General features: G+C 40.9%; 1 protein-coding gene and 1 pseudogene across 1 annotated transcript; both read right to left on the bottom strand.

The window, feature by feature from the left end:
- Positions 1-29,588: 29,588 nt before the first annotated feature.
- Positions 29,589-30,166, bottom strand: LOC148029276 (haloacid dehalogenase-like hydrolase domain-containing protein Sgpp pseudogene; annotated as a pseudogene).
- Positions 30,167-36,070: 5,904 nt separating this feature from the next.
- Positions 36,071-58,830, bottom strand: LOC148029275 (uncharacterized). The gene is given in 2 exon segments (XM_087688542.1): positions 36,071-36,603; positions 58,167-58,830. Coding segments are annotated over 2 exon segments (1,197 nt in total).
- Between the last annotated feature and the right edge of the window lie 13,259 nt (positions 58,831-72,089).

Here is a 72,089-nt window from a genome sequence, read left to right as displayed (position 1 = left end):
ATTGTGACAACATGAGTAGTATACACTTGGCAAATAACCCAGTCTATCATGCTAGAACAAAGCACATTGAGGTGCATTATCACTATGTGTGAGAGAGGGTTTTACTAGGTCTTATTGATCTAGTTTATGTCAGCACAGAGGATCAGGTAGCTGACATATTCACGAAGGCATTGGGCGCAGAGAAGCTGCGCAAGTTCAGAGACCTGTTTGGTGTGCAAGAATTGGGATTGAGCTCGAGGGGGAGTATTGAGATATCGAGCTCCACTCGTGATACGCCAGGGTGACCGTTGTGTATTTATGTCACCGACTTGTCAGTTGCAGACGCGATTGGTACACCGCCCATGAATAATAGCTACATGATAGCTATCCTTATCTATTCTAATTCGTGGCTCAGTTAGTATGCCACCTTAGTTAGTTGAGTTTGGTTTGAGACCCATATATAGGGTTCTTCTATTTCTTTGTACTTGAGTTCTTTTGGCTTACACAACTAAGAAGAGGAAAACTGTTTTCAGCCTCCACCCTTGTGTGTCTTCCCCCATTGTGCAAGTAAGAAAGCTTCAAGCGAGACTCCTTCCTTCTCTCCCACAATCTTGACAAAAATCAGCAGCACTTCATGCTCATGACGATCACAAATCACCATTTCTAGCCCGTGGAGCAATCCGATCAATGCCGGACAAGCCTCCATCATTCTTTCTTCTTCCTTCCTCTTCCCACATGAATTCCCTCTTAGAAGAGAGAGAGGGAGGAGAGAGAAAGACTAGATTTCTATCTCAGCATTCAGGCCATCAATTGAGGAGCGAAGGATGGCGATAGAGTCCACAGACAGAAGGGAATGAAGTCCCATAATCCATTAGGTAGGGTGTTTGTAACAGCCATGATGCCCTCTCTCCATCCCTGGCGTATTTTTCGGCGCCCTCTGTTGGCCACGTTTTTCATCTCCCTCATGCCCACGATTCTTCATATTGCATGCTTTGTGGTTGGGGGGGTTAAAATTCCCCCAAAGGGCACCTCCCCTTTGGTCCATGTTGTGGCCACCCTTTCAAATCTTGACCAATTCTTGGCCATTTTTCCGTCCGAACTCGGAATTGAGTTCTGAAAAATCCTGGGCGTCTGGCTTGGCATCCCGCATTGACCAGTAGCTCGTGTCAACCTGCACAACTGTCTGAAAAATTATGAAAAATCAACAAGTGTCGCTCGGGCGCCTTTAAAGCACTTTGACGCTTAAAATCGTCCTAGATCGAGCCGCCGCCTTTGACGGTGAATATTTTTCCCTTGATATTCATAAATTTTAGCTATTTTTAAGCACTTTTCGGCACCAAAATTCCGCTCTCAGGGCTTCAAGTGTTGCATCGATGGTGCATCGTATAAGATCTTCAGGTTGCGATCCATCTTGGTCGGTGGTAGATCGTTGCAAATTGGCCAATTGAGCTTGCGAAGCTTGTCATGCTCTTCGTTCTTCTTGTAGCTGCATCATAATCAAATCCAACTTTTGCTCCATTGTTGGTTCGGGTAAATCACCTTCAGCCATAAGATTGTCCATGTTTTGATCAGTCATCTTGCAAAATTCCAAAAGACCTCACACACTCAAAACCTTGTTACCGGGATGAGCATAGCTCAAAGGCGGGTTTACAAGGCTTGTATATATATTGTTTGGCTTTTGTAGTATCTCTCCTTTAGGATTGCAAAATTCGATGTCACAACCGTCTTCCAAGAAAGTAACTTTGCATATAGACTGCGTATAGACTACGTATAGTCTGCGTGTGAACTTCTGCTTTTGCTGAAACTGGTTTAGCAAGACTACAAGTGTGAACAGGGACTTCTTGAGAGTAGTAAAGTGGTTTGTATGCTGCTAAGTATGAACTGCCTCTAAGGTAGTTGTTGAAGAAGACTTTAATGAACTTTGTGACTTGGATTTCTTAGAAAAGTTAGAGTTTTAAGTCTTTATGACTTAGCTTGATTTTCGTGGACCTCAAGAGCTTTTCGCCAGCGTCGATGGCGGGCAGTTCATACTGCCGCCGCAGGCGGAATAAAACGTTTAAGTAAGATTTTAGTGAAGCTTCTTTTGAAGCTTACTAATCTTATTACTTAAGCTTAAAAGCTATGGCTGAAATTCTTATCTATAATAAACGACTTGATATAGAAGCTTTACCGCCGGTCCTTCACCTACCGAGAGAAGTCCTTCACGATCAGGGGGTACAAAAGGGGGTTCTTGACTGCCAGGAATACGCTAGTATCGACCGTTTGCCACGAGACTGACTGTAGAGCTCGATCCTTCCAAAAGCTTTGCCTTCGCACGAGATGGTAAGCAATTGGAAGCTCTTGAACTCAGCTTCGCTCTGATACCACTGGTGCACAGATGGGATGCTGTATGCACGCGTAGTGAGCGTCAAAAGGTCCCCAAGAACAAAAGAACTCTACTTTTTACAAAAAAACCAATGAAGAAAGCTTGCATGACATGAACAAGAGACAAATTGGGTGCAATCTCCCCCCATGCCTTGTGTGAGCGCTCCACAAAGCATGTATTTAATATATTATTCATCTTCAAGCTCAAAAAATAGCCCAATTTACAAAATAGCACGCTTTAGCTTTTGTGTTTGCTTTTGTGCCATTAAATAATTAAAGCTATTGGGCGCCCAAGAAGTCAGGCGGTACACAAATACAATGTCCAATACAAATATTTAAATCGTGCGCCCATGCGCATACAAAAATAATAAATAAATATCAAGTGCTTTATTTAATAAGTGCGATAAAATATAGGCGCCATGCCTAAGATACACGCCCATCAAAATTTGATGATAATTTGAATACATGCTATCCTCCAATGCTTCCCAATGCCAGCGCTGCTTGCTCTACACATCTACTGAAGCATTCACAATTGTTAAAAAAATAATACAATTAAACCGACAAAAGTGAATATCTAGCAGTCTTCAGCTACAAAAATAAATTGGTTAGAAATCAATCCTAACCTTAATTTATTACGAGTGCGCACTCAAAACTCATAAACGTTTATTAATTTAAATATGTATTTTGCGGAATCACCCACTTACACATTAAATTAACAAAACGCCCAAAAAGGATAGACATCCCCATCGACTTTTCGCACAAAGAATCCACTTTGTGTATGAGCCCCGGTAATAATAAAATTTTATGGAATCCACTGCAAAACCTCGTGGAATCCACCGTGGAATATACCTCCTGGCATCATAGTACACCCATTGAGAAGCACTACTGTAGCCCGCATTATAGTAGTGCTTAATGAAAATCCAGGTCGTTGAATTTCCTTGCATTTGGAACCAAAGGAGACTCTCGAAGCGTATCCCAATTTCTAGGATGATTAAGACAAACAATAAGAAATTGGACTACTTTTCTCCCATCCTTGCTTCTGACTCTTGCATAAGTAGAACCATCATCAAGCACCTTTGTTTCCATATGCATACCTGTAATATAGGGCTGTCCCAAAATCACTACATATGAGGAATTGTCTTGCACAAAGAAGTGTTCCTCTTCTTATACATCACCAATCATCACTTTTACATTAGTACATGCAGCATAGAGCTCCCTTGAAGAATTATTTGTAGCCCTCATTCGCCAACCATGATTAGTGTCTACTGGCCATGCACCATTTTCATACAATCCACGCTCAATGACATTTATCTCAGATCCATGGTCAAGTAAAGCAACACAAGGAGTTTCACGCTTCCCTATTTTCACTACCATTTCAATGGTAGCTTTAGCCCAATGATTTCTTATGTAGTAACTTCTAGGAATAAATCCTAGAGTCTCTTCTCCATATTGTTGCATTTGCCTTACTCCACCATTCATATTACTACAAGACAATGCATTTTCAGCCACTTTATTCTCTTTTCCACATGTTGTCCACTGATTAGTAGCATCCTGCATAGACAATCCTATACTTCATGCTCATATTCACCTTGAATACCCAACAAACCAATTTCCTCTTCAAATTGCAGCAATGCACTAGTGGTATCACCAAGAAACTAACTCTTCCTTTTAATTATGTTAATGATTTCATCATAAAATTCTTGCTTGGCAATGCCAAGCACCTCTCCCAAGGTAAATTTCACTCGATTATTTCAAGAACCTTCTTAAGATCTGTGGCTGTCTCAATGTCAGATTGCAACTTGTATCTTGGTTGCCTGCCCTTCTTTTTGCCCTCTTGTTTGTTATCCTATTTTTGCTCCTGATTGACCTCTTCTATAACATGCTTGGGAGGTGGCTGATTTGCAGCTTCAGGCTAATCCACACTTCTTCTTGTCATTCTTTTAGATGTACCTGTAATATCTTCATCTCTTTTTCGTTTTTCTTCCATAAGTACATCCGTGTTTTGTACCTTTGCTAAATATGCATACATTGAATATGCATCTACCGGTGATTCCCAACCAGTTATGCCACAAATGTCTTGCCTTGCATGAGACATTTTATTATCAGTGACCTTTCTCTTTTCAGCTGCATGTAAAGCATATGTCCATATTTCAAGATTTGGACCAACCATCACTTGGTCATGCATTCTATCCAACTATAGACCAAAAGTAGAAGCATGTACCGCCGCATAAGCATTTCGAACAGCTAAGTCTTCCAACAACTTTTGCATACCTCCCTTTCCAAAATTCAAAGCAAGAGGAAATCCCATTTCTTATGCATGGATCTTGCCATCTTTCCAAATGATAAGTTGTCGTGCCAAGGCCTCTTGATCAACAGCACAATCCTTTCTCTTGTGCTGCAAACTGTCGCACCACATACATCTTTTTCTAGGCTTAGGGGCTGCTACCCGTTCCCTTTCCTCTTGTCCTTTTTTATCCAATTTTGCAACCTTCAATTGAAGATCTTGCATGCCTTTGACCAATTCATCTAAGACATCTTCCCTAACATAGGGAACAATGGCAGGTACAACCTTAGGGTTAGCCACAGAAGTAGGTGGCTTACTGGATACTTCAATTGTCTTGCCCATAACAATGGATAAGCTAGAGACATGCAATCTTTCTCTTCTTCTATGTTTCTTCACAAGTGCAGTAACAGCTTTCTTGACATGTCTCCACTCTATTTTCTAACCTGTCTTTGTAGTCTAATCCTCCAACAAATCCTCAAGCTTCTCTTGAAGCTCAGGATCAGCTCCTTGTAGAACAATTCAATTTTCTAACTTGCAAGAGCTTGCTGTTCTGCAAGATCCAACTACTCAAATCGACTTTCAAATTCTCTTAACAATTTTGTAGCCACAAGACCCTTATTGGGTTGTAAAACCAACTCTTGAAAAGTCTTGCACGTAATCAAACTGGTATCCTTCATGTAAAATTCTTCCCTGAGTGTCTTCTTGAAGGCCACACAGTCAGCATCCTGCAAGCATAATTTAGTAATCCGTACTTTCAATTCATGAATAGTAACATGTACAAAATATCGGCTCCATGCAGATTGAGCCACCCCAAAGAATTCCATCTTCTGAGGATAGGTATGTACATATGCAAATACATTCCTACCATGGAATAACTTCACCTCATGCTCAATTTCTTGCAAAGCATTCATCACAACACTTTCTGTTTGAGCTGAAGCTTGCATCACCTGTTGTTGTTGTTGTTGTACCTATATAAGCATATTCATATTTTGCACCAACTGTTGCAAAACATCACTGGAGATTGTATTCAAAGATTCTCCCATCTTGTATTTCCTTCTTTTGACAACCTTTCACGTCGGGTTCACCAATGTCGGAGGGGTTTTTGTCAAAAGGTCAATTCCACCGGGCATCAGAAGTAGAAGGAAGTAGAGATAGGAGATGTAAGAGAAGATAGAGAATACCCAAGTGGTAAACACTACAAAGACAAAGCACAATGAATTGAATCAATATGTATTGAAAGAACCTGGAATCTTCACACTACTCAAAAGCAATCTCCACGCATATGGATCTCCTGGAGCTTCTTCGTAGAACAAAATGTGCATAAGAATTATAGCTCCTTCTGTGCTGCTCGAAACCCAAATCTGATGGCTCCGTTGGCTCCGAAAGGGGGATAAAGCACCAGGACATAGTCTCACAGATCTCCCAAATCACTCCTTCTTCTTCTTTCCGTTCAATCAACAATTTTCAGTCTGTTTATAGCGATCGCGATGCATGCGATTTTGTCAATCAGTCCCCTTGTGAAAATCCCATAATTGGCTAAAAAAACAACTAGCTTTTTTCATGCCATCCTAATCTAGAAGCTTTTTCTAAAATTTTTAGATTTTTACAATAAATAATTTAAAAAATAGGCTAAAATTATCCACAAATTTAGTATTTTAGATAAACCATGCAACTCAAACTAGTACTAATGACTCAGTTCACATTGACTCTCTTGATTAATAAGAAATCAGATGATGATGCATTCCATGCTTTTTCACATTTTGTCCGCATAGCATCACGACAACGTGGGTTCAACATAAGGGATTTTTGAAATACCGTTTTGACACTTTTTTTACATACAAGAGGGTCTCATATAGAGGGGTTACTTATAGATTGAATAGAAAAGGATTATGTTTTATTGATGAAAAACTCGCATATAAGGATATTTATGAATAGGCCTTGAATGCACGTGATATAGACGGTATACATATAGTGAACTATTGGGGATTCGGGTAATTATGTAGTGGTTTAAGAGGGTGTTTCATGTCATTTTTTAAATGTAGAAAGTGATAATTATGCATTTTCACATAAAGATAAAGATAGATTGAGGCAAATCCCTATGCCCTATCTTTACCATACATCCATACATATATACCTTATTAATTGTAAATTTTAATGCATAAAAATTATTTTAAATCAAAAATATATTTATTATTATTTATTTTTATTACTTGTGATTCAATATTCCATTCAATATAACTCTATAAGAACAACATTTGAACCATAAAAATCCATAAAATTATCATTTTCCAACTAAATCCTGCATTAGGATTTTACAGTTTTGATTTTCATTTCGTGAATTGCTAATAATTATTGGTTATTCTAGAATTTCAGACATATTCAAGAATATTCAAACATTTTCAAACATTTTTCATCGTTAGAACGAAATATTCATCATAAAATTCAATAAAAGATGCTTATGCTATCGTGCTCCTATGCAGACATAGTGTGAAAAACTCTAAAGTGCATTGTCATTCGACTTTCTTATTGATTTAGAGAGTTAATGCCATATTAGTCATTAATGTCAGTGTCCATAGTGTGGATGGCTAAAAAATACTAGATTTTTGACAAGTTTAGTCTACTTTTTATATTTTAGATATTATTTCTTGTAAATATCCAAAAACTATAGAAAATTTCTAGAATACGATGACATGTAAAAAAAAGCAAGTATCTTTCAGCCATTTTGGGGGGATTTTATGAAAAAATAAGGATTGGAAAAATCATGTGACACACAATTGCATTTTATAGGCAACAAACAACACTCTGAACTAGGAGAAGAAGAAGGATCGATCTGGTAGAATTTTGAGCAAGTGTCTTGCTATTTTACCCCCCTTCTAGATCCAAAAAAAGCATCAGATTAGCAGTCTGAGAAGCAAAGAAGAAGCTACTACTTGATGCATGCTTTTTGTCTACAAGGAATTTATCTTCTTAGGATGCATAAATAAATTGACGAACTTCACCTGTATGAGTATTCTTTTACATATTCTATTTCTTTGAACCCCTCCTCTTTCATCGATTGCTCTCCTTGAATCTCCCTTTACCCTACTATCTCTTATGCCTATGGTAGAATTTTTACCTCAAATGCTCCAATATTGGTGAACCTGACGTGAAAGTCAGAAGCAATATGTGTGCTAATATAGGGGATTCTGCAGGTTCAAGTGGTGATGATGCTTTACAATAGAGGATTTCTTTCTTGTAGTAACAACAATAAGAGCACTTGTCGCTACAATAGTAGATGGAAACTCGACAGGAAGTAGAAAGAATTGATTCATTAACTTTGAATGCATTGCAAGCAGTGGGACAAGAATTGAAGCAGTTTAAGGATCAGAATGTTTCGGCCTTCATTTAGTTGTATGAAGAAAAGATGTTGTTTCATGGGGTACCGTAATATGCATGAGTCGGTATTTCTCTTGTTTGGCCATACATGCATTGTATGATCGGCTTGATGAAAAAAGTCATTTACAGATTGGATTGAAAAGCCCAATAAAGGGTTGACTGCGACAGCTTTGCTCTGTGAATTTGAAAGTCCATATGCGCAGTTGGATGCCGATGAGAAGCAATCATTGGAGAGTCATAAAATTTATTTGTTTTTGAAGGCTGTAGATCCTGACTTGCAAGAGAAGCTAACTGATCATTTAGAATATGCCTCTTCTAAAACGAGGTAGAAATCAGATTGACCTAATGTGACTCAGGCAGTGCATATGTTGGTAAAGATAGAGTGGATGAAATTAAGATGGGGTACATGCACCACACCTTTTCCAGTGCTTAGAAGGAGGTTGAAATTGCAGCCAAGGTGCTTGTGGCTATGGCACAATAACCAGCTATACCTGTTGTTCGGCTCTTAAAAGTGATGATGTAGATGAATTAATCAAAGGCATGTGTGATTTGATGTTGAATTTGATAGAAATCTATGCAAAGATTGAAAAGTTGAATGTGAAGGTAAAAGAGAAGGGTCATGCAACATCCCAAAGACTGTACAAAGAAGGATACAAGAGGAGATGCAGTTGATGTGATAGTTTCCAACATGAAAAGTTAGATTGTATAGCCTACCATAAAGCAGAAGCACAAAGGTTAGTCTTTTGGAAAGATCTCAAAATACATGCAATAGAAACTCTTCTTCCAATAGAGTTAATTTTTGGAAATGGTGGCATGCATAAGAGGCTGGAAGAGATGCTAGCAAGGATAGCATTTTTTGCCATAGATATAGCCACATATGGACTAATAATTGAAAGGAACAAAAAGGAGGCATAGCTGAAGCAAATTCTCACATTTGGATGCAAGCATTAGATTGCATGGAAAAAGCCAAAACAACAAAGTCCGAATTGGCGGATGCAAGTCAGAGTATACAAGGGAGAACAGGATGTAATGTACCAGTGATACATTTTTAGCCTATGCTTATTTGGCTGAGGTTCATAATCAAAAAGCTCTTGTGGAAGAAAAGAGAAGAAGAGATGAGGTCAACACTGTTCCTTCCTCTTCAAGCCCATCTAAACGCATAACACAAAGTAAAATGGAGCTACAGAAAGAGGCTTAAAAATCCATACCTGAGCATGCGATGGGGGATGCATCTCTAGAGAAGAAACAAGAACCAAAGAAAAGGGGCAAGCATTGTGGTTAAAAGTTACAATTGGATCTTAAGACTATCACAAATCTTAAAAAGATCTTAGGAGATCGCTATAACGTGCCCGTTCATTCGCTTGCAGGACACGTCTTAGCAGCCCATCGGGAGGAGGGTCTAGAAGGCTCCGCCTAGCACTCACAGGGAATGACACAGGGTTTACAATCTAGGTCTTCTCGAGTCTGCCCCGAGTAGAAGTGTCCAGCCGTTCCCACTTGGGATCGACCTGAGGTCAGGGTTCCTTTCCTATCATCAAAGTCTCTAGGAAGGAGCTAGCATTGAGCTCCAGTTGTACCACTTTGTGTAGGAACAACAGAGTCGATGTGGATTCATGTTGTACTTGGTTCATGGAGAATGGGGACCAAGAGGGTTGAGAAGCTCAACCTCTCTGCCAAACAGCATAGTCCCATTCCTTTTCCCTAAAACAGAATAAACCAAAAATTCTACATTTACTGATACTAGGTCTTCATTGTCCTATTATCTCATCATTTGAGAAAAGTTCCCACCTAACCAGGACCACCCTTCCGGAGGACCGACCCAAGTCACGTCCACCGCACTTTCCTCAGTTTTCTTTAGTTATCTAATTACCTAACACATTATGTTTTGACATGCAAAATTAGCTTCCTTAATTAAACAAATTCATCACGGGTTCCTTCATGTAACTTAGGAACTGACACAAAAACAATGTCAAACAAGTTCCTCTTTCTTAAGTATCTGTTCTTTATTTATTATAATCCTGGGTTACATCCAATATCATGCCCGAAGGCCATCCCAGCAATCTACAGGATCGCTGCTCCATGTTCCGCCCGTAGATTAGTACACGGGCCTCAAGATCCCATCTCAAGTCACGTCGGCCTCTTGTGCAGGATCCGGAGGCAAGGGATTTACAGCCAGAGCCTCCCCTGGCACCCAAGCATCCTCCTGCTCCAAGCAGTGCCCATGGAGAGACCTCTTGCGGCGGGTTAGGTCCATATACCCGACGCAGCTAACAACCCCCTTGGATAGGGCCACACAGATAGTCAAAGGTAACCGTTCTTGCCTCTCCCTCCAGGCTTTCAACCTGAAGCATTAAGTGTTTTCCTTGATTTAGTTCCTTGAGCAAGAGATCAAATAATGTATCTAAGTACAAGCACGAACATGTTCGGAGGTCGTTTGTGCGACCGACTGCTAAGGTGTGACTCCCTTTTTCCTGGATGCTCCCCACCCTAGGTCTTTTCGCGATTTGGCGAGATCCCAAAAATTTCGAACAAGATGTGCAAACAAATGGTCTTGGCAAGTTGACTTATACTTGCCCTTTTCCCTTAGTTTTACCTTAGGGTATCTTAGCCCCTAACTCAAGCATTAGCTAGTCAGTCAAGGCAACAGAAATGCCTTATTCGCAACCCAACCTAGGGTCTTTTAATATCTAATTCTAGCCAAGCTCAGTTAACACACATGGCAACACATGATTTCTCATTTAACTTTCAAGATACGGTTTAGATGCATGTGATCCTTCCAATTCTCTTAGTGCGGTGCTATGCAGGATTTCCCAACCATCATGTACGTTGTGTGTTTAGTGTAGTTGTCCCCTAAATGGCTTTTATCTCTCTTTATTCCTGGCAATGAGTACTTATCTCTAATGCACCGGATCACATGTGACTTGCATCTATGGAAGTCTAGGCTTTTTTTTCTAACGATGCAACTGTATCTTATGAATAGAAATTAACATTTCATGTGTTTCTTTTAACCATGATTGCGCAACGTGAATTTAAATGACTATTCATGCACTGAACTGGTTAAAAAGCTATCATTTAATGTGAAATAAGGCGATAACCTTACCATTTTATGTGAGTAAAAGCTATCATTTCTTGTGAGGTAAGGTGTTAACCTTATCATTTTACATGCGTAAAATCTTATGGGAAATCAACCTCTACCATTTCGTGAATGCAACTTAGTTCTTAGAATAAACAAAACATTATGCATAACATTATCCCTTCCATGAGAAATAAGTCCTAAATTAATTTTTTAATTCTTGGAACCTGGGCTTGATTCGTGTGTGCTACTTTGGTTGTTTCGTTCGTCCCTCCTGCATTACCGGTGGTTTGGATGCCTATGCTTCCCGCGACTTTCTTCTTGGGAGCCATTCGCCTCGCGAAGATTGGGCAGTCCGGACCTTAACAGTTTCGGTGTGACAGGATCGGTTGGGAAGATCACCAGATGTGGTTCATTGCTAGGAGAGTGGTTTGGGTGACTCATAGTGGTTAACCCCCTTTCTCTCTTTTCTTCTTCTTTTCCTCCTCTCCTTCTTCTTTCTCTCTCTCTCTCTTCTTCTTCTTTGTTTTTCTTACTCTCCTACTCTCTCTCCCTCTCCTTCTCTTCTCCTACTTTGCTCTTATTCCTCTACTCTCCCTCTCTCTCCTCTTCTTCCCCTTCTCCCACTTCTTTCTCCTTCTGCTCCTTCCTCTTTCCTTCTTCTACTACTTCTCTCCTCTCTCCCCACACCTCTTCTTCTTCTTCCTCTACCTCTTTCCTAGTCCTCCTCTTCCACTACTCTCCCTCTAATTCCCTCTTCCCACTCCTTTTTCTCTCTCCTTCTCCTTCACTCCTCCTCTTCTCTCTCTCCCTCCTTCTTGCTCTTCCACCTCCTCCTTCTCTACCCACTTCTTCTCTTCCCTCTCTCCCTCCTCCTTTCCTTCCCACTCCTCCTTCTTTCTCTACCCTCCTTCTACTTCTTATCCTCTCCTCCTTCTACTTATTATCCTCTCCTCCTTCTACTTCCTATCCTTTCCTTCTCCCTTTCCCCTCACAGCTGGTCAGGGCGGCAACCAGGGAGGGAGGCGACGTGTTTGGGGGGCCCAGAAGTGTCAACTAGGAAGGGAGGAGACGTTTTTGAAAGGGCCCGTATCTCCTTCTCCCTTTCTCCTTATGTCCATCAGGGTGGCAAGCAGGGATGGAGGCGACGTGTTTGGGGGCCCAGGGAGGGTATGCAGCATCTCGTAACTTGGGGGGGGGGGGGGGGGGGGTTTGACTAGGATCAAAGGCCCTAGATGGCTTGCGCACTATTGACGGGGGGAAAGTGACAAGTGGGAAGCTGGGTGGTGGAGCGGCCGCCGGGAGAGGTTGTTGTTGTAGTCATTTGCAGGGGGAGGAGAGACCTCATTCGGAAGGGCCCAAGGAGGTGGTGAGCACCTATTGTCCAGGCGATGGGGGTGGCTACGACCGAGAGCCCAGGGGGGTTGGCACCTCCACTGTAGACGGGAGGGGGAAACGACCTTTAATGGAGGCCCTATGCGGCAGCTGGGGAGAAAGGTTGGCAATGTCTCGAAGGGCATAGCCTCTCCATATCCTCCTTCACCTCCTGCCTGGGGAGGGGAGAAGTCATCCCTTAAAAAGGGGAGGGGAGGAGGTAGGTGGCATGGCCACCCCTCCACTTGGAGAGTGCATGTCTCCCCCCCCATCATCCACCACTCCCCACTCTCTCTCCCCCTCCCTTGACTACTATTGGCGGGGAGAGAGGGGGGGAGTAAAAAAATTTGAGTTCAATGAAAAAAAATTTCCTTTTCCTTTAGGGGAGGTGTCCTATGGCCCATTACATTCTCTCCCCCTTAGAGGAATCGATATGTCCTCATCTCGAGAGGACCTGGGGGTATTGTTGGTTGAGAGTATCTTTGTCCATCCAGCTGGCATCCTCTTCGGGATAATCTTTCGGCTAGACGAGGTATTCTCTCAAGGTCCTTGACCTCAAATGCCTCTCCCTGACATCTAGGACTCTATCAGGCCATAGCTCAAGACTCCTTGGCTAGGCATTACAACTTGTTGATCATCAAGTACATGTTTTGGATTAGGTAGATACTTTTTCAAAAGGCTAACGTGAAATACATTATGAACCTTTAGGGTTGCGGGCAGCTGTAGTCTGTAAGCATTAGGTCCTAGGCACTTAGTGATTTTATAAGGTCCACAATACCTTGGACAGTGAACTCTTTTTAGGGTGTATGTGGATGAAGACCATATCACCCTCAATGAAGGATCTGTCTTGCCATTTCAAGTCTGCGTAAGCCTTCTGTCTATCCTTGGTGGCTTGGATGTCTTGTCTTATTGATTTGATTTGGTCATCCATGTCTTCCCGCATCTGTTTTGAAGCTTCTACCCTCATGGTTGGATCCGAGAAGCTCAAAGGAGTATGACAATCATGCCCATACAATGCTTGAAAAGGGGTCATTTGAATACTTTGTTGGTAAGAAGCATTGTAGACAAACTCAACTAGTGGCAAATATTGAATCCACCTTTTGGGTTCACGACAGCAGTATGCCCTAAGCATATCTTCAATGACTTGGTTGACTCGTTCCGTTTGACCATCAGTTTGGGGATGGTAAGCTGTACTGAAATAGAGTTGAGTCCCAATGGCCTCGAAGATAGCCCTCTAGAAGTGTGATGTGAAGAGAGAGTCACGATTACTAATGATTCTTCTGGGTAACCCATGCAATTTGAATATTTCCTTGATGAATAATCTTGCGATGTCTGAGGCTTTATAGTTTGTCTTGATAGAGGTGAGCATATCTACTACAACCATAATAGAGTTGTATCCTCCCTGAACTTGGGGTAGGTTAACAACAAAGTCCATACTAATGAATTCCCATTTCATTTGGGGAATGTCAAGTGGTTGCAATTTCCCAGGCATTTTGACATGTTCTGCCTTAATGCATTGACAAGACAAACATTGCGTGACATATTTGAGAACGTCACCCTTGAGCCTATCCCAATAGTAGCTCTTCTTGACTGCATTAAGGGTCTTGGCATAGCCAGGATGTCCTAAGAAAGGGGAGTCATGGGCTTCCCAAAGTATCTTCTGCTTGAGAGATTGGCTTGCACGGATACATAATCTTGTCCTAAAGTAGACAAGTCCACTACTCGCAGAGAATTCTTGATACTTCGTCTTTATCTTCGGGTCTTGATCTTTGATGGGGATCTCCCTTAGCAATTTTTGGTAGATTGGGTCATGACATGCCTCTTCTCTAGCTAGCTCAAGGATTGGGTTGTTTGGCATTGATACCTTTGTGGCTAGAGATCTTCCTGTTTGATGGATCTTGCAAAATAAGAGAGTTTAGAAATGCCTTGCAATTGAGTGCATCGACAACTACATTCTCCTTTCTAGGCCTATATTTGATTTCAAAATCATATTCTTCCAGCACTTCAATCCATCGACGTTGCCTCATATTGAGCTCATTTTGGGTGAAGATCCATTTAAGACTCTTGTGGTCCGTCACTAAGGCAAATCTGTTATCCAGCAAGAAATGTCTCCAAATTTTGAGAGCATGGATGACAGCTAACAGCTCCAAATCATGGGTAGCATAGTTCCTTTCATGGCTCTTGAGTTTCCTTGAAGAGTATGCTAGGGGATGACCTTCTTGTATAAGCACACATCCTAAGGCAAGTGCACTAGCATTAGTTACCACTTCAAACTCCTTACTAAGATCTGAAAGTTTCAGGATGGGTGTTAATACTAAGCTTTGCTTTAGTTTGTCAAAGTTGGTCTATTCAACAAGTGACCATACAATTGCTACTTGCTTCTTTAGTAGATCAGTCAGAGGTGTTGCAATCAAAGCATAGTTTTTGATAAAGATCCTGCACCTCCTATTAAACCAAGAAAACTACATATTTCTTTGACAGAAGTTGGTGTTGGCCATTCCAAAACGTCTCTTGGCCGGATCCATTGAAATTCCTTTCACTGATACAATGAATCCTAGATATTCAATCTGTCGCTTGAAAAATGCACACTTCTTCTTCTTGGCATAAAGCTTATGTGCTCTCATTGTTTCAAGAACAATGCGAAGCTGGGGTTCATGATCTTTTTCCTGCTTAGAGTAGACTAGGGTATTGTCGAAGAAGACAAGTATGAAGTCATCAAGATAGGGCCTAAAGATATCCTGCATTAACCTATTGAAGGTAGTAGGAGCATTTGTCAGCGTGAATGACATCACTAGGAATACAAAGTGTCCATACCTTGTGCTAAATACAGTCTTCAGGATATCTTCTTCCTTGATCCTTACCTAATAATATCCAGACCTGAGATATATTTTAGGAAAGATATTCGCACCTTGAATACAGTCAAGTAGTTCATCTATTCTTGGAATGGGGTATTTATTTTTAATGGTCGATTGATTCAAACCTCTGTAGTCAATGCATAGCCGAAGCGTTCCATCTTTCTTCTTCCGGAACAGCACTGGAGCACTCCATGGCGAAGTACTAGGATGGATGTATCCTTGGTCTAACAGCCGCTTGAGTTACTCTTTCAGTTCAATAGCTTCCAGGATGGACATCCTATATGGTCTCTTTGTGACAGGTATAGCTCCTGGCACCAGCTTGATTTTGTGGTCGACTTCCCTTTGAGGAGGAAGTTCTATTAGCTCTTCAGGAAATACATTTGCGTATTCCTTTAACCATAAAGGTTCTTCCCCAAATTCCTGATTTTGATCTAGCTTATTAATTTTTAATTAGATAGACCGGTAGACCCTTTCTAACTTCTTTTATTATCTGTGTTGCTTTTCCCAGCTGAATTTTTGGCTTACCAGCCTCTCCTTGAGTTGTAACTAGTTCCCCTTCAAAATTTCGGAAGGAGACTTGGCCCTTTCCATAGTGGATGTGGGCATCATTGGGTATTAGCCAATCCATTCCAAGCAAACATTCGTGGACACCTAGGTTCATTACCCTGAATCTCACTGAAGTTAGCTTCCCACCCAGTAGGAATTTCACCTTAGCAATTTTACTGGTACAAGAGACCTCACAACTATTTGCCAATTCCACAAATATAGTAGGTGCATCTATTGTGGTTATCCCTAGTCTTTTTGCATAGATCGGTGAAATGAAGGAATGTGTACTGCCACAATCGATTAAGGTTTTGAAGCTTTTACCTTCATAATTCGATGGAGTTTGGATCACCGAGAATTGGCGATTCAGACCCTTCTTATGAAGAGTGGCGTGAACCATTGCCCTCTCAATGTCAGCATCCATGGATGGATCTTCTTCATCACCTAGCTCCTTGTTGGCAACATTGGAGGTTCTCTCTCTAGCCATGACGGTGGCCCCTTGGCCATGGGTGGCTCCTTGGAATGGCCCTTGGCATTGTCCTCTGTTAAGCCTGGGACACTGCCTCTTGAAGAGTCTGGGCTCGTTGCAATGGAAGCAACGTAGATTGTGATCGTCATTACCTCGTGTAGGAACAAAGTTGTTGACAGCATTGGTCCTTGCTTTCTTCCTTTGTCCCTGCTTTTGACATTGCACTCTGTTAGAGTGAGCCCTATACATCCCCTTATTCTAATCCCTGTAAGGCCAAGTCCTATTGTTCCTTGGCTTGCTCTGCACCTTCTGTATTATTGGTGTAGCTCAAATGAGTGCGTCTTGTAGGTATGTTGGGTGCATTGATTCCAAGTGGGTGTTTATGGGAGAATTTAACATAGCACAAAACTTTGACACCTGTTGTGTCATATCCATTTGTGGTGCGTACTTTAAGAGAGAGACGAACTTGGAATAATATGCATCAAGGGATAGTCCAAGTTGCTTCAATTCATAGAATTCCTTCATCTTCTGTGTGCGGTAAGCAAGGGGAAGGTACCTCCCTCGCACAGCTTCCTTAAGCTTCTCCCAAGTGACTGTCCCTTCCGAGATCCCTTGGTCTCTGCACCACTGTTTCCACCAAAGTCTTGCTTCACCTATAAGCTTAAGTTTGATGAGCATAGCTTGGTTAGCAGGTGCAATTCCTGCTACCTCAAAATAGTCCTCCATGGACTCGATCCAAATCTCGGCATCAGTTTGAAAAGTCCTTCCCTAACCATCGAATTTAGGTGGTTTGATTTGTTTGAGAAGGAATTTCTTCTCTTGAATCACATCTGTACTTAGTGCAGGGGTCAGACTTGGAACCTGCACTTGGGATTGCGCCTGGGCAATAAGATTCTTTATGTTAAAAACTTACCAAATGTTTCTCATATTACATTAATATGGCCAGCACAGCTTTTAGCCAAGTGGCCTAATCACTTAACTCCTTTGCCAACATTTACAGTCAGGATAGACAATAGTAAAAATCTTATTCATTCATGAGGGCATAGCCCTTTGAGTACATTTATTTTGGGAAAGTAGAACAAGCAGATTGGCACATAAGTTTAGGGAAAATAGGATTGTGTTACAATTGGCTATAGGGATTGAGTAATAATATGGAGAGGGGTCATGGATTTTTAGGAATCGATAAGTCATAGGAAGATTGGGGTATCCCTTCCTTTGATACCCGTTCTTCTCATAACGCCCCATCACTTTGATTCTATCGACAAGGATCACCCAAGTCACTTCGTACACATACTTGTTCTACTTAACTTGCCAACCGCCAACATGCAAGGTTGCATTTGCGTGAGCTTTGACAAAGATGAGCAGCTTCACGATCTTTAAATCCTCCATCCACTTGATTCTCTTCAAGTTAGTCTGAAGATACGCAAGTTGGTGGGCTGCTATGTAGTATATTCCTAATTCTCCCGTCCATCTCTATTCTGCGTACAAGGGTGAAGGATTGTAGATGCGGTCTAGAATATTCATGACTCTACAGCCCAGCATCCGTAAGTGAGTAAGGAAATGTTTTCAACAGCAAACATTACTCTATTCCCCTCACCTTCCCCTAGCTGACCCCTTAATCCCTTTACTTTCCTCCATTAAGTTCCTTTTTAAATCTTAGATTTCGTTGGTTTGCTCTGATACCAACTGTAACGTGCCCGTTTGACCGCTTGCGGGACATGTCTTAGAAGCCCATTAGGAGGAGGGTCTAGAAGGCTCCGCTTGGCACTCGCAGGGAATGCCATAGGGTTTGCAGTCTAGGTCTTCCTGAGTTTGCCTCGAGCGAAAGTGTCCAGCCATTCCCACTTGGGATCGACATGAGGTCAAGATTCCTTTCCTATCAGCAAAGTATCTAGGAAGGAGCTAGCCTCAAGCTCTAGTTGTACCACTTTGTGTAGAAACAACAGAGTTGATGTGGATTCATGCTGTACTTGATTCATGGAGAATGGGGATTGAGAGGGTTGCAAAGCTCAACCTCTCTGCTGAACGGCATAGTCCCATTCCTTTTTCCTAAAACAGAATAAACCGAAAATTCTACATCTACTGATACTAGGTCTTCATTGTCTTATTATCTCATCATTTGAGAAAAGTTCCTAGCTAACCAGGACCACCATTCCATAGGACAGACCTACGTCATGTCCAACGAACTTTCCTTAGTTTGCTTTAGTTATTTAATTACCTAACACATTACGTTTTGACATGCAAAATCAGCTTCCTTAATTAAACAAATTCATCACGTGTTCCTTCACGTAACTTAAGAATTGACACAAAAACAATGTCAAACAAGTTTTGCTTTCTCAAGTATCTGTTCTTTATTTATCATAATCTTGGGTTACATCCAATATCATGCCCGAAGGCCATCCCAACAATCTACAGGATCGCTACTCCAAGTTCTACCCATAGACTAGTACACAGGCCTCAAGATCCCATCTCGAGTCACATCGGCCTCTTGCGTGGGATCCGGAGGCAAGGGATTTATAGCCACAGCCTCCCCTGGCACCCAAGCATCCTCCCGCTCCAAGTAGTACCCACGGAGAGACCTCTCGCGGCAGGTTAGGTCCATATACCCATCCTGGGTAACAACCCCCTTGGATAGGGCCAGTCAGAAAATCAAAAGTAATCGTTCCTACCTCTCCCTTCAGGCTTTAAACTTGAAGCATTAAGTGTTTTCCTTGATTTAGTTCCTTGAGCAAGAGATCAAATAATGTATCTAAGTACAAGCACGAACATGTTCGGAGGTCGTTTGTGCGACCGACTGCTAAGGTGTGACTCCCTTTTTCCTGGATGCTCCCCAGCACCCGACCCTGGGTCTTTTCGCGACTTGGTGAGATCCCAATAATTTTGAACAAGATGTGCAAGAAAATGGTCTTGGAAAGTTGACTTATACTTGCCCTTTTCCCTTGGTTTTACCTTAGGGTATCTTAGCCCCTAACTCAAGCATTAGTTGGTCAGTCAAGGCAACGGACATGCCTTATTCACAACCCAACCTAGGGTCTTTTAATCTCTAATTCTAGCCAAGCTCATTTAACACACATGGCAACACATGATTTCTCATTTAACTTTCAAGATGCAGTCTAGATGCGTGCAATCCTTCCAATTCTCTTAGTGCGGTGCTATGCAAGATTTCCCAACCATCATGTATGTTGTGCGTTTAGTGTAGTTGTCCCCTAAACGGTTTTTATCTCTCTTTATTCCTGGCAATGAGTACTTATCTCTAATGCACCAAATCACATGTGATGCGTCTATGGAAGTCTAGGGTTTTTTCTCTAACGATGCAAGTGTATCTTATGAATAGAAATTAACATTTCCTGTGTTTCTTTTAACCATGATTGCGCAATGTGAATTCTAAATGACTATTCATGCACTGAACTGGTTAAAAAGCTATCATTTTATGTGAAATAAAGTGATAACCTTATCATTTTATGTGAGTAAAAGCTATCATTTCTTGTGAGGTAAGGCATTAACCTTATCATTTTACGTGCATAAAATCTTATGGGAAATCAACCTCTACATTTCGCGCATGCAACTTAGTTCTTAGAATAAACAAAACCTTATGCACGACATTATCCCTTCCATGAGAAATAAGTCCTAAATTAAATTTTTAATGCTTGGAACCTGGGCTTGATTTGTGTGTGCTGTGTTGGTTGTTCCGCTCCTCCCTCCAGCATTACCGGTGGTTTGGGTGCCTATGCTTCCCACGACTTTCTTCTTGGGAGCTATTTGCCTCGCGGAGATTAAGCAGTCCGGACCTTAATGGTTTTGGTTTGACAAGATCGGTTGGGAAGACCACCAGTTGTGGTTCGTTGCCAAGAGAGTGGTTTGGGTGACTCATAGCCGTTAACCCCCTTTCTCTCTCTTCTTCTTTTCCTCCTCTCTTTCTTCTTTCTCTCTCTCTCTTTTCTTCTTCTTTGTTTTTCTTACTCTCCTACTCTCTCTCCCTCTCCTTCTCTTCTCCTACTTTTCTCTTATTCCTCTACTCTCCCTCTCTCTCTCCTCTTCTTCCCCTTCTCCCACTTCTTTCTCCTTTTGCTCCTTCCTCTTTCCTTCTTCTACTACTTCTCTCCTCTCTCCCTATACCTCTTCTTCTTCTTCCTCTGTCTCTCTCCTTTCCCTTCTTCTTCTCCTCTCCTCCTTCTCTCCCTCTTCTTCCTCTTCCTCTACATCTCTCCTACTCCTCCTCTTCCACTACTCTCCCTCTACTTCCCTCTTCCCACTCCTTCTTTTCCTCTCTCCTTCTCCTTTACTCCTTCTCCTTCTCTTCTCTCTCTCCCTCCTTCTTGCTCTTCCACCTCCTCCTTCTTCTCTACCCACTTCTTCTCTTCCCTCTCTCTCTCCTTCTCCTTTCCATCCCACTCCTCCTTCTTTCTCTACCCTCCTTCTACTTCTTATCCTCTCCTCCTTCTACTTCTTACCCTCTCCTCCTTCTACTTCTTATCCTCTCCTCCTTCTACTTCCTATCCTCTCCTTCTCCCTTTCCCCTCAGGGCTGGTCAAGGTGGCAACTAGGGAGGGAGGCGACGTGTTTGGGGGCCCCGGAAGTGTCAACCAAGGAGGGAGGCGGCGTTTTTGAGAGGGTCTGCCTCTCCTTCTCCCTTTCTCCTCAAGGCCGTCAAGGTGGCAACTAGGGATGGAGGTGACGTGTTTGGGGGCTCAAGGAGGGTCCGTAGCGTCTCGTAACTGGGGGGGTTGACTAGGATCAAAGGCATTAGATGGCCTGCATAGTGTTAAAGGGGGGAGAGTGACACGTGGGAAGTTGGGTGGCAGAGCGGCCACCAGCAGAGGCTGCTATTGTAGTCAATCACAGGGGGGAGAGACCTTGTTTGGAAGGGCCCAGGGAGGTGGCAAGTGCCTATTGTCGAGGCGATGGGGGTGGCTACGGCTGAGAGCCCAAGGGGGGTTGGCACCATCAATGCAGATGGGAGGGGAAAACGGCCTTTAACAGAGGCCCTGTGCGGTAGCTGGGGAGAAAGGTTAGTGACGTGTCAAAGGGCATAGCCTCTCCATATCCTCCTTCACCTCTTGCCTGAGGAGGGGAGAAGCCACCCCTTAAATAGGGGAGGGGAGGAGGTCGGTGGCATGGCCACCCCTCCTCCTAGAGACTACATGCCTGCCCCCCATCATCCACCACTCCCCACTCTCTCTCCCCCTCCCCCGACTGCTATCGGCGAGGAGAGAGGATGGAGGTAGGTGGCATGGCCACCCCTCCACTTGGAGACTACATGCCTTCCCCCCATCATCCACCACTCCCCACTCTCTCTCCTCCTTTCCCAACTACTATCGGGGCGAGGAGAGAGGGGGGAGTAAAAATTTTTTGAGTTTAATGAAAAAAAAAATTCCCTTTTCCTTTAGGGGAGGGGTCCTATGGCCCATTACAATCGCATACTTGGTAGTAGAGTGGAATTCACACTTAGCAAAGTTCTTGGAATTGGAAAGCGTGAATTTCATGATGCAATTATTGAAATGTTAAAGCAAAAAAGACAATTTGATGGTGAAGTTTTACAAGCATTGATGTAGATTGACAAAGACATTGAGAAACATCTTCAAAGGGAATATAATGATGCATGTAATGCTGATGTGGAGTAGGCTGATGTTGAAAATGGGTTAAATGGGAGTGTAGACAGCAAGCTTATGGCTAAAATTGGTCTTATGGGCAGTAGTAAGCATAGAGAGAAGGCTATGTATAATGGGGATGCCCATCAACAAGTACATAAAGAAGAAGGTGCTCATTTTATTCCAAGCTATCATTATTCATGAACGCATTGGTCTCGTGCTACAACAGAGACAATTGTTAAAGTGGGAGAAAGAGAGATGCTTTGCACAACTCTCTTGGATCATGGTTTTGAAATCAATGTTATGGCATGCAGCTTGTATGAGAATGGAGGTTGGCCGATTGATGTAGATTAAGGATGGTGCATGCATGCAGCAAACTATTCATCAGGGGATCTTTATGCGGCTTGTTTGAATCTACCTGTGACTATTGGAGATGTTAGGGGTGAATATTATTTTCTTGTGCAGAATTCATGTAGTTATCTAGTGATTTTGGGGCAACCCTATATTTCAAAATCAAGGCTAGAAACAAAAGCCTTGGATGATGATTCTTCATATGCTTGGGTTTGGAGTAAAGATAATATAAAGGCAGTACAATTTCTCACTATTTGTGTGAATCATTTCTACAACCAGGATAGGCTACGGGATAATCCCATGCCATTGAATGCATGAGAGTTTAAGGATTTTAGACATCACTACTATAAGTGGAGGCTATGGCAATGCCTCTAGGAAGATAATTATTCCTCCAAGAAAGGGGGAACTGTGTTTGTGTAGTCTTGGCAATTTTAAGAAAATTTTAGCCATTTGTAGGACTAAAAAGAAATATGTAGAATGGGCTAAAAAAGAGTTCAAGACATATATGATTTGATGGCTGAAAATGAAGGTATTTTAGGGTTGTTTTCAAGGTTGGTTGATGTTAATACAATGACTGAAATTTCTTGCAACAATAATACTTAAAATGGGGCAGAAAAATGGGTTATTTATGTTGACACTTTAGAGATGTATGAAGTCATTCAAGAGTTTGCTAAGGATTAATGTTATGGGATGCAAAATAGGGCTAAAGCAAGGGTGGATACAAAGTACAAAATAGTTGTAAAGAAGGGTAAGCCTGTGGCTTTACTTTTACAACTGGAAAGTGATGGGTTGGCTAAAAAAGTGTCTCAACAGCCTAGTTTGCGGGATCCCATGGAGTAGGACATAAATTTATAGCTGAAACTTTAAAAAAGTTGAAAATTGGTGATACAAGCTTTCTTTTGCCTGTAGAAAGACCTTGTTTTTTTGCATATGTTGCCAAGGCATGGAAAATCCTTTCATTTTAGTCAAATGAAATTGGATGTGTGGATCTGACCATGGTGATCTTTACAGAACCTCATGTGCCATGGAATTTAAAGCCTATTCTAGTACCTCAGGCATATTCTCCTAAGCTGCTAGAGATTTTGAACAAGAAGATCACGATGCAGATTTTGGAGCTATCTTCAACTCCATAGTTGAATTAGTGATTTATTGTTCCAAAGAAGAATGGCTCTTTGAGGTTTATACAGGATTTGCAACCAATTAATAAGGTCACCATATGGAATGTTGGATCATGCCTGATAGTGGATGAATTTGCAAAAGCATTTGCAGGAAAGGCAATTTAATCTATGGGAGATTTATATTCAAGATATGATCAGTTCCAACTTGCATTAGAAAGCCAAGATATCAGTATCATGATGACACCATTTGGATTGCTTAGGATATTTATGCTTCCACAGGAAGAAACAAATTTAGTGGCACATATGATGAATGCTATGTGTAAAGTTTCGAGGGAGCATATCCCTCAATTGACCTTACCCTTTCTTGATGATAAGCCAATAAAAGGGTGTAATATCCATGAGAAGAATGAAGAGTTGAATGGGCAGGGATGTAGAAGGTTTGTGGCTGATCATATTGTTGATTGTGACAGGATTTTGAGCCATCTTTAAGAAGTGCATTTGACTTAGTTAGGACAAAAGTCAGTTTTTGGAGTGGAGGAACTATTAATTGTTGGGCACATGTGTGGACCATATGGAAGAAAGCCCTCACTAGTAAAGATTAATGCCATAAGCAGGATGTAGGAGACATGTTTGAATATATCAGAGAGGTAATAAGATTTTTGGGTGCATGCGTCTTTTACTTGATATGGATTCCACATTTTGCTCATGTGGCTGAAAGTTTATATCAGCTCTTGAGAAAAGGGCAAAAGATTTGGTGGGGTAAATAGCATACAAAGGCTGTTCAAAAGTTAAAGATCTTATTGATTTCAGCCCCAACACTAAAGAGAGAAAATTATGAGAATGGTAGCCTATTATTCTTACCATGGATACAAGCCCAATTGGCATTGGTTGTGCGAGGGGTTAGGATTATGTTGATGGGAATAGATATGCCATTCGGTTTGGAGCAAAGGTCCTCAATGAATGGCAATAATGGTATTCTCAAGTCAAAAGAGAGCTTTGGGGTGTAGTGATAGCCCTTAAGTGTGATAGGGAGTATTTTATGGGAGCTCATGTAGTGGTAGAGACTGGTTATCTACCTCCATTGGGAATGATAATAAATTGCTCAACTATTGATATTGCCATGTTATTGATTGCATATATAAAGTCACTTAACCCTAATTTTTAGCATATTGCAGGTAGAGAAAACCCCATGACTGACATGCTTTCACAAGCAAGGCTTGAAGATGAAGAGGAGTTGATGGAAGATGAAGAGGATGATGTGATAGGTGTTGAAAATGACTTTATGACAGCAGGGAATGAGTATGCAGCTGTTGTTACTATAGGTATAGATCTTAAAACAACAAATACACCTATAATTAATGCCGATATGGTATCATAACAACAAATACAATAGGTACAACTATTGTGATAGGGATTTCAATAGTAAGAAAATAGCTTATAGCCATGGAAAAGAGATAGGCAGTAGAGAGAAAGCATCATCAATGTTATACTTTAGTGAGAATACCAATTTTAGAAGAGTTGTATGAGGATGATTGGCTAAAAATAGGCCAATATCTCAACCTCATGACAAAGAAGGTGGAATGGTCTGAAGCTGAATTTAAAAGGATTAAAAGAAAAGCTTATGGGTTTATCTTGACAGATGGATATTTATGGAGGCATGCAAAGAAAAAGAGAGGAGCTTTAGTACGTGTATTGGGAGATAGGGCTTCTCTAATGCAAGAATTTCATGAAACCTTATGGGTTGGACATAAAGTAGTTTGGGGCACATTTGCCAAGATCAAAGAGAAGTATTGATGGCAAAACATGTATAAAGAAGTGGAGCATTATGTGGAATCATGCAGTGTCTGTCAAATGTATTCCATGATAAAGCATAGGGATGGGTTGCAACCAACTTATCCATTGTCTATGCATTACAAATGGGTAGTTGATTTGGTTACTATGCCTATAGGTTTATGGAATATGAGATATCTTGTGCTTGCACAAGAAGACTTGACAAATCAAGTGGAAGGTCAAGCTCTTAGTACAAACACTACTCAAGCAGTTTGTAGGTTCTTATTGGAAGAAGTCTTTTGTAGGTATGGTTGTGTTGGTAAAGTGGTTGTTGATAGAGGAGAATTGGATGCAAATGAGGCTCGTGACTTCTTTTCATTATTGGTTAGCAAGCTGGCTTTAAGTTCAGCCTATAATCGTGAAGCAAATGGAAAAAGTGAAAGGGGTCATCATCTTTTCATTAAGGCATCAGCAAAGTCATGCAAGGACAAGTTGAAAGAGTGGCCAAGAATGTTACTCTTTGCTTTGTGGGCTGATAAGAATACTCATAGTGCAATCACAAGGTACATGGCTATTGAATTAATGTATGGACAATAGCTAATCATGCCTATTGAGGAGACTATTGCTACTTGAGTGTTCTACCATGGGAAGGGGGTTTGAATAGAGAAGATTTGCTAGTCCTACGCATTAGAAAATTAGAAATAAGGACTGAAGACATTGAGACGGCCATGAAAAAGCTAAAGGTTGAAAGGATCAAGAAAAAGAAGAGGTTTGACCAGCGGCACAGACTTCGACCACAAGCTATATAGGAAGGGGACTAGCTGCTAGTTTATGACAGCAGCTTGGAAAATCAACATAGTGCCAATCGAAAGATGGCAAAGTAATGGTTTGGTCCATATGTGGTAAGGTTTGTTTTTGACAATGCTATCTATGCATTAAATGAGATGGATGGGACATCTCTAATGATTCCAATGGCTGGAAAATGTATCAAGCTCTTTAAACATAGGGAGTCCTCAAAATATGAGTTGAAGGAGTTGGATACTGAGTGTGAACATGAGAATATGAAAGAAGAAGAGATAGAAGATGAAGACATTGACATGGCAGATGATACTTCTTCTAACACTGTAGATCCATAAGACTTTGGCACATGCCGGTAGGTTAAGAGGGGATGGATGTCATTCCCCTATGTGGACAGAGTGTGGAAAACTCTAGAGTGCATCGTCATTTAACTTTCTTATTGATCTAGAGAGTCAATGCCATATTAGTCATTAGTGTAAGTGTTCGTAGTGTGGATGCTTAAAAAATACTAGATTTTGGACAAGTTTAGCCTATTTTTTATATTTTGGATATTATTTATTATAAATATCCAAAATCTCTAGACAACTTCTAGAATAGGATGATGTGAAAAAAAAGAAAGACTTGGCTTTCTGCCATTTTTGGGGATTTTATGCAAAAATAAAGATTGGTGAAATTGCACGATGCATTATCGTAGTTTATAGGCAGCAAACAGTACTCCAAATAGAGAGAAGAAGAAGAAGTGATTTGGGAGAGTTCTGACCAGGTGTCCTAGTATTTTACCCCCCTTTCAGAGAAAACAGAAGCATCATATTGGCAGTTTGGGCTGCATAGAAGAAGCTATGGTTTGATGCACGTTTTTGGTCTACAAGGGATTTATCTCCTCAAGATGCAGAAATATATTGATAGGCTTCACCTCTATGAGTATTCTTCTACATTTTCTATTTCTTCAAATCCCTTCTCTTTCATCAATTGCTCTCGCTGAATCTCCCTTCACCCTACTGTCTCTTATCCCTATGGTGAACTTTTGACCACAAACGCTCTAACAATGCTATAATTTGTATATGTATTCTATCTTATTTCAAAAATAAAGCTATTGACACTCTTTCAGGGCCCTTGATGCCTCCTTTGTACTTTCTTGTTCCATTCCTTGCATCTCATCATTAACCGGCACCTATTTCCCCTCATCCTTTTAGCCCATTTGAACATCATTTATGGCGAGAGAGAAAGAGGAGAGAGAAATATTAAAATCTAAACTTTTCATATAATGCATCAAATCTCTTGTTATTCTTCATGATGCAAAGTGTGGAATTTAGGGATCTCAGCTCCACGAGGAGAATGTTTGATGACAAGAGACACAAAAACTAAAATTTTAAAGAAATGGAGGGGTGCTTAAAAAATGTACCTCCCATTCATGATTTTTTTAATTTTTTCTTCTTTTAATCATGATTATCTTATAATTTGCAAAAAAATTGGTTCACTTTAGTACATTTGCACTATCTTGCAAGTAATTTTGGATCGAATAAAGGGGCAAAAACGGCCTCATATTCAGGACTAGACATTGGATATGGTTAACTTTCTGGCATCAAAATCTATTACTCTACCCTTTGTCACTTGCTTTTCGGCTTTTGGATCAGGTAACTACTTTATAATACTGAATCTTACAGCCATTAAGAGGGGGTTGAAACAGACTTTGATCAATGAGTGGATACTTACGTGGGGTTCCCACCATCGAATGCACCTAGGAAAAATCCAACTCCTTGATCCATGATTGATACATTTTTTGCCAAAACCACCTCTTTTATGGATCTCAAGCTACTTTTGTGCTTTAAATTTGGCTCTAACCACCATTGAAGTAATAATACCAATAGTGCTACTTCATTTATGTGGCAAGAGAAATTCATCAACACCAGTAAGTGTAACAGCAAGTTATGATACTCCAAATGGAAATGGAGCATGTGTAGCAGGAGAACGAGACTCTTGGAGTCCAAATTCAATAGCAATAAGCAAAGGTGGTGGAGAAATGGTAGTGTATTATAGCTTTTCAAGAGGCTCACTTGGATTGTATACCAAATCGGATGGGCAAAAATTGACTCTATATTTCTACATGAATAGATGGCAGCCATCACCAAATCATGTTGGGTTTGTGTGTATCGATCTTGATGTTTTGCAAGTGCTATTGTAGGATATCTTCCAACCTGAAGTGCTCAAAGCTTGGAACAAAGCAGTATAAAAATTTTGGGTTCTACTCATAGATCCGTGTTCCTAGCTACCATCCTTGCCTCATCGACTAAAATATGATCAAGATGTCAATGTGTGGTCCTAATCTCTAGCCCATAGCTCACTTTGGACACCCCTACAATTATTGACCTTGAAGCAAGTTGTCGAAGGGTTTTTGAAAGCAAAGTCGCAACCACAGAGGTTCTTGAGAAATTCCAAGATAGAAGATTAAACAAGTGAGATCTTGATTCAATTTGAAAGAAGGAAACTAATGCCTCTTCTCTTTCAATCTTCTTTCTTAACAACTTGCATCATGATGGTTGTATTGGGTCTTCATCATCATCATCCAAGTTTTCAATATCAGTCAAGTGTAGATACCACTTTTGAAGCAACTAGTCAGTTTTTGTGGACTTCTGCACTAAGTTTTGGTACTCCAATGGAAACAGAGATTGGAAAGACGAAAACAGATAACTCTGAACTCAAAGGAGGTGGATAGACATGGGTTTTAGTGACTTTATGTAACTATGTCAGGTTGCTGGAATATATTTTTTTGTTCAGCCTGTGAGTGGGCCTGTGGAGGACATCATTCCACTCATACATAAAAGCTTCTCCCACAAATCTGAAACAAACAGGTTACCTGTCCTCATCTTTAAGTGATTTCCAAGAATCTCAAATTGATGGTGGCACAAGTGCTGATGCAAGGTTTGTTGTCACTGAGAACTGTCGGCTGTCTCCTCCGTGCTCTAGGCACGATGGGATCCATCGTTACGAGAGGGATAATAATGGTCGTTGGCTACATGTATCCGGCTTATGAGTGCTTCAAGTCCATTGAGAACAACAAACCGGATGTCGAACAGCTCCGATTCTGGTGCCAGTACTGGGAACAACTTACATCTATTCCACGTTTCTGAAGCCTTTTGTGTCAAATCATGAGGTGGAGATTGAACGCAACTTGAATGAACTGAGAACAAGAGTGGGCGATTCTGCTTGTCGACTTTGGGAAAGGGGCTCAATTTATGCCCAAAGTCGGTTCACAGAATTACTCCAGTATGCAGCATCTCAACCACTGGCTTTAGCACCATCTTCAATCCCACACCCTCTTCAATACCATCTTCATCTCCTCAGCAACAATAGGGGAAACATAAAAGATGGTTTTGGAATTCCGCAGATTGATTGGGTGGTTAAATATGTCAGCATATTCCACTATCAGGCTATCATGTTTTCTATGTGATAAAGCTTAAGTACGACTGCTCTCAACCGATCTGAGCCTGACAGTATCTCTCCTCAGAGCAGGTGTGCCTATTCTTATTCGTGATTGTATTCTTGTCTCTTTTAGTTTTAGTTTTCTATCTACTTGGGGGGAGAGAGACGACATGCACGCAGTGGCCTGTAAATTGCTAGTGTTGTCTTGACGTCGAAGCTCTACACTTTCACTGTTTGGGCCATTCAGCATTTTCACGAGGTGCATTTGTAACAGCAGCGCGTTGGAGACCATTCTGTTTTATCCATTCACAGAGTCCTTTCAGACCTTCTACAGGCTTCAGTAGCTTCCTTGCAAGACTGCGAAAACGAGCTTCTTTTTTTTTTATGAATTTGGCACATTTCTCATTATCCCAGACAGGGAATAAATGTTTAATCACCTCAGCGTCATCTCTTCCTGTTATATGGTTGATGTAAAATTCTTCGCTTATCGGTTTTCCTCCCTGGAAGCTCACCTCTTGCAGGAGTTCAGCAAAAGCTGTATAATGCAAAGGATCTGAATCACATAGTGTCCCATCAACATCAAATATCACAGCTTTAAGATGATCAGACTGTGGAAAATATGGTTTAACAAATCTTGCAGCTTCATTCCATCCCTTTGGTTCCTAACGTACACGTGCAGGCTGATGACATTCAGCTCTTTGAAAAAGGAGTTTTGCCTGCGTTCCTTTATTACCAGAAATCCTTGATACAACTTCTGTATCTGCTGTAAAAGACGGAGGTAACCCCCATGATCGAACGCTGCCATGCTTTTCCTTCCGCCCCGTCTATTTTCCCCTTTAATGCCATAATCAACCGTTCACAATTGTCTGTGCTTGTGAGGTTCGTGAATTTCCTTTTGAAACTGACGAGCTTCCCTCTAATCCTCCTTTTCTCAGCGTCCGCGCATCCCGTGTAAGATCCATACCTCCTCTGTTTCCCACGTTCAAAACTTCCCTCCTTTCCGGATTTCCCTCCAAATTTGTGGTACCTTTTTCCATAATCAATCCTAAAAAAGACCACCTTTGTTTTTAGCATACTCTATATAGAGAGTATTCACCACAAAGAGTTTTAACCAAGTTCAATTTTTACTACAATACTCTCCATGTGGTGTATTGCACACAAATGAAAAGGAATAGGCTTAATATTGTTCCCACTTGCCAAGCCAAAATCCTAGTAAGTCCATCATAGTGCCATATACCCTCGTCATGGACGCTAATAGCTGAATTCCCTTGTCAACATAGCCAAGGATAAGGAAACTCCAAAAAATACTCATTACATTATGGTATGCAGTCAAACATGTGCTGAACATCAAGCAAGCTCCCACATTTGGCATATTTATCCTCCAATGTACTTCGATTTGCATCTCTTGGAAATAGTTTAGTACTTCCTCACAAAACCCATAATCGGCATATCTTAAAATATAAAAAAAAATCCATGTTCTTCTCTGTCTTCAGCATAGAATGAAAGAGCAAACATAACAACTAAGTATGTACAAAGTATCAAATCACACGCACAACTTTTGGGTGATTTTCACACCTCGAATGTGCAGCAATACGACATCCACCCCCTCTAATCCTGCGCATCCTCCGGATGGGCCAACTACCCATGATCATTATCATCAAGATCCACAAACAAATCAATCTCTTCGTTATGCATTTCCGGTAGATCAACAAGATTTTCAGCCATATCATCTGTCTCTTCCATTGGAGTTTCTTGTCGTTGCTCTTCTCTTGAAAATTCTTCCAATGCATAATCCTCATTATCTCTTTTCTTGAAAATTTTGATTCTTTTTCCAGCAATAGGTACTCTAAGCACTGTCCCATCCAATTCAGTCAGCTCATATGTTGCATTATCAAAGACATGTCTGACTATGTATGGCCCAAACCATCTTTTCACCATCTTCCGAAAAATCTGCAATAACTTCCTCATTTTCCGCATGGTTCTAGTGTGGCTCTCATTCCAAAATAGTTTCTGCCCCTTTCGAAACAGCTCATAAAAACAATCTGCTATGTGTGCAAAATGGGGTGTCCAAATCATGTAAAACACACAAGCTCTAATGAATCTCTGTATCTCTGAAGTGGTAGAACAATACTCCATAATCTTGCCTATAAAATCCACCTTCTTATCCACAGTCTTGTATTTCGTGTCAACCCTGGCTTCATTATGCCCTTCTGCATTACATAAATCTTGCTGTAAATCAGCAATTCTGCACTCTAATGGCTGAATATTCTCAGCCCTCTGCTCTATGGACTGCATAGAAACAGCCCCAAACTCTGAATGCTGAAATATTTCAGCAGTAAACTCTGTTGGCTGAAAAATTTCAGCCCTCTGTCTCTCTGAAAGCTGATCATAACCAGCTGGAAACTCTGTTTGCTGAATTTCTTCAGCACTCAACACTCTTTGCTGAGTTACCTCAGCCTCTGACTCAATCTGTGACACAAAATCTGCAATTTCATGAAACATGTCCAGGGATTGCACTAATACATTACCATGACAATTCAGCATATCAGTTTTCAGCATATCTCCCATCTCTGTCATCGTATCTGCACAAATCACACTGTCATACATACCATCTATGTGCTCATCATCCTCCAAAATTCCTGCATTTTTCAAATTTTTCTCCTTTCTGCATATATAGTGCCTGGCAGCTCTAGACAATCTAGAAGTCTTCTGATAGCTCATTGAACCGTTTGCTGAAATCCCAACATAACCGGAGGAGAAAACACTGCTGCCAGGAGGCGAGAGCTCCAATCTCCTCTCCTCTGTACCACCGTCGTCTCGCGAAACGGCGGTACCTAATGAAAACCCGAATCCCTCACAGTGGGTAAGGGTGCATCTCTGAGAGTATCCCTGTTTCTAACATGATTCACACATACAGTCATAAACTGAACTGCTCTCATACCATCTTTACTGCGAATCCGTGCATAAGCAGATCCATCATCCATGACCTTTGTCTCCATGCGCATCTCTGTAATGAATGGCTGACCAAGAATTATGGGATAAGAGCATGAATCCTGCACAAAGAAATGAAAATCCTCCTCTACATCACCAATAGAAACCCTGACACTAGGGCAAGCAGCATATAAATCACCTGCAGTGTTATTGGCAGCTCTCATACGCCACCCATGCTCTACATCCATAGGCCATCTGTTACTCTCATAAACTCCACGAACAATGAGATTAATCTCTGAACCATGATCAACCAATGCAACATAAGGCACCTGTTTTTCTCCAACCTTTACCATCGTCTCTGTAGTTGCCCTAGCCCAATGGCTCCGCGAAAAGTGACTACGCGGTATCAAAACAGGCTCATCAATTTTAGCATAATGCATAGGCTAAACCCTCTTCTCTACCTGCGGCAAAACAGAAGCATTATCAACCATAACCTCATCATCATCATCATCCAACTCTCCAATCAAAACTCCCTGTGTATCAGTGGTAGCCAATGCATGTCTTTTCCTCTTCAGGACCTCTTGAAACTGATCATGAAACTCTCTTTTTGAGATGCCCAAAATCTCGGAAATAGTGAAAGTCACCTCACTGCCAAGTATCTTATTATTAAAGATTTTCTTCATATCTGTAGATGTCTCAATATCGGACATCAATCTGAATCCTGGCTGCTTTCTCTCTCTAGGCTCTTGCCTCTTTTCCCTCTTTTGAGCATCCTCCATCTGTTGATCTGGCCCTGGTCGTGAAGACGGTCCTGCAGTAGGTGGAGTAACAAACTCACCCCCTCTAGTCTTCTTAGCTGCACTTGGATTGTCTTCATCCCTCTTACGCTTCTCCTCAACAAATACATCTGCACCATGAGATTTAGCCAAATAAGCATAAATAGAATACCTGTCAATAGGCGAGTCCCATCCTGTCTCTGATCTGATGCTAGAGCCTGCGCTAGTCAAAACAGTTTGCTGAATTTTCCCCTTGTTTGCAGTCTCCATAGCATAAGTCCATAGTGCGGACTGAGTCTCTGATCCCTTCTCAATCTGTACTCCATATGCAGAAGCATCACCTCTAGCCGTCACATAAGAAGTACGCGCAGCCATGTCCTCCACTAACTTCTTCATTCCACCTTTACCAAAGTTGGTAGCAAGTGGAGCTCCTGTCTCAGTCAACCAAATCTTACCATCTTGCCCCCAATATACCAAATTTTGCCTCCTTGCATCCTGGAAAGAGTCACAATCCCTGCAATGCTGATGCTCCGTACTATCACACCAAATACATCTCCGATCTCTCCTAGGAGCACTAGGAGCACTAGAAGAAGTAGCAGGCGCAGTCGAAGCAAACTGCTCCTTCAACTTACCCACCAACTCCGCTTTGACTGACTCAAGTGTCAAATCTGTGATACCTTTGATTATGTCATCAAGAGAAGTAGGCACCGATGGAGCGGATGGTTTTGGAGCAGAAGGTGTAGGCATCGGTCGTGGAACTGGAGGAATAGGTGGAGTAGAAACAGTAGGCACTGGCATAGGCCAAGAAACTAGCTGAGGAGGAGAAGAAATAACAGGGATAGAAGTAGGCATAGGAGCTGATGATGGTGTACGTGTCATGGAACCATTCTGTAGGCGAGTCTTCCATATCCTCCTCTTGGTCAAAGTCGAGACTGCATCCTGAGCATCCTGCCAATCAGTTTTAAGACCCATAGGCTTCGTGCGATCTTCAAGAAGCTCACCCAATTCTTCTTGAAGAGCAGGATCTGCAGCTTGCAAGAAAAGTTCAACTTTTTCAACATCCAATGCTCTTTGTTCAATGGCATCAAGCTGACTATACCTCTCTTCAAATTCTCGAATCAACTCCGAAGCAGCAAGACCCTTGTTTGGCATGTAGACCCACTCTCGGAATGACCGTCGAGTAGCCATACCAAAGTCCTCAAGGAAATATTCTTCTTTCAAGGCTTTCTTATAATCTTGCCAATGTGTATTTTGAATAAACAAATCAGTCACTTTTGTTCTCAAAGCAGGTGTGACAAGACGAAGGAAGTACTTACTCATAAGTCCAGCAGGAACTCCAAAAAACCCCATCTTGATCTCATATGTCTTCAAATATGCTGAAACATTACGCCCGTCAAATAGCTTCTTCTCACTCTCAACTGCTTCAATAGCCTTAGTTGCGATGTTTGCATTCTCCTGCTCCGAATAGAGTTGCCTTTGCTGAGACAACTGTTGTTGATGCAATTGTTGTTGCTGCTGCATATACATTTGTGTTTGCTGATTTTGGAGCTGCATATACATGGACATATTCTGCAAAATCTGTTTTAGATCCTCCGTTGAAGTACTTGACGCAGCAGTCATTGATGGAGCTGAAGTAGAGGCAGCTGGAGTTGTAGAGGAAGCTGAAATAGAGGCTGAAGTGTCTCCCATCCTGAAATTTCTGCAACGCTTTCACGTCGGGTTCACCAAAGATATCGAAGGGTTTTTGAAAGCAAAGTCGCAACCACAGAGGTTCTTGAGAAATTCCAAGATAGAAGATTAAACAAGTGAGATCTTGATTCAATTTGAAAGAAGGAAACTAATGCCTCTTCTCTTTCAATCTTCTTTCTTAACAACTTGCATCATGATGGTTGTATTGGGTCTTCATCATCATCATCATCCAAGTTTTCAATATCAGTCAAGTGTAGATACCACTTTTGAAGCAACTAGTCAATTTTTGTGGACTTCTGCACTAAGTTTTGGTACTCCAATGGAAACAGAGATTGGAAAGACGAAAACAGATAACTCTGAACTCAAAGGAGGTGGATAGACATGGGTTTTAGTGACTTTATGTAACTATGTCAGGTTGCTGGAATATTTTTTTTTGTTCAGCCTGTGAGTGGGCCTGTGGAGGACATCATTCCACTCATACATAAAAGCTTCTCCCACAAATCTGAAACAAACAGGTAACCTGTCCTCATCTTTAAGTGATTTCCAAGAATCTCAAATTGATGGTGGCACAAGTGCTGATGCAAGGTCTGTTGTCACTGAGAACTGTCGGCTGTCTCCTCCGTGCTCTAGGCACGATGGGATCCATCGTTACGAGAGGGATAATAATGGTCGTTGGCTACATGTATCCGGCTTATGAGTGCTTCAAGTCCGTTGAGAACAACAAACCGGATGTCGAACAGCTCCGATTCTGGTGCCAGTACTGGGAACAACTTACATCTATTCCACGTTTCTGAAGCCTTTTGTGTCAAATCATGAGGTGGAGATTGATCGCAACTTGAATGAACTGAGAACAAGAGTGGGCGATTCTGCTTGTCGACTTTGGGAAAGGGGCTCAATTTATGCCCAAAGTCGGTTCACAGAATTACTCCAGTATGCAGCATCTCAACCACTGGCTTTAGCACCATCTTCAATCCCACACCCTCTTCAATACCATCTTCATCTCCTCAGCAACAATAGGGGAAACATAAAAGATGGTTTTGGAATTCCGCAGATTGACTGGGTGGTTAAATATGTCAGCATATTCCACTATCAGGCTATCATGTTTTCTATGTGATAAAGCTTAAGTACGACTGCTCTCAACCGATCTGAGCCTGACAGTATCTCTCCTCAGAGCAGGTGTGCCTATTCTTATTCGTGATTGTATTCTTGTCTCTTTTAGTTTTAGTTTTCTATCTACTTGGGGGGAGAGAGACGACATGCACGCAGTGGCCTGTAAATTGCTAGTGTTGTCTTGACGTCGAAGCTCTACACTTTCACTGTTTGGGCCATTCAGCATTTTCACGAGGTGCATTTGTAACAGCAGCGCGTTGGAGACCATTCTGTTTTATCCATTCACAGAGTCCTTTCAGACCTTCTACAGGCTTCAGTAGCTTCCTTGCAAGACTGCGAAAACGAGCTTCTTTTTTTTTTATGAATTTGGCACATTTCTCATTATCCCAGACAGGGAATAAATGTTTAATCACCTCAGCGTCATCTCTTCCTGTTATATGGTTGATGTAAAATTCTTCGCTTATCGGTTTTCCTCCCTGGAAGCTCACCTCTTGCAGGAGTTCAGCAAAAGCTGTATAATGCAAAGGATCTGAATCACATAGTGTCCCATCAACATCAAATATCACAGCTTTAAGATGATCAGACTGTGGAAAATATGGTTTAACAAATCCTGCAGCTTCATTCCATCCCTTTGGTTCCGAACGTACACGTGCAGGCTGATGACATTCAGCTCTTTGAAAAAGGAGTTTTGCCTGCGTTCCTTTATTACCAGAAATCCTTGATACAACTTCTGTATCTGCTGTAAAAGACGGAGGTAACCCCCATGATCGAACACTGCCATGCTTTTCCTTCCGCCCCGTCTATTTTCCCATTTAATGCCATAATCAACCGTTCACAATTGTCTGTGCTTGTGAGGTTCGTGAATTTCCTTTTGAAACTGACGAGCTTCCCTCTAATCCTCCTTTTCTCAGCGTCCGCGCATCCCGTGTAAGATCCATACCTCCTCTGTTTCCCACGTTCAAAACTTCCCTCCTTTCCGGATTTCCCTCCAAATTTGTGGTACCTTTTTCCATAATCAATCCTAAAAAAGACCACCTTTGTTTTTAGCATACTCTATATAGAGAGTATTCACCACAAAGAGTTTTAACCAAGTTCAATTTTTACTACAATACTCTCCATGTGGTGTATTGCACACAAATGAAAAGGAATAGGCTTAATATTGTTCCCACTTGCCAAGCCAAAATCCTAGTAAGTCCATCATAGTGCCATATACCCTCGTCATGGACGCTAATAGCTGAATTCCCTTGTCAACATAGCCAAGGATAAGGAAACTCCAAAAAATACTCATTACATTATGGTATGCAGTCAAACATGTGCTGAACATCAAGCAAGCTCCCACATTTGGCATATTTATCCTCCAATGTACTTCGATTTGCATCTCTTGGAAATAGTTTAGTACTTCCTCACAAAACCCATAATCGGCATATCTTAAAATATTAAAAAAAATCCCTGTTCTTCTCTGTCTTCAGCATAGAATGAAAGAGCAAACATAACAACTAAGTATGTACAAAGTATCAAATCACACGCACAACTTTTGGGTGATTTTCACACCTCGAATGCGCAGCAATACGACAAAGTACCCCCTCTTCTTCTACCTATACCACATCTCTATTTCCCACGCGCTTGGCAACCACACTTCAATAGAAGGTTGTTTCCTCCAGCCCAACATGTGTTCCCCAAGGTGTGTCTACAGAGCTTGGCAAGGTGATAGTAGCCCCATCTCCAACTTGGTTTTTGTAATGTTGTAACTTGTGGTAGAGAATGTCTCAGACCCCTTCTAACCCATGGAGATAAAACTCAAGAGAAGAGGGATCATGCCTTGGAAACAGCCAAGGCACAACCTAAAATCACCCTAATGCTAGACCTAGATGGTAAAGGTAAGAATATAATCAAGGAAGAGCCCATTGCCCTCAGCGATGATAGAGCACTTTCACCCTCTCAAAAGTGCTTTATAAATCCATGCCTAGGACTTATTTTATTTCTCAACAAGAAGTTTCTCTGAAGACCCTCAAATGGCATCTAGTCATGGAACACTATAAGGGCCTTGAGCAATAGTGAGATGAGACTTTGGAGACAGTGAAAGTGCTCCAAAATTATCATTGCCAACTATTTCCTATTGTGGACACAAAGGCCAAGCACTTGTCCAAGCACATCCCATTACCTTAGACCAAATGATGGTATGGGATTTTGTCTCTTCTTTTGACTTGGTCCCAATCCTAGCCACAACAACAGGACCCCACAGTCGAGATTGAATGTTTGTTAGTCAAGGCCCCATGTAGAATAATTGCACCTTACAAAAGAAGTCAACAAAGAAGTCCAAAGCTAAATAGCACAAGGAGGAAAAGTCACATGAGCTCAACATCAAGTTACATGGCAAGGTGGAGCAACTCAAAGGGATGTTAATGTAGGCAGAAGCTATCTCTTCAAAGCACATCATGTACATTTCCTCCTTGGAGGATGCCGCTATAATCGCCAAGAAAAATAGAGAAAATATTTGGAGAAATACCTTGCAATAGCAAGAGTGAAGTTGGGATAAGCTTTAGTAGTCTATTTAGATGGGTGTTTACTACCTCGTGATCCTCGTTACAAAACTCTTCATGCACTACATTCAATAGTCACTATACTAGAACTACATGGACCTCTTGATCTAGCAAAACCATCTGAACTAAAACTCACTTCCACCCTTACCACTAGCCTCTCTCGTTGGCCACCTCCCCCTCTTATTCTACCCCTCCCTTTGAATTTGCCGCTACTACTAGCTATGCTAGTGATAGGGCCAAGGGTTTCTATCCTAGCATGAGCACAACTAGCAATACCCTGAGATGATGCACCCAATCCAAAAGATACCAAGGACATTGAATAATGAATAAATGTGGATTCAAGTCCTCCATGCATGCTATGTGTTAGGCATAAGTGTAGGATAGTCCCAATTGGTGGCCAAAAGTAGCACCCATAGATTGGTGGCTAAAGTGGCAATGATTGTGTTGGACCATAGTGGCATAGTAATACAGGGTAGTGGTCTAGCCATAGATTATGATAAAATGACTTCAAGACATTGTAAGCAGCCAAAGGCCATAAAAAAAGAGTAAAGAGGAAGTGACGAGGATTCCACATCTATAGCTGCGACCCGGATTGCTATCCCATATTGTTCCATTTATCCCCATTGTTTACTATGAGTGTAGCTGTGAGCATCTAATCTATGCCTTGTGCTTTTCTAAGGGAATTATACCTCTAGAGTTTATTTCATTGCTTAAGTCTATTTTTTCTTAGAAACATCTCTTTGTGAGACCAATATACTTTGTATACTGATGCACCAAACGTGCTATTTGAATATATGAGCATTCCTCCTTTGATTAAGTTTTGTCTCTAGTAGTTTATTTGGTAGCCTTTCTTTTGATATGCTATACTATTGAATTTGTGATGCCAACATAACCTTATGTCAGGTTTGATTATGTTAAGACTCTATTGTCTGTCAAGAATCACGTGGTGGGGGGACTTGCTTGAGCTGCTGTACCAAACACACATTGCATACAAAAGAGGAAGCTCACTCAAGAACATAAGAAGAGAGATGGAGGCCAAAACGTTTTCTTGCTGGTTTCTTCTTCTTCTTGCACACACTATACAATGTACACAAAGTATAGATAAGATACAACATAAAGGAAAGTGGCCTACTAAGTCAAACAGTGCATAACTGACTACACTAATCAACTAGCACTATGTCTTTACCAACTATAGGTAGGTGTACCAAACTAAATATAATAAGTGATAAGTCAGTGGACATGTGAGTATCATAATGACCACCAATGTGCTAAGTGTCAAGATTGTGGGAGAGAAGCAAGGAGTCTCACTTGTAGATTTCTTGCTTGCACAATGGGGGAATACACACACAAGTGGAGACTAAAAATAGTTTTTCTCTTCTTAGTTGTGTAAGCCAAAAGAACTCAAGTACATAGAAATAGAAGAACCCTATATATAGGTCTCAAACCAAACTCAACTAACTAAGGTGGCATACTAACTGAGCCACGAACTAGAGTAGATAAGGATAACTGTCATCTAGCTATTATTCATGGGCGGTGTACCAACCGCATCTGCAACTGACAAGTCGGTGACATAAATGCACAACGGTCACCCTCGCATATCACGAGTGGAGCTCGATATCTCAACACTCCCCCTCGATCTCAATCACAATTCTTGCACACCAAGTAGGTCTCTGAACTTGCGCAACTTCTCTGCGCCCAATGCCTTCGTGAATATATCAGCTACCTGATCCTCTGTGCTGACATAAACTAGATCAATAAGACCTAGTAAAACCCTCTCCCGCACATAGTGATAATGAACCTCAATGTGCTTTGTTCTAGCATCATAGACTGGGTTATTTGCCAAGTGTATACTGCTCATGTTGTCACAATAAATGACAACTGGCCCATCTGTAGGCTGATGCATATCATAAAGTAGCTTATGCAACCAAGCTACCTCACATGCAGCCATTGCTGCACCCCTGTACTCAGCCTTATGCTCGACAAGGAAAATGTAGGCAGTTTTTTGCTGCTCCAAGTGAGTGCAGCACTCCCAAAAGAGAACACATATCCACTGGTAGATCGTCTATCAAAAATACTACCAGCCCAATTAGCATCAGTGTATCCATGCAACTGTATCTGAACCCCAGTCTCATAAAATAGTCCATACTGCAATGTGGACTTCACATACCTGAGTATGCGTCTAGCTGCATCTAAATGCGGTTTTCTTGGAGCCTGCATAAACTGACTTACCAATCCAACAGCCTAACTCAAATCTGGCCTGGTAATAGTCATATAAATCAAACTTCCTACTATGCTTCTGTACATAGTAGGGTCTTCCAAAAGCTTGCATGTATCTGCGCTCAGCTTCACATTCTGCTCTAAAGGAACTGAAATAGGCTTACAGCCTGTCATCCCATATTTGGACAGCATGTCCAATCCATACTGCCTCTGCAAGAGCCGTATCCCACTTGGTGATCTAATCACCTAAATGCCCAAGAAATAATGCAGCTCTCCCAAATCCTTCATCTCAAACTTCTGCTTCAATAGCATTTTCACATGAAGGATATCTTCATCACTATCACCTGTCATAATCAAATCATCAACATAAATGACAAGTAGCATAATACCTTTCTCTGTTTTTCTCACATAAAGTAAGAAATCTGCCTTGAAAATCTAAAAGCCAATAGTGACAAGATACTGTCCTATCTTGTTAGACCATGCTCTAGGTGCTTGCTTCAAGCCATACAAGGCTTTCTTCAACCTGCAAACAAACTCAGGATGAACAGCATGCACATAACTTGGTGGCTGCTCCATATAGACCTCTTCTTGCAAATCACCATGCAAGAAGGCATTCTTTACATCCATCCGATGTAAAGACCATTCCTTTGATGCAGCCAATAGCAATGACTGCTCTTACGGTTGCCATCCTTGTAACCGGGCTGAATGTTTCTTCATAATCAATGCCATATGTTTGTGCATACCCCTTGACTACTAATCTTGCCTTGTATCTGTTCACAGAACCATCTGCATTGTGCTTCACCTTATAAACCCACTTACAGCCAATTGCATTCTTACCTTTAGGCAAAGGTACCAATTCCCATGTAGCATTTGCTTCCAAGGCATCCATTTCTTCATCCATGGCTTTCTCCCATTTTTCTTTTCCCATGGCCTGCTCAAAAGAAGTGGGTTCTGGTTCCTGTATCACTTTGACCATATATGCATAGTGAATGGCTGTAAATCCATCATATTTCAGCCTATCCACAGGATACCTAGCTCTGGTAGACCTATGCAAAGTAGATTCACTCCCAGGTGCTCTCAAAACATCCCTAGTCTTCCTTACTCCAGGTGTAACAATAGAAGGAATACCCAACTCACCATCAATGCTATGTTCTGAGCCACTGGATTCACCATCCACATAAGAGTGACCTGCATTCACATCAAACATGGGCTGATCTACCTTCTCTTTTCCTTTTCGTGATACCTGCATACCACTATCTACATTGCTTTGAGAAGATTCTCCTGATCTCAATCTGCCTATCCATGGCAAAGAATGTGAACTACTGCTAGAGGACGCTCCAGGTCGACTAATATCTTGTGACTGCTGCTGTGAATTCTGTGCAGCATTACCATTTTGTGCATCTACATTATCAATCACATTTATTGGTTTATACCAGCTACTCATCTCATTAAAAACAACATCTCTGCTCACTGTAAACTTACGAGTAGAAGGGTTATAGCATCTATACCCTTTCTGCTGCTGTAGAGAGTAACCAATAAATATGCACTTCTCAGCTTTTGGATCCAACTTGGATCTCAACTCATCTGGCACATGAACATAGGCAATGCAACCAAAAAATTTCAAATGAGAAGTATCTGATTTCCTACCAGTATACCTCTCCTCTGGAGTCATCCCATGTATTGCTGCAATGGGAGTCCTATTCATTATGTAGACTACTGTAGCAACTGCCTCAGCCCAATAAAAATATGGCAGGTCTTTTTCATTTAGCATGGCATGAGATACCTCTCCAATATGCCTATTTTTTCTTTCTGCAATTCCATTTTGTTGTGGGGTATGAGTACATGAATATTGCTGCTTTATGCCATGCTCTTGCAAGAACCTTGCAAACTCATTTGAGAGGTACTCTCCCCCTCCATCTGACCTTAGGCATTTTATTTGCAGGCCTGTTTCTTTTTCAACCATAGCTTTAAGAGTTTTGAAATGCCCAAAAACTTCACTTTTCTTTTTCATAAAATACACTCAAACTTTTCTGCTATAGTCATCAATAAAAGTGACAAAATAATGATAGCCTCTAAGAGATGCAGCTTTAGTAGTCCACACATCAGAGTGGATTAATTCCAATGGCTTCTTACTCTCTTGAACATGTCTAGGAAATGGTTTCCTTGCTTGTTTTCCGAATTGGCAGGCTTCACATACCTTATGCATTTCTACAACCTTGAATTTAGGCAATCCTGTAACAATATTTTGGGCCTGCATTGATTTAAGTCGTTGTACATTAACATGACCAATGTGTTTATGCCAGATATCAATATCTGCAACTACACTGGTCCCATGTGCAAACATTGCTGCACTCAATTCAGACATGTCTGCATCCAACGTAAACATTCTACCCTTCTTCTTTCCTTTTGCTATCAAGCGACTTTTATTTTTCATATCCTCAACAAAGCATCCATGAGAGTTAAATCTGACCTGCAAGCCCTGCTCAACCATTTGACCAACAAAACTAGGTTCTTGGTGATATTCGGGACATGAAATACATTCGATAGGTTTTTCTTTTTCCCATCCTACATAGACAAAGGAATTTTTCCAATCTGCACAATAGGATGTGCAGTATCATCGCCAGTCTCCACAAATCCTGGTTTTTCCATTTTCCTTGCATCCTGCATCCATTCTGCATGACCTATCATGTGGTTTGATGCACCTGAGTCAACATACCACATATCGTTTCTTTCTTCTGCACTTGTCACAGAATTGGTCATGTGCTATACCATAAATAAATTCTCATTTATGTCATCACCCTGTCTACTAGAAGATGCATAATTCCCTTGTTGCAATTTTCCATTCATGATGTCATTCTACTTTTTATAGCAGTCCTTAGCCATATGACCCATTTTACCACAGTAGTAGCATTCAACATTGTTGTTTGCGTTTTGGCCTCTTTGCCATCCACCATGACCTCTTTGGCTCCCCCTGCCTCTAAAGTTACCACGTCCTCCTCCATAGGACTGGTTTTCTTGAGTTTGCTGTATATTCTGATTTCTACCACGGCCTCCAGATCGGCCTCCTCTACCTTTGCCTCTACCTCTTTCAGCATTTGAGTAGAAGACAACTTCTTTTGAAGTTCCTCCTGAAGAAGATGCACCACCATTTCTCTGCTCCTCAAAAATTTGAAGAGCAATCAACTCCTCAAAATCAGGAAATCTTTCACGGATGGAAATGGATGTTCAAAACTGTGCATAATCCTTCCCTAGACCATTCAAGGTCACAGAAACTAAATCATCATCTTCCATTGGCGACCCAATGGAAGCAAGTGCATCTGTAATCTTCTTCACCTTCATGTGGTAGTCATTGATGCTCATATTTTCTCTTTGCATATTATGCAACTCTTGCTTGAGCTGCATTTTCCTGGCTTGCGTATTTGTGCTATACATTTTTGACAAAGTATCCCATGCCTCCTTTGGCGTACTTGCATCTTGAATATGCACAATCATAGAGTCTGAAATGTTGATAGATAGCCAGTACATAACTTTCCTGGCTCTCTCATGCCATGCTTTAAATGCTTGCATTTGCTGTTGATTGGGAACATCAGGAAGAACTGGTTCTTCTTCATTTCCTGCAACAAATTCCCAATATCCTTTTCCCATAAGGAAATTCATCATTCTAAACTTCCATGCTTGGAAGTTGTTCTTGTCAAGCTTTTCAGTGACAATCTGTGAAAGAGAATCAGACGCATTCTGTCACTGCAAAGAACATAGCTTCAGTCTCACAAGGGTAAATGTGCAAAACTGACGAAAGTGGTATTTGACCACACAGTCACTTCCTAGTGATGATTTTGCATCAACAGGAAACAAGGATGATTCTGTAACTCCCAATGTCTCTGCGCATAGGCATACGATGCAATTTCTATAGTAACTTTTCACCGACGTGTAGAACAGTGGTCGCACAGTATATACTACCCTCTTGCTTCACCGCGAAGGGCGTCTCAACCTGAGACAATGCACTCTTGCACTTTTCGGCTGTGCTACCTGCAGAGACTTGCTCCCAAAACAGAAGAATGAAAGCAACACTGGTCCTCTTACCAGAACATCGCAAACTTGGCTTGCTTTCTTGAGCTCCTTACCACGAACAAGGCTCTGATACCATGTCAAGATTGTGGGAGAGAAGGAAGGAGTCTCACTTGTAGCTTTCTTGCTTGCACAATGGGGGAATACACACACAGATGGAGGCTAAAAACAGTTTTTCTCTTCTTAGTTGTGTAAGCCAAAAGAACTCAAGTACATAGAAATAGAAGAACCCTATATATGGGTCTCAAACCAAACTCAACTAACTAAGGTGGCATACTAACTGAGCCAAGAACTAGAGTAAATAAGGATAATTGTCATCTAGCTATTATTCATGGGCGGTGTACCAACCGCATCTGCAATTGACAAGTCGGTGACATAAATGCACAACGGTCACCCTAGCATATCACGAGTGGAGCTCGATATCTCAACACTAAGTGTAGATGTGCAGACCCATCTAGCCAGGCGGTCCATCATCAATGTCCACACGCATTGAGCTTCCCATCTCAACACTCCCCCTCAAGCTCAACTCTATCTCTGCAACTCCAAGTAAGCTTGAGAACTTTCGAAGCTTCTCTGCACCCAATGCCTTTGTGCAAATGTCAGCTATCTGATCCTCTGTGCTAGCATATACCAAGTCAATCTCTCCTGCAAGTACCTTCTCTCTCACAAAGTAGTAGTGCACCTCAATGTGTTTTATCCTAGTATGGAACACTTGATTCCTAGCTAGCTATATGCTGCTCATGTTGTCACAATGAATGACAACTGGACCATCTCCTTGCATGTCCAAAACACCTAATAACTTTTGCAACCATACCACCTCACATGCTGCCATAGCAGCACCTCTATACTTAGCCTCTGTACTCGATAAAGCAACTGTAGGTTGCTTTTTGCTGCTCCATGTAACTGCTGCACTACCAAGGGAAAACGTGAATCCACTTCTAGATCTTCTGTCTGACATGCTACCAACCCAATCTGCATCTGTGTATCCAAAGACCTGTACATCCTTACTTGCCTCATAAAAAAGTCCGTAATGTAAAGTGGACTTCAGGTACCTCAATATACGTCTAATTGTATCCAAATGAGGCTTTCTAGGCATCTGCATAAATTGATTGACAAGGCCAACAACATAGCTCAAGTCTGGCCTTGTGATAGTCATGTAAATCAAACTCCCTACTATCCTCCTGAACATAGTAGGGTCTTCTATCTCATCCCTAACATCAGCACTCAGCTTCACATTTTGCTCCAATGGTACTGAAAGAGGCTTACATGCTATCAATCATACTTGGATAACATATCCAAGCCATACTGCCTTTGGGATAGCCATATACCATCATCACATCCGACCACCTCAATACCAAGGAAGTATCTCAGCTCACCCAAATCTTTCATCTCAAACTTCTTCTTCAAGAAGTCCTTAACTTCAGCAATCCCATTGTCACTGTGACCTGTAATAATCAAGTCATCCATATAGATGACTATGATGACCAAACCTGCATCTCCCTTTCTCACATAAAGTGAGTAATTAGCATCAGAAATACGAAATCCAATATTGACAATATACTCTCCAATCTTGTCAGACCATGCTCTAGGTGCTTGCTTCAGCCCATAGAGTGCCTTCTTTAACCTGCACACATATATGGGATGCTCTAACTCCTCATAACATGCTGGCTACTCCATATACACTTCTTCTTGCAATTCACCATGCAAGAAGGCATTCTTAACATCCATTTGCTGCAAACTCCAACCTTTGGTTTGCTGCCAAGGCAATCACACACCTAACAATTTCCATCCTAGCAACTAGACTGAATGTCTCTTCATAATCTATGCCATATGTTTGAGCATAGCCTTTTGCAACCAGCCTAGCCTTATACTTGCTAACTGAACCATCTACATTATGCTTGACTTTGTAAACCCACTTACAGCCAATAGCTTTCTTGCCCTTAGGTAAGGTACAAAATCCCAAGTTGTATTGCCTTCTAATGCAGCCATCTCCTCATCCATTGCTGCATCCCAATGAGCATGACCAACAGTAACCTCAAAACAAGTGGGCTCAACATCCTCAACTAGTTTCACCATGTAAGCATAATGGTGAGCTGCATAATCTTCAAAACCAAATCTTTTAACAGGGTATCTAACCCTGGTAGATCTGCGTACCACCGGATCACTCAATGGAGCCTTTACATTATTATGAGCTCTTTGTACACCTGGCGTCCTGACTGAAGGAATGCCAAGCTCATCATCCAAACATTTCGAACCACTAGAATCTCCATCAAATACCAAATGACTGGTAGATGTATCATTACCATCCAGCACTTTCTTCTTTCCTTTGTCCTTCCATGCAACACTTATAGATCCACCTGAAGGTATGGGGCTACTCCTTAGTCTCCCAGACTAAGGGCTCACTGTAGGTGTAGTACAAGATGATGTTTCTGGTCCACTAAGACTCTGTGATTCTTATTTATCTTTTAGCACATAGTTGTCGTGATCATTATCATCATCCAAAATATCACCAACAGGTGTATACCAACTTCCCATCTCATCAAAGATAACATCCTTGCTCACTCTAAACTCACCTGTCACAGGGTTATAACAGCGATACCCTTTCTACTCTAAAGAGTATCCAATAAAAACACATTTTTTTTCCTTTGGATCAAGCTTCTTCCATAGCTCATCTGGTACATGAACGTATGTAACACAGCCAAATACTTTCAAGTGTGATACATCAGGCTTCTTGCTAGTAAAGCATTCTTCAAGAGTCATCCCATGAACTGCAGCTGTGGGAGTTCTGTTCGTAATGTAGTCAGCAGTATGGACAGCCTCACACCAAAAATGTTTGGGCATATACTTTTTAGCCATTAATGCCCATGCAAATTCTGCAATATGCCTGTTTTTTCTTTTTGCAACACCATTTTGCTGTGGGATATACATGCAAGTAAATTGCCTCTTTATCCCATGAGTCCTTAAGAAGCCACTGAACTCATTAGAGAGGTACTCTCCCCCTCCATCTGATCTCAAGCACTTCACTTTTAAGCCTATTTCTGTTTCAACATCTACCTTAAAAGATTTGAAGTGCTCAAACACATCACTCTTTTCCTTCATGAAGTATACCCATAGCTTCCTTGAACAGTCATCAATAAATGTGACAAAGTATTTGCTACCACTAAGAGATACATTCTGTGTAGGCTCCCAAACATCTGTATGTACTACATCAAGTATATTTCTGCTCACTTTTCTATCATGCAAGAAGGATTGTCTTGCCTGCTTACCAAACTAGCATGCTTCACAGACTTTATACAATTCTGCAACTCTAAAAGAAGGCAACCCTGTAACCAATCCTCTGGACTGCATTAATTTTAGCCTTTGCACATTTGCATGTCCAATACGTTTATGCCATATTTCAATATCTACAACTACTCCTTTTTCTTTAGCATACATAGCAGCATCCATTGCAAGAATTCCAGCATCTAAACTGAACATTCGGCCAACTCTACTTCATTTTGCAACCAACCTGCACTTATCATTAAAGTCTTCTACAAAACAACCTTTTGCGTTGAATCGGACTTGCAACCCCTGCTCTACCATTTGGCCAACAGACACTAGATTCTTTGTAATTGAAGGCACATGTAATATATCTTTCAAACTCTTTGATGACTGGCCATCATACAAGGACAAGGAGACCTTTCCAATGTGTGAAATTGGGTGGCATGAATCATCACCTGTCTACACATAACCTGGGTTTTCTAAGTCTTGCATCTCTCCAAACCATTCAACATGACTGGTTATATGATTAGATGCACTTGAATCAACATACCATACATCATGATGTGTCCCCTTTCCTGTAACTGCATTCATCATATGCTGCATAACGAAAAGACTCTCATTTTTGTCTTCATTTTGTTGTGAAGACAATGCATAGTTTCCTTGTTGCAATTTACCACTGTGAATATCATCCTTCTTTGCATAGCAATGGACTGCAATATGGCCTGTTTTGCCACAATAATGGCAAAAAATAGCAAAATTTCTCTATTCTACCATCCACCTCTTCCTTTAGAGCTCCCCTTGCCTGTAAAGTTTCCTTTGCCTCCAAAAACCTGCATTTCACCAAACTGTTGATTGAATCTATTTTGTTGGTTATCACCAACACATCCCATACCAAAGCCTCTCGAAGAGGATCTTCCACGTCCCCTTCCTGAACTTGAGTAAAATGCTTGGACCTATTCACCATTACTTTCAGACGAATCACCCTGCATATTGATCTCTTCAGTAATCATGAGAGAGATTAGCTCATCAAAATCTAGAAATGGCTTCCGTACATATATTGAAGTAACAAATGATTTCCATGCCTTCTCATTGTTAAGGCCACTCAGAGTGGATGAAACCAAATCATCATCATTTGGGATTGCATCAATTGCTGCTAAGGCATGTGCAATGCTGCTAACCTTTAAAAAATACTCATTGACAGACATTTTCCCTTTCTTCAAGGCATTCAACTCTTGCTTGAGTTGAATCTTTCGTGCCTTTGTATTTACTGAAAACATGCTCTCAAAAATTGTCCAAGCTTCATGTGAAGTTTTTGCATTTCTGATATGTCCCAACATAGTATTATCAATGACTGCAGATAGCCAGTACATCACCTTTCTATCTTTTGCATTCCACTCTTTCCATGCTTTTAACTCATCTGTAGTAGCCGGAGGGATACCTAGCTCTGGCTCCTTTTCTTCACCTGAAACAAAATCATAAAGGCCCTTTCCAATAAGGAAGTTCGTCACACGGAACTTCCATGAAGGGTAGTTGTTCTTGTGGAGGTTCTCAATAATTGAATTTCCATTGTTCTTTGCCATTATCACAAACAACACAATAAGCTAGTCTTCTGCAATCTTTCACAACATGTGCATAACAATACACCAAGCAACCTTTTTCACTGATTGCTCAATAGTACATGTAATTTGCAACCTATTTGTAGATAAGCCTTATGTTTTCTTCCTGCAAACACCTTAAAATTTATAGATTCGCAATCTGTAACCTGTGCACCCACTTTTGGTCAATATAGCCAAAATCACAGTGTACCCTGAAATTGTTGTTCGCAACCTTGTGGCTCTAAAACGGGCCTGAAACGGCCTCGGACGTCAAAAATAACTATGGGATGAGATTGTTGTGAGATTTGGTGTGCGAGTAGAATATACAGTGATTTGCTTGCACACCAAATCTCGCAACAATTTGAAATTTTTGCTTGATCCTGCTTCCAGTGTCTCCACAGGCACTATCCAAGAGAGAGAGTGGAAGAATGGGAGAGTTTCTTACCCGTTGCTTGCTTGCTCAAACCTTGCTTCTTCTCCTTTACTTCAGCCTTCAAAATTAGTCTCTCTTAGTGGCACGGCTTTGATACCATGTGAAGAATCGCGTGGTGGGGGGACTTGCTTGAGCTGCTACGCCAAACACACACTGTATACACAAGAGGAAGCTCACTCAAGAAAACAAGAAGAGAGATGGAGGCCAAAACGTTTTCTTGTTGATTTTTTCTTCTTCTTCCACACACTATACAATGAACACAAAGTATAGATAAGATACAACATAAAGGAAAGTGGCCTACTAAGTCAAACAATGCATAACCGACTACACCAATCGATTGGCGCTATGTCTTTTCTAGCTGTAGGTAGGTGTATCAAACTAAATATAATAAGCGATAAGTCAGTGGCCATGTGAGTATAATAATGACCACCAACGTGCTAAGTGTAGATGTGCAGACCCATCTAGCCAGGCGGTCCATCATCAATGTCTGCATGTGTTGAGCTTGCCATCTCAACATTGTCCTATAGAGTTGGTGCAACTTGCTTGCACCTAGTGACTAGAACCAAAACTTAGGCTTGATTACAACCCTTTCATTTCATATGAAGAATTAGAAAGAGGTACCATCCATGTAGCTATCAACAATCAAGATGCATGACATCAATATACCTTCTTGCAAGTTCCTATAGTGTACCAAGGTAAATCATTTCAAATTATCATTGATTGTGGTGCCACTTATTTCTTCATGTATTTAAAGTATATAAAGAAATTTCAATTGAAATCCAAATTTACTAGGAAAATGATAGTCAAACTCGCAAATGGAAAAGAAATCTATTCAACCCAAACAGTCAAAAATGTAGAACTCCACCTAGGGAACCAAGACACTAATAAAATTTTTTGGGACTTATTCCTAGGAACTTATGACTATCTCCTAGTTATGGATTGGCTAGTCCTAATTAGGCAAGTATCGGTTGTGGAAAAGGGAAGATTATCTTTAATGACATTGGAGAAACCTTAGTTCAAGCTCATGGAAAGGCTAGAAGACTTAGATTACAATTTGTCAAAGCTAGTGGACTAATTAAGGATTTAAGAAAAGGATTACCCAACTATTTGATTAAACTACATAAGGTAGAAACATCCAAGGATCCTAAAGTACTTTCATGGCATAGTGAATATGCCAATATGTCCCTAAAGACCCAACACAACCACCCCTTAGCTGTGAATCATGATATGAAGGTAATTCCAAGATCCAAGCATGTTTCCAATGAATGACCTTATAAAATGTTTACTCTTGAAGCCATTTAGCTGAAGTAACAACTCAAAAAACTATTATAATAAGGATTCATCCAACCCAACCACTCACCATGGGTTTTCTACATACTCTTTCAAAAGAAGAAAGATAGAACCCTGAGGCCTTGCAATGATTATCATAGATTAAATGAGGTAACCATAAAAAATAAATATCCCATCCTATGAATTGATAAGTTACTTGAATGTTAACCAAGGTAGCACATGCTATCCCTATCAAATCAACTAATAACGCTTCGAATATCACTAGCATATTCACCATGACTGATTATCCTCAAATTGATGGGAAAAGTGAAAGAGTTTATCAAGTATTGGAGGATATTTTGAGAGTCTACCATAGTAGGAAACCAAAAAGGTGGTTTGAATACCTTCCATTGGTGGAGTACGCCCATAATGTCTCATTCCAACAAAGCATCGGGATGACAATTTCAAGCATTATATACAAGCAAGAGTACATGTATCCTCTCAATTTTTCTAACCCTACTACACAAGTTGAAGCCTCTAAAAGGATACTAGATGATATGTAAAAACAAGTCAAGGAAATTTGTCTAAACATAAAGGTAGCCTAGCACTGGTGTAGAAGGCCTGCATGAACCCAAAGGAGACAAATCAAATATTTAAAGAGAGCAACATGCTAGTACTATTTTTTCAAAATGGTTAAAATGATGTTTGAATAAAAAGTTTCATAATGAAAGCCTTGTCCTTCAAGGGGTGTACCTTACAAAACATGCAAGTTACCACATGATTTTAAAAGGAAGAATATTTTATTTAGTATGATTTACAATATTATATTTAAAAATGGGTATTTTTATTATACTTTAGAAAAAAATCATAAGTATAGTAAAGTAAAAGGGGTATAGCATATAATTAATAAAAAGTATTTCTTAATACCGTTTGAACGCACATTATATAGATGATTTCTCATAGGTGTACCCCTTGAGTACTCTCCTCATTAGTGAATTGCACACTCTCCCTATATACTAAAAGGCCAGATCAGTGGTTATAAACAATTAATTAAGGCTAGATGCTTCGCATGGGAGGTGGACCTAGGGAACACCTAGTGACCTAAATTTGTACATTCATAAGTAGTAGAGATGGTAATGACTAGGAATGAGTCCTTAGACGACTACCAAACTACCCTCAGTATGATTTAAGGTTGAGTATGTTTCACATGATATTTGAGTATAAATTCTAGTATGGTCCATTGATTTAAAAAAATGTTACACTAATAGTTATTGACTATTTTCAAAATAAATAGATAAATTAACTTGAAAAATTTAGTGGTTATAAACAATTAATTAAAGCTAGGATATTTTTCAAAGAAATTCTTTAACCAACTTTTGAGCCATTATTTATTTTAAGCAAAGTAATTGGTTTGTGGATCAAGTAATTTTTTGATTTTGATGCAATGTGACTTTAGTTACCTTTAAGGATATCCTTACATTTTAATGGTCAAAACTCTAAGCAAAGAATTAGAAATTATGAGACGGAAATTACTTGGTTGATATTGAGAAAGCTAGGTATATTGAGAAAAATGTAAGAGAGTTAAGATTCTTGAAAAACTTAATTTGATTGAAGTTTTTTAGTTCTTAAAAACTAGAGACCCTCAAGATCTTTTTTATGTAAAAGTCAATTGACCAATCAAAATCAATATGCATATTTGCGACTCATAGAGGTTGTGGACCCTAAGTGTGTTGGAATGCAACCTCATTACTCCTTTGCACCCAATCTAAAGATATCGGATGCAGCATATATAAACCACTACCCTAGTCATGTGAATGAAGTCCACAAAGTCATTGTACTCAAATAGACAATGTGGAAAAAGGCTGCAACTTGGCTAGTGACAGAATGAAACTCTCAAGGCCTTTCGTACTAGGTTCCAACTATATTTAATGGATGCACCAAAACTTGAACGACTTCATCATCTAAAGTGAGGTGCCTGATCAGTCCAGGTGTATACTACCAAATTCACAATCCTAAACAATCACATTGATCCAAATATATAGCCAAAAGATGAAATGTTGAATATCTTATATATCCAAGGTTTCAATTAATCTATTAAGAAAGTTTTACTTTTGATGATATATCTGATAATAGCAGGCCCATTTTATAAGAAAGCTCTTAAATTAGAGTAGTTCCTACTAAAGGTAAAATCAATAAAAGGAAGGAAATCCAAAAAAATCTAGTATCAAATACCAACAAGATGATAGTAGTGAATCAACTTTTGATTTTGAGTTGAGGGGAAGGAAGAATGAAAGAAACAAAAGATCCAAAAAAAAGTCAAAGTGAATAAAATTGTAAATAATACTAAGAAGAATGAGGTCAAAAACCTATGGTACACATAATGCAATAATCCTAGACATGTCCAAGCTAAGAACCAAAGATGGTGTAACATTTGCAATATGGTCACACACAATATTGAGTACTACTAGTATAATGATATGTTTGAGATGGCTCGTCCCAACGAATCGCAAGGAACCAAAGATACCAACTCTAGTCAATGGTCAAATCTCAAAGCCAATCCAGTTCCCACCCCACCTATGGTGTATACCAATGAAGAATACTTGCAACCCGGTGTTGTGGTGTTGTATATCCACACATGGAAAAACTGTAGAATCTCTACAAGATTTACAAAAAGCAAGACTAGTTTACTAGAATAGTTTTAAATATCTAGTATCATGTTTAGATGACTTAATTTCAACTTTAGATGGATCCAAATATATACTATGACTTATTTGGAAGGGAATAAGTCGCCCAAGATAAAAGATTGAGAAAAATAGTGTGATTTATGAAAATCAATATTTTTATCTATTTTTAATGGATTTTTGCAATTCTACTCACGCGAACTTATCAACCAGATATGTTCCAATCATTTTGATGTCAAGATTGTGGGAGAGAAGGAAGAAGTCTCACTTGTAGCTTTCTCACTTACACAATGGGGGAATACACACACAAGTGGAGGCTGAAAACAGTTTTCCTCTTCTTAGTTATGTGTAAGCCAAAAGGAACTCTAGTACATAGAAATAGAAGAACTCTATATATGGATCTCAAACCAGACTCAACTAACTAAGGTGGCATACTAACTGAGCCACGAACTAGAGTAGATAATGATAGCTGTCATCTAGCTATTATTCATGGGCGGTGTACCAACCGCATCTACAGCTAACAAGTCGGTGACATAAATGCACAACGGTCACCCTGGCATATCACGAGTGGAGCTCGATATCTCAACACTCCCCCGGAGCTCAATCCTAATTCCTACACACCAAGGAGGTCTCTGAACTTGCGTAGCTTCTCTACGCCCAATGCCTTCGTGAATATGTCAGCTAGCTGATCCTCTGTGCTGACATAAACTAGATCAATAAGACCTAGTAAAACCCTCTCCCGCACATAGTGATAATGCACCTCAATGTGCTTTGTTCTAGCATGATAGACTGGGTTATTTTCCAAGTGTATACTGCTCATCTTGTCACAATAAATGACAACTGGCCCATCTGTAGGCTGATGCATATCATAAAGTAACTTATGAAACCAAGCTACCTCACATGCAGCCATTGCTGCACCCTTGTACTCATGCTCTGGTGCTCGACAAGGCAACTGTAGGCTGTTTCTTGCTGCTTGAAGTGACTGCAACACTCCCAAAAGAGAACACCTATCCACTAGTAGATCGTCTATCCGAAATACTACTAGCCCAATCAGCATTAGTGTATCCATGCAACTGTATCTGAACCCCAGTCTCATAAAATAATCCATACTGCAATGTGGACTTCACATACTTGAGTATGCATCTAGCCGCATCCAAATGCGGTTTCCTTGGAGCCTGCATAAACTGACTTACCAATCCAATAGCATAGCTCAAAGTTGGCCTGGTAATAGTCATATAAATCAAACTTCCTACTATGCGTCTGTACATAGTAGGATCTTCCAGAAGTCACCTGCATCTGCGCTCAGCTTCACATTCTGCTCCAAAGGAACTGAAATAGGCTTACAGCCTATCATCCCATATTTGGATAGCATGTCCAATCCATACTGCCTCTGCAAGAGCCATATCCCACTTGGTGATCTAATCACCTCAATGCCCAAGAAATAACGTAGCTCTCCCAAATCCTTCATCTCAAACTTCCGCATCAATAGCATTTTCACATGAAGGTTATCTTCATCACTATCACTTGTCATAATCAAATCATCAACATAAATGACCAGTAGCATAATACCTTTCTCTGTTTTTCTCACATAAAGTGAGAAATCTGCCTTGGAAATCTAAAAGCCAATAGTGACAAGATACTGTCCTGTCTTGTTAGACCATGCTCTAGGTGCTTGCTTCAAGCCATACAAGGCTTTCTTTAACCTGCAAACAAACTCAGGATGAACATCATGCACATAACGTGGTGGCTGTTCCATATAGACCTCTTCTTGCAAATCACCATGTAAGAAGGCATTCTTTACATCCATCTGATGCAAAGACCATCCCTTTGATGCAGCCATAGAAATGACTACTCTTACGATTTCCATCCTTACAATCGGATTGAATGTTTCTTCATAATCAATGCCATATGTTTGTGCATACCCCTTGACTACTAATATTGCCTTGTATCTATTCACAGAACCATATGCATTGTGCTTCACCTTATAAACCCACTTACAACCAATTGCATTCTTATCTTTAGGCAAAGGTACCAATTCCCATGTAGCATTTGCTTCCAAGGCATCCATTTCTTCATCCATGGCTTTCTCCCATTTTTCTTTTCCCATGGCTTGATCAAAAGAAGTGGGTTCTCATTCCTGTATCACTTTGACCATATAGGCATAGTGAATGGCTGTAAATCTATCATATTTCAGCCTATCCACAGGATACCCAGCTCTGGTAGACCTGCGCAAAGTAGGTTCACTCCCAGGTACTCTCAAAACATCCCTGGTCTTCCTTACTCCAGATGTAACAATAGAAGGAATACCCAACTCATCATCAATGCTCTGTTCTGAGCCATTGGATTCACCATCCACATAAGAGTGACCTGCATTCACATCAAACATGGGCTGATCTACCTTCTCTTTTTCTTTTCGTGAAACTTGCATACCACTATCTGCATTGCTTTGAGGAGATTCTACTAATCTCAATCTACCTGTCCATGGCAAAGAATGTGAACTACTGCTAGAGGACGCTCCAGGTCCACTAATATCTTGTGACTGCTGCTGTGAATTCTGTGCAGCATTACCATTTTGTGCATTTACATCATCAATCACATTTACTAGTTTATACCAGCTACTCATCTCATCAAAAACAACATCTCTGCTCACTGTAAACTTACGAGTAGAAGGGTTATAGCATCTACACCCTTTCTGCTGTAGAGAGTAACCAATAAAGATGCACTTCTTAGCTTTTGGATCCAACTTGGATCTCAACTCATCTGGCACATGAACATAGGCAATGCAACCAAAAATTTTCAAATGAGAAATATCTGGTTTCCTACCAGTATACCTCTCCTCTGGAGTCATCCCATGTATTGTTGCAATGGGAGTCCTGTTCATTATGTAGACTGCTATAGCAACTGCCTCAGCCCATGGCAGACCTTTTTCATTGAGCATGGCATGAGATACCTTTCCAATATGCCTATCTTTTATTTCTACAATTCCATTTTGCTGTGGGGTATGACTACATGAATATTGTTGCTTTATGCCATGCTCCTGCAAGAACCTTGCAAAATCATTTGACAGGTACTCTCCCCCTCCATCTAACCTTAGGCATTTTATTTGCAGGCATGTTTCTTTTTCAACCATAGCTTTAAGAGTTTTGAAATGCCCAAAAACTTCACTTTTCTTTTTCATAAAATACACCCAAACTTTTCTACTATAGTCATCAATAAAAGTGACAAAATAATGATAGCCTCCAATAGATGCAACTTTAGTAGTCCACACATCAGAGTGGATTAATTCCAATGGATTCTTACTCTCTTGAACATGTCTAGGAAATGGTTTCCTTGCCTGTTTTCCAAATTGACAGGCTTCACATACCTTATGCATTTCTGCAACCTTGAATTTAGACAATCCTGCAACAATATTTTAGGCTTGCATTGATTTAAGTCGCTGTACATTAGCATGATCAATGCGTTTATGCCAGATATCAATATCTGCAACTACACTGGTCCCATGTGCAAACATTGCTGCACTCAATTCAGGCATGTCTGCATCCAACACAAACATTATGCCTTTCTTCTTTCCTTTTGCTATCAAGCGACCTTTATTTTTCATATCCTCAACAAAGCATCCATGAGAATTAAATCTGACCTGCAAGCCCTGCTCAACCATTTGACCAACAGAAACCAGGTTCTTGGTGATATTCGGGACATAAAATACATCCGACAGGTATTTCTTTTTCCCATCCTGCATAGACAAATGAATTTTTCAAATCTGCATAATAGGATGTGCAGTATCATCACCAGTGTCCACAAATCCTCATTTTTCCATTTTCCTTGCATCCTGCATCCATTTTGCATGACCTATCATGTGGTTTGATGCACCTGAGTCAAGTACCACACATCGTTGCTTTCTTCTGCACGTGTCACAGAATTGGTCATGTGCTGCACCACAAAAAAATGCTCATTTCTGTCATCACGCTGTCTACTAGAAGATGCATAATTCCCTTGTTGTAATTTTCCATTCATGATGTCATTCTTCTTTTTATAGCAGTCTTTAACCATATGACCCATTTTACCATAGTAGTAGCATTCAACATTTTTGCTTGCATTTTGGCCTCTTTTCCATCCACCACGACCTCTTTGGCTCCCCATGCCTCTAGAATTACCACGTCCTCCTCCATAGGACTGGTTTTCTTGAGTTTGCTGCATATTCTTATTTCTACCATGGCCTCCAGATCGGCCTCCTCTACCTTTGCCTCTACCTCTTCTAGCATTTGAGTAGAAGACAGTTTCTTTTGAAGTTCCTCCTGAAGAAGATGCACCACCATTTCTCTGCTCCTCAAAAATTAGAAGAGCAATCAACTCCTCAAAATCAGGAAATCTTTCACGAATGGAAATGGATGTCCGGAACTGTACATAATCCTTTCCTGGACCATTCAAGGTCATAGACACTAGATCATCATCTTCCACTGGTGACCCAATGGAAGCAAGTGCATCTGCAATCTTCTTCACCTTCATGTGGTAGCCATTGATGCTCATACCTTCTCTTTGCACATTGTGCAACTCTTGCTTGAGTTGCATTTTCCTGGCTTGCATATTTGTGCTATACATTTTTGACAAAGTATCCCATGCCTCCTTGGGCATACTTGCATCCTGAATATATACAATCATATAGTCTGAAATACTGATAGACAGTCATTACATAACTTTTCTGTCTCTCTCATGCCATTCTTTAAATGCCTGCATCTGCTGTTGATTGGGAACATCAGGAAGAACTGGTTCTTCTTCATTTCCTGTAACGAATTCCCAATATCCTTTTCCCATAAGAAAATTTGTCATTCTAAACTTCCATGCTTGGAAGTTGTTATTGTCAAGATTTTCAATGACAATCTGTGAAAGAGAATCAGATGCCATTACAAAACACTACAAAGAATTTTGTCACTGCAAAAACACAGCTTCAGCCTCACAAGGGCAAATCTGCAAAACTCACAAAAGTGGTATTTGACCATACAGTCACTTCCTAGTGAAGATTTTGCATCAACAGGCAACAAGGATGATTCTGTACCTCCCAATGTCTCTGCGCACAGGCATACGATGCAATTTCTATGGTAACTTTTCACCGACCTGTAGAACAGTGGTCGTAGAGCACAAAACAAGGCCTTTTCCTGAGTGCGTACGGAAAACTTCCACCTCCAAAACAGGCCCCGAAATGGCCTCGAATCAAAAAAACAGGGCAACCGAGGGCTAAAGCCCATTCCCGCAACATATTCTACCCTCTTGCTACACCACGAAGGGCGTCTCAATCTGAGACAATGCACTCTTGCACTTTCCAGCTGTGCTACCTGTAGAGACTTGCTCCCAAACTCGAAAAATGAAAGCAACACTGGTCCTCTTACCAGAACACCGCGAAATTGGTTTGCTTTCTTGAGCTCCTTACCACAAACCAGGCTCTGATACCATGTCAAGATTGTGGGAGAGAAGGAAGGAGTCTCACTTGTAGCTTTCTCACTTACACAATGGGGGAATACACACACAGGTGGAGGCTGAAAACAATTTTTCTCTTCTTAGTTGTGTGTAAGCCAAAAGGAACTCTAGTACATAGAAATAGAAGAACTCTATATATGGTTCTCAAACCAAACTCAACTAACTAAGGTGGCATACTAACTGAGCCACAAACTACAGTAGATAATGATAGATGTCATCTAGCTATTATTCATGGGTAGTGTACCAACCCATCTACAGCTAACAAGTCGGTGACATAAATGCACAACGGTCACCCTGGCATATCACGAGTGGAGCTCGATATCTCAACATTTGAGTACCTAGATGTCTATATTCGGAGTTCATATGACGAAGTTATGATCCAAACAAGTTGCAAACATGCACAAAGCAGAAAAAAAATAAAAATAGAGAAAAGCAATAAAAGAAACATAAGTTTTAAAGCTAAACACCTGAAGCTTTTATGAGTGAAAGGGAGTGGAGAAAAACTATAAAAGGGAGGATAAGGAGAGAAGGAGGGCCATCATCAAATCAAGGAAGAGAGGCTAGAGGTTGAGCTTGCATGCCTCGCCTTCTTCGAAGACTGCTGTAATTGAATTTTGGAGAGAAGGCTTGAGGATGAGCTTTAAGCCCTCGCCTACATTGAAGTTTTGTCATTGTGAGTCGCTATGAAGCTTAGTGCCCCTTGTCTTCCTTGATTCCTCATTCTTCTCTTCTTAAGTCTTTGAACATGTATCTTGCCTATGTCTTAATTCAAGAATTAGTTTACAATATTCAAGATTCTTCTGAATAAGTTTTATTTTGTTGAGTTCTTATCTCATCTCAAAGCATCCCTGCGGTGAGAGCGACTTTTCTCAAACCCCCCACGCGAATCCTGTGCGGCATCTGGTGAACCTGACATGAAAGTATCGCTTCTCAATCGTCAAGATGGAAGACTCTTCGAATACTTCACCCAGTTCATCGACTACTTCTTCCTTTATCGATCGATGAGATGAATACTTTATTACAAACTCTTTCTTTAGCCATTATGATGCAAAATTAGGAGATGCAATTATCGATGCAATAGCAGTAGCATATACATAAGCAACAATTGGATCAACAACAAATGTTGCATCAAGAGCAAGAGCATACGCATGGTGCAACCAAGGCGATCAAGGCTATGATTAGTGAGCACAAATTATTTGACAGATGGAATGTTTCAGCCAATCTTAAAGTCTTTGAAAGCCAGGTGTGCTTCTTCGGAGTTCCATCCAATTGGAGCAATTATTTCCTATGGCTTGTCGTGCTTACTTTGCGACTTAGAGTGATGGATTTGTTTATGCAAGACTCTAACTGGAATGTTTTCAAGAAAGTGTTCAAAGATGAATATTTTGTGGAGGATTATGGTATTGCTATGTGGAAGACATTCAAAGAGTGGGTCTATCAGCCCAACAAAGGACTTTTTGCTTCTTCTGAGTTGTTGCGGAATTTTGAAGAGTGATATAACCAGTTGGATGCACTAGAGGAAAGAGCTCTAAACATGGAGAAAGTGAAGCTATTCTTGCAGGCGACTGATCCTACACTTCAGGACGAGTTGGGAGAGCTTCTTGAAGATCGTACACAATCTATGGGATTGAAGAATGATTAGCAGGATGTTGTCGATGTGGTTTCTATACTAACAAAGAGGCGGAGATGGAAGGATGGCTTGCAGAATGGCATGCAATCACCTCTAGTGATGTCTTCTCCTACCTCGACTTCTCCTGTTGCACCATCCACTACTTCTTCTATTTCTCATTATGTGTCTATGCCTACTTCTATGTCTATGCCTATGCCTATTCTTCTTGTGGTTGATAGACCATATGAAAATTCAAGTGTCGAAGATATGATGGAGGAAATTTTGTGACATGTTAATTCTCTGGCAATGAATTGTGAGATTGCTAATTTCATGCTGCAAGAAAATTTGGGTGCTCAGAATTCTCAGCAAATAGTGTTCTTTAGTGAAATATTTCAGCAAAAATATTTTCAAAGTGTCTATTTATAGCAACAAACATGATTTACAACTGAAGTAAGTTGTAAGCCTCACTATTGGGTTGTCAATATGCAGTCTGAAAAAGATATGACTGATTTTTGTCAGTCAAAAGAGTTGGGTGCTATTTATACACAACAATTTTTTTGTTTTCTAGGGTATTTGCAACAAGAGCTAAAATTTGCAGGTTGTAGCAAAGAAGCTAGAGTACAGAGACGATATAAGTCTATTGACCAGAAGTTGAGATTACATTTGGATAGTAATGAGGATTTTTCAATGCTTATGCCATTGATGGATAAGATTGGAGTCATGGCATGGTCTAAAGATCAACCAACCAAAGAAGATCTAGATGTTATGCAAAATATTTTTGCAGGAGAGAAGACCAAGCCACTGGATGCTGTGATGATCTACAAAGACATTCCCACTTTGATTTGTCCATATGATCCAGGAGGATGCTATGATATCCTATGTCAACTTACCTAGTGGTCATATTACCCAAATGATTATCCATATGATCTTGGTGGGAACAATGTTGTAAGTGGTAAACAAGTTGGCACATGCTGGAGGATGTGTAGGTTTGGAGGGGGTGGATGTCATGGTGTTGTACATCCACACATGAAAAAAACTACAGAATCTCTACAAGATTTACAAGAAGCAGGGCTGGTTTACCAAAATAGTTTGAAATATCTAGTATCATATTTAGATGACTTTATTCCCACTCTAGATGGATTCAAATATATACTATGACTTATTTTGAAGGAAATAAGTCATCCAAGACAAAAGATTGAGAAAAATAACGCAACTTATGAAAATCAATATTTTTGTCTATTTTTTATGGATTTTCGCAATTCTGCCCACATGAGCTTATCGATTAGATGTGTTCTAATCGTTTTGAGTACCTGAATGTCTATATTCCGAGTTCATATGACAAAGTTATGATTCAAACAAGTTGCAAATAGGCACAAAGCAGAAAAAAAAATAGAGAAAAACAATAAAAAGAACATAAGCTTTAAAGCTAAACATCTTAAGCTTTTATGAGTGAAAGGGAGTGGAGACAAACTATAAAAGGGAGGACAAGGAGAGGAGGGCCATCATCAATCAAGGAAGAGAGGCTAGAGGTTGAGCTTGCATCCCTCGCCTTCTTTGAAGACCACCGTAATTGAATTTTGGAGAGAAGGCTTGAGGATGAGCTTTAAGACCTCGCCTACATCAAATTTTCATCATCGCACGTCGCTATGAAGATTGGTTCCCCTTGTCTTCCTCGATTCCATATTCTTCTCTTCTTAAGTCTTTTGAACATGTATCTTGCATATATCTTAATTCAAGATTTTTTTTACCACATTCAAGATTCTTCTAAATAAGTTTTATTTCATTGATTTCTTTTCTCATCTCAAAGCATCCCCACGACGGGTGACTTTTCACGGATCCCCCGTGTGAATTTCGTGCAACATTGGCAATGGTGGCAATGGGCATAATTAAGGTGGAAGAGGCCGAGGAAATTTTTGAGGAAATTTTCGACCTTTTCCTAAACATCGTTTCTTTTACATATAGAATGAAACACTAGCAAGCTGAGTTCCGATGCCTAGGATGATGATGCTCGGAAAAGACAAGCACAAGGCCTAGCACATATACCTAGAGCCAATATAGTGGAGATCAAGGAATTGTTCAAGTTGAAGGTGCATAAGATTACCCAGTTTGGCACGACCTAGAAGGATGATGCATTATGACCCATAGGCACCTCACGGGCCAAGCAAGAGAAAGTTTGCCACCAGGTGGTAGGATTGACTACATGCACATCGGCGGCCATGCAACATTTTTTCCCAAGTTTGAGTCTAGAGAATAGACTTGACAATCAGCCTAGTAGCATATCCCACCCATTCAAGGATTATAGAAGTGTGCAAAGGCTCACTCCCACCTAGTATAGAAAAACCAAAACCCCAATTTGAGCATCAATATAGAGTCTACAAAGTTCAAACTCTAGTCAAATGTGATACAATGAATAACTAATCCACCCCTATAGAAAAACAAACAAGTTATGTATGAAGATCCACAACCCAGTCAAGAGAAGAACCTAGGTAGTAGCCCTAGAGGTAAAAAAGGAGACTTTCCAAAAGCTCCTCCTCCTGGCAAGCAAAAGGGCCAACTTCTTTGTATTCATTTTGGCAAAGCCCAAAAGAAGAATGTAGAGGGTTAACTCACATAGAAATAGAGTATAACCTCTAATGTCAATCCTAGTGGTCAGAAGGAGAAGATTAATCCTACATCAACCGAAGGGAACATACTAAACATTTTGGTTGTAACGTGTCCCCCTGTCCACTTGCACGACACGTCTTGGCAGCCCATCGGGAAGAGTCCAGAAAGCGCCGCCCGGCACTCCCATGGAATGTCACGGGGTTTGCGATCTAGGTCTTCCCAAGTCTTCCACAAAGCGGAAGCATTCCGACCGTTCCCACTTAGGATCGACCTGAATTAGGGTTTTCCTAGTGGTCAAATTCCTAGAATGGTAGCTAGCATCGAGCCCCCACACGAACAACTTTACACAGAAACATCAGGATCGAAGCAGATTTATATAACAGTTAGTTCAAGGAGAATGGGAAACGAGAGGGATGTGAAGCTCGACCTCTCTGCCCATAAGGCATAGTCCCATTCCGTTCCCCTAAAACAGTATAAATCGGGACTCTAGCACTCTAGATTCTAGGTCATTGTTACCTTGCTATCCATTTCTTTTGAGAAAAGTTCCCTGCCAATAGGGACCACCCTTCCGTAGGACAAACCGAGGGTCACATCCACCGCACTTTCCTCAGGTTGTTTTAGTTATCTAGATACCTACCACATTTAGTTTGACAAGAAAAAATAGCTTCCTTAATTAGCCAATTTATCACTGGTTCCTTCACGTAACTTAGGCATTGACATAGAAAAACAATTTCATGCAAGTTCCTTTTCAACATTTGATCTTTATTTATCAACCTTTGGAATACATCACATAATCCAGCCCAAAGGATATTCCATAATCCGCCCGAAGGCAATTCCAGCAATCCTCGGGGATCGCTATTCCAAGTTTCCACCCGTTGACTAGTATGCGGGCCTCGAGATCCAATCTTGAGTCACGTCAGCCTCTTGTGCAGGATCCGGAGGTAAGGGATTTATGGCCAGAGCCCCCCCTGGCACCCAAGTGTCCTCGTGCTCCAAGTAACACCCACAGAGAGACCTCTTGCGATGGGTTCGGTCCACATACCTAGCACGGCTAACAACCCCCTTGGATAGGGTAAGGCAGACAGTAAGGGGTAACTGATGCTGCCTCTCCCTCCAGGCTTTTAACCTGAATCATTAGTTATTTTCCAGCATTAGTTCCTTGAGCAAAGAAGAACAAACAGTGCTCCTAAGTGTACAAACACAAGCACTCCAGTAGTCATTTATATGGCCAACTGCTAAGGTGTGAATCCTTCTCTCCGAATACATCCAGCATTTGATCTGGGATCAATTGCAACTTAGTAAGATCCCAAGGGTTTCGTAAACCTAGTTGCTAGTTTACCCTTTATCCTTGGGTTAGGGTTTATACCCTGTTGACACAAATTGTCAATACCTTAGGTTTCCTTATATTAAGGTCAACAAATCCTAGGCAACCGGCAACCTTTTTGTTCATACTTGATTGATCAATTGCTTACTAGGCAATTCATAATTTCTATAACTTGGCAAATCAGCCCCAAGGAAGGGTGAAGTAGCAAGATGACTATTCATCCTCTAGACAATTAGACTTGTACTTAGAACTCGCCAACCTTGTTCTAAGGAGTGGCAATACTATTTTGATTTAGGCACAAACCATGCAACATTGCAACTTGTTGCACGAGATAAGTGTCGCACCTAACTTGTGGGATTACTTATCCCATCACACAGTATTCCTTGGTCAAGAATACCTTTGACCACGAAATAGGGTTTGGGAGTCCTATTGACCCAATCCAACCCTAACCCTACTAGGCCAATAACGCTTTGGCCCTAGGGTTCCTAATTTCCTTGCGGAAATCTAGCATTTGGTCATCCAATCATTAGGGTAAGAACCCTAGATCAATCTTGCACGAGCATTTAGCTAACCCTAACATTCCATGAATGTGGGTAGGATCTTGGGATCGGAAATATTACGTCGGCAATCGGAGTGCGATACTAGGCAGAATTTTATCATGGCTTAATCCTACCTAGCACATTGAGGTGATCGTCATACACTAACTAATCATACCTTTATGATTCTCATGTAAGCTATTCAACTATACTCGAATTACTTAGTTGATCTAACTAACACGCGAGTAAAAATAATCTCCACTTTAGAAGTGCAAATACTTTCTCCTAAATTTGCAAGTACTTTCCCCCTAAAAGATGTAAGTAACTACAAGAGAAGTGGGATGCATCATTCCATGCAAATATGCCAATTCAAGTCCGTAGACCTTTTTGCAACTAAAGGATCTTTAGTGAACTTTTCTTTTCCTTGCCTTATGTGACGTTGATTTACATTCAGAACTATGCTTATAAACCCTACGTTTAATGTATTGAATTCAAGCTTTAATATGAAGATGCATCCTTTCCTAAATACAAACTTCGATAAAAGAACTCCATGCATGAGCGAATGTCGTGAGACCATTATTGATCTAATCCATCCTTTAGCACTTAACCCGACCTAGGATGTAATTATCATCGCATGCAATATGCAAGGTACATAAATCCTTTCCATGCATTGCAACTATTTAGACATCATTTAATGTCCATCTATGATTACCTTAATCGCAAGACACAACCAATAATTTATTACATAAATGTGTTACGAGTTATATGTCCTATCCTTTGTGAGGTGCAACAAGATGCCTTTGCACAATTCCATCTTTTTACTTATGCATCATGCGTTCAGGATTGCAACTTGACCATGGAAGTGCAAGCAATTTCAAATGCATGACATGCACCTAAATCTTGTAAATCGGCGAGCAAATAAATTTCCCAATGTGTTTAAACTTGCCTATGAGATTTAAACATGCTTAATGCATTCTTTTCATGCGGGACTATTTAACGCAACCTGGGCATTAGGATTCAGGGTGTTGTCCACTCGCGTATTTGGGGTGGAAGCTCCCGCATGTGCGCCTCGCGACTTTTGCTTAGGAGCCATCGATGATGCAGATCCTCGACTCAGCAAACTCTCCTTGCCCCTTTATCCCGATCTTCAAAACTGCCTACTAGGCCAATAATTTCTCCCCCTGTGCAGAAATTGGCCTTACAAGACGCGATTTTAAAAAAACCGAGGCATGCAGAGAACAAGGTCTAAGGAACCTTTATTAGATCTTCTAATAGAAGCTTCTAATGCTTCTGACATAGGCAGAATGATGTGGGGAATAAAAATGATTGAGAAGATGATGAGGATGACGATGAAGGAGATGAAGAGGATGATGATTATGATGATGATAGTGATGGTGATGATGGCATAGTCCTGGTGATGGCAGCAAGGAGATGGTGGCGGCACCTTACTGCGGCAGCAAGCGACGGGCAGCACGATGATCCCTCCTCTCCCCTCCTCTCAAGATTAAGGGGGGGTTCTTATAGGCTTTAAGGGGGGGGTAGCCATACACACGACATGCAGCATGCCTCCTTCCCCCCATGCACTCCTACACTCCTCTCACACTCCCTCTCCCCCGCCGTGCAACGGCTGAAGGGGAGGGAGTTTTTTATAAAAAAATTTACACAAATTTATCCATTATCCCTTTTTCTTCCCCCTCGAAGGGTTTTTCCTACGTGGGCTATGGGTTTTAAGCCATGGCCTCTTATGCACAATGCGGGTTGCAGTTTGCTAGTGCACGAGGGTGGAGCACTTGACCATCAACTTTTATCGTTGCGGGAGATTATTTTAAACTGATTTTGCGCATGATTTTGGTTCTTCAATATTTCGTAGTGGAAATATTACATTCTCTCCCCCTTAGAGGAATCGAGATGTCCTCATCTCGAGAAGAACTGGGGGTACTGTTGGTTGAGAGTACTTTCATCCATCCAGGTGGCATCCTCTTCAGGATAAACTTTCCACTGGACAAGGTATTCTCTCAAGGTTCTGGATCTCAAATGCCTCTCCCTAACATCTAAGATCCTATCAGGCCGTAGCTCAAGGACTCCTTGGCTAGGCATTACAACTTTCATCAAGCATGTGATAGGGTTGGGCACATACTTTTTCAGTAGACTGATATGGAATATATTATGAACTTTTAGGTTTTCGGGGAGTTGAAGTCTATAAGCATTAGGCCCAAGGCACTTGAGAATCTTGTAGGGTCCACAATACCTTGGACTTAGCTTTTTGCATTCTGCCAGGGATAGGGAACTCTTCTTTGGACGTACGCAAATGAAGACCATGTCACCTTCCTCGAGGGATCTGTCTTGCCATTTCAAGTCCAGGTAAGACTTCTGTCTATCCTTGGCGGCTTAGATGTTTTGCATTATTGACTTGATTTGGTCATCCATGTCTTCCAGCATTTTCTTTGAAGCTTCAACCCTCAAGGTTGGGTCCAAAAAGTTTAAAGGGGTACGAAAATCAGGCCCATACAATGCTTGAAAAGGGGTCATTTGAATGCTTTGTTGGTAAGAACCATTGTAGGCAAACTCAACTAGTGGCAAATATTGAATCCACTTTTTGAGTTCGTGATAGTAGTGTGCCCTAAGCATATCCTCAATGACTTGGTTGACTTGTTCTGTTTGACCATCAGTTTGGGGATGGTAAGTTGTATTGAAACAAAGTTGAGTCCCAATGGCCTCGAAGATAGCTTTCCAGAAGTGTGATGTGAAGAGAGAGTCACAATCACTAATGATTCTTCTGGGTAACCCATGCAGTTTGAATATCTCCTTGATGAATAACCTTGCAATGTCTGAGGCTTTCTAGTTTATCTTAACAGGAATAAGATGTGAAATTTTGGTGAGCATATCCACCATGACCATAATAGATTGTATCCTCCCTGAACTTGGGGTAAGACAACAACAAAGGGGAGTCATGGGCTTCCCAAAGTATCTTCTGCTTGAGTGATTGGCTTTCTGGTATTCATAATCTCATTCTATAGTAGACAAGTCCACTACTGATAGAGAAATCTTGATACTTTTCCTGTAGCTTTGGGTCTTGATCCTTGATGGGGATCTCCCTTGCATCTTCTGATAGGTTGGTCATGGCATGCATCTTCTCTAGCTAGCTCAAGAATTGGGTTGTTTGGCATGGGTACCTTTGTGGCTAGAGATCTTACTGTTGATGGATCTTGCAAAATCAAAGAATTTAGAAATGTCTTGCGACTGAGTGCGTCGGCAACTACATTCTCCTTTCCAGGCCAGTATTTGATTTCAAAATCATATTCTTCGAGCACTTTGGTCTATCTACGTTGCCTCATATTGAGCTCATTCTAGGTAAAAATCCATTTAAGACTTTTATGGTCCGTTACTAAGGTAAATTTGTTACCCAGCAAGTAGTGTCTCCAAAGTTTAAGAGCATGAATGATAGCTAACAGCTCTAGATCATGGGTAGCATAGTTCCTTTCATGGCTCTTCAGTTTCCTTGAAGAGTATGCTATGGATGACCTTCTTGCATAAGCACACATCCTAGGGCAAGTGTGCTAGCATCAATCATCACTTCAAATTTCTTACTAAGATTAGCAAGTTTCAGGATGGGTGCTGATACCAAGCTTTGCTTTAGTTTGTCAAAGCTGGCCTGTTCAACAGGTGACCATACAATTGATACTTGCTTATTCAGTAGATCCATCAGAGGCGCTGCAATCAAAGCATAGTTTTTTATAAAGACCCTATACCATCCTGTTAATCCAAGAAAACTATATATTTCTTTGACAGACGTTGGTGTTGGCCACTCCAAAGCGTCTCTCTGACCTTAGCCGAATCTACTAAAATTCCTTCCGCTGATACAATGAATCCCAGATATTCAATCTGTTGCTTCAAAAATGCACACTTCTTCTTCTTGGCATAAATCTTGTGTGCTCTCATTGTTTCGAGAACAATGCGAAGCTGCGGTTCATGATCTTCTTCTTGTTTGGAGTAGACTAGGGTATTGTCAAAGAAGACGAGTATGAAGTCATCAAGATAGAGCCTAAAGATATCCTGCATTAGCCTATTGAAGGTAACAGAAGCATTTGTTAGCCCGAATGACATGACTAGGAATTCAAAGTGTCCATACCTTGTGCTGAATGCCATCTTTGGGATATCTTCTTCCTTGATCCTTATCTGATAATATCTAGACCTGAGATCTATCTTAGAGAAGATCTTAGCACCTTGAAGACGCTCAAGAAGTTCATCTATTCTTGGAATGGGATATTTGTTCTTAATGGTTGATTGATTCAATCCTCTATAGTCAATGCATAGCCAAAGTGTTCCATCTTTCTTCTTCTGGAATAGCACTGGAGCTCCCCATGACAAACTGCTAAGATGGATGTAGCCTTGGTCTAACAATTTCTTGAGTTGCTCCTTCAACTCAATCGCTTCCAGGATAGACATCCTATATGGTCTCCTTGTGATTGGTGCAACTCGTGGTGCTAGCTTGATTTCATAATCGACTTCCCTTTGAGGAGGAAGTTCAGTCAGTTCTTCAGGAAATACGTATGTGTGCTCCTTTAACCATGAAGGTTCTTCCCTAGACTCCTGAGTCTGATCTAGCTTATTTAGCTTAATCAAATAGATAGGTAGCCCCTTTCTAACTCTTTTTATTATCCGAGATGCTTTGGCCAGTTGAATTTTTGGCTTCCTAGCCTCTCCTTGAGTTGTGACTAGTTCCCCTTTAGAATTTCAAAAGGAAACTTCATCCTTTTCAGAATGAATGTGGGCATCATTGGGTATTAGCCAATCCATTCCGAGAAAACATTCGTGGACACCTAAGTTCATTACCCTAAATCTGACCAAAGTCGACTTTCCAGCAGGAATTTCACCTTAGCAGTTTGCCTGATACAAGAGACCTCACGACCATTTGCTAATTCCACAAGTAAGGTAGGTGCATCATTTGTGGCTATTCCTAATCTTTTTGCATAGAATGGTGAAATGAAGGAATGTGTACTACCACAATCAATCAAGGTTTTGAAGCTTTTACCTTGATAATCCGATGGAGTTTGAATCACCGAGAATTGGTGATTTGGGCCTTTCTTGTGAAGAGCGGCATGAACTGTTTCCTCTCAAAGTCGGCTTCCATGGTTGGGTCTTCATCATCACCCAACTCCTTGTTGGCAACACTGGCAGTTCTCCCTCTAGCCCTAGCGGTGGCTCCTTGCCCATGGGTGGCTCCTTAGAATGGCCCTTGATGTTGACCTCTACTAAGCTTGGGACACTGCCTTTTAAAGTGACCAGGCTCGTTGCAATGGAAGCAATGGAGATTGTGGCCATTACCTTCGGTAGGAATGAAATTGTTGACAGTATTAGCCCTAGCTTTCTTCCTTTGTGCCTGATTTTGGCCCTGCGCTCTCTTAGCGTGAGACCTATACACTCCCTTGTTCTGATCCTTGTAAGACCAAGTCCTGTTATTTCTTGGCTTGGTGTGCACCTCCTGTATTATCGATGCAGCTCGAATGAGCACGTTCCTAAAGGTCTGTAGGGCACATTGATTCTAGGCAGGTGTTTATGGGTGGGTTTAATCTGACACAAAACTTTGACACCTGTTGTGTCATATCCATTTGTGGCACGTACTTTAAAAGAGAGACGAACTTTGAATAGTATGCATCAAGGGATAGTCCAAGCTACTTTGGTTCATAGAACTTGTTCATCTTCTGCGTGCGGTAGGCAGGTGGTAGATATCTCCCTTGCATAGCAACTTTTAAGATTCTCCCAAGTAAGTGACCCTTCCACGATCCCTTGGTCTCTGCACCATTGCTTCCACCAAAGTCTTGCTTCGCCGGTAAGCTTCAGTTTGGCAAGCATAGCTTGGTTAGCGGGTGTAGTACCTGTCACTTCGAAATAATCCTCCATGGATTTCTATCCAAATCTCGGCATCAGTTTGGACGGTCCTTCCCTTACCATCGAATTCAAGTGGTTTGATCTGCTTGAGAAGGAACTTATTCTCCTGAATTACGGCCGTATTTAGTGCAGGGGTTGGACTAGGAATCTGCACTTAAGGTTGTGCCTATACATTATGATTCTTTATATTAAAAACTTGCTAAACGTTTCTCACATTACATTAACATGCCCAGTTCAGCTTTTAGCCAAGTGACCTAATCACTTAACTCCTTTACCAATACTCACAGCCAAGACAGATAGTGATAAAAATCTTATTCATTCATGTGGGCATAGCCCTTTCGAGTACATTTATTTGGGAGGGTAGAACAAGCTGATACATTAATTTGGGGAGAATAAGATTGTGTTACATTCAACTATGAGAACTGAATAATAATATGGATTGGGGTCATGGATTTTCAGGAATTGATAGGTCATAAGAAGCTTGGGGTATCCTTTCCTTTGATACCCATTCTTCTCATAACGTCCCAACACCTTGATTTTGTCGGCAGGGATTATTTGAGTCACTTCCTCGTACACATACTTGTTCTGCTTGACCTTTCGACCACCAACATGTAGGGTTGCATTTGCGTGAGCCTCAACAAAGATGAACAGCTTCACGATCTTTAAGTCTTCCATCCACTTGATTCTCTTCAAGTTGGTCCGAAAGTACGCAAGTCGGTGGGCAGCT

Source organism: Lygodium microphyllum, chromosome 11 (genome assembly GCF_053477565.2).
Source record: "Lygodium microphyllum isolate KBCC chromosome 11, Lygodium_microphyllum_v1.1.10, whole genome shotgun sequence".
Taxonomy (NCBI): Eukaryota; Viridiplantae; Streptophyta; class Polypodiopsida; order Schizaeales; family Lygodiaceae; genus Lygodium; species Lygodium microphyllum.
The sequence above is the reverse complement of the archived record's forward strand: the minus strand, read 5'-3'. Positions and strand labels throughout refer to the sequence as shown.